The sequence below is a fragment of the Nelumbo nucifera genome, chromosome 4, assembly GCF_055504915.1.
Source record: "Nelumbo nucifera cultivar China Antique chromosome 4, China Antique-T2T, whole genome shotgun sequence".
Taxonomy (NCBI): domain Eukaryota; kingdom Viridiplantae; phylum Streptophyta; class Magnoliopsida; order Proteales; family Nelumbonaceae; genus Nelumbo; species Nelumbo nucifera.
The window spans coordinates 63,372,387-63,444,475 of NC_142652.1; the positions used below are offsets into that span (position 1 = coordinate 63,372,387).

General features: G+C 35.7%; 2 pseudogenes across 1 annotated transcript; one reads left to right on the forward strand and one right to left on the reverse strand.

The window, feature by feature from the left end:
• Positions 1–10,561: 10,561 nt before the first annotated feature.
• LOC148800620 (QWRF motif-containing protein 2-like) lies at positions 10,562–39,872 on the reverse strand (annotated as a pseudogene).
• A 3,055-nt stretch (positions 39,873–42,927) lies between these two features.
• Positions 42,928–48,187, forward strand: LOC148800621 (serine/threonine-protein phosphatase PP1 pseudogene; annotated as a pseudogene). Its single transcript, XR_016085661.1, has 3 exons — positions 42,928–42,950; positions 43,033–43,085; positions 46,565–48,187. The product of XR_016085661.1 is annotated as a serine/threonine-protein phosphatase PP1 pseudogene (transcript).
• The last annotated feature ends 23,902 nt before the right edge of the window (positions 48,188–72,089 follow it).

Consider the following 72,089-nt stretch of genomic DNA (forward strand, 5'->3'; position numbering starts at 1 on the left):
TTAGCAATAATGACCCTGTCCAAAACTTTATTCACATCTCTCTGACAAATCAATGTTGGACACATTACTCTAACTCCTCAAAAAATTACCAATTGAAACAGAAATCTTTTCTATTGGGTTTTTGGATGAAATTGAATGCAATTAGTTATTAATTGGAGATATGCTCAGTTTGGTTGTTAGCCTGTAAAAGACTAAGAAAATGCAATCTGTCATGAATTTGTGCCCACATGCTGGCTTTGACGAAGTACTAGAATTTTAATCATACCAACACCAGCAAAGAAACATTTGAAAGTTTACCACATGCTTTGAAATGGATTTATTCTTGTTTAATGTTGTGTGAATATCTTCTTGTCAATATGGGCACTCAATTTGTTGTTGCAAGTGTAATCTTCTAATGCTGTTATTATTTGATTACTTTAAATGGATTTATTTCGTTTAAGACTCATCTTTATAATGAAACATCAGGCGTAGTATGCATTGCTTTTCTTGTCAATATGGGTGCCCAATCTGTTGCAAGTGTGAATTTTGATAGCAATTCATATACTTTACCCATATGATCTACAAGCTCTTTCCAGATTGCAAGAATGTGGTGTATCTTTATTATAAAAATTTGATTCAACAACTTATGGTTGTCTGTACTCACTAGATGATTTTCCTAATGAATAGATTTGTAATAACCAATTACATGGACGCCATAGATACCATGGATATTTCTTTATTTTTTTATTTTACTAAATTAACTAAATTACTATCTACAGATTTTATTCATTTAGTTTACTAAATTATTCAATTAATCTTTTTTTGGGCTATCAACAAGTTAGGTGTAGAGTGGGATGGCATGTACCTGTCCTGTCCCAATAATAAATGAAAACTTATTTATTTATTTATTTTACTAAACTAAATTATTCATTTATATATTTAAATACATTAGATAAACTATTATGTATAATTTTTTATTTATTTGATTCAACCTGACACCCTTTTGTGTTTAAGGCCCAAAGCCAAGCCAAGCTCGACCTAGCTTGGGCCAATTCAATATTTCTTTTCATATTGCACATTATATAATTTAAAGTTACAAGGGATTGAAGGCGGAAAGAGAGAGAGAATTGTAGGAAGAAATGTAGAAGAGATTCTTGCCAACGACAAGGTGGAGGAAGGAGCTGCTTGTCTAAAAAAAAGAGGATATTATTGGAAGAAATTGGTGGAGGTTCAGCAATCAAAATCAGAGAAGAAAAAAGATCAATGGTAGTGTTAAGCAGGGAGGCGATAAGCTGGTTGAAAGGGTTCATTGATGGTACAATTTTTGCCATCACTGAATCTGGGTGGAAAGCAGATCTTGACTTGATAAAGAAAAGATTTACAGTGGAAAAGAAGATTAACAATAGGGGAGCTTTCATTCAACTAAGTGAGCTCTTTGGAAACGGTGAGAAACAGGTGGTGTGTATTCTAGAAGCAAAGGTAAGCAAGGTTGGGTCATGTTTGCAGGACCCTTGGATGACTTTGAACAGAGGACATGGTTTCTGGAAAAGGAAAAGAACAGCACTGCTGCTATGCCGGACACTGCAGTACCTGAGCAAGCTTCTAAATTACAAAATGGAGTGGAGTGGTAGAGAAGGTTGAAGGCCTCAGTGGAGCTACCGTGTGTTCGAAGTTGGTGTTAGATGGAACCTGGAGGATTGGAGAGGAAGAAAGGTAATTAGGGTAGAAAAGAAAGTGCAAGACTGGAATGGAGTTCTTTTTTATTTAATGGTGGCTCTCCCATCGGTAGAAAAGGTTATTCTGATTCCGTTTGAGGAGAAAGCAGCTGTCCTTGACTTGGGCTGCCATATTGAGGTTGTAACCAGATTAGAGACACGCGACCATTCAAGTATTAAAGTAAAATATTTTACAAAATTAAGTAAAATATTATCGGATTTCTATTTTTTAATTTACTAAATTATTCAAGTAATTAATAATTTATTTAACTATTTAGTTATTTCAATCTCTCTCCCTAAGCCTAATATTTAGGGCTATTAGTAGGTTAGGATTCAGCTTGGATTAAAATTATTAATGGGATCAATAGAAAATATTTCTGCACAAGTCTGAGTCCAGGCCGAACTTCGGGCCTACATCTTGAGCATGAGCCTGAAGTTCATATAGAGCCTGAATCATGGTGAGGAAATTCTTTGTTTCTCTTATTTTCTCACCTAATTACTTATATAGTTATGCTATTAAGTTAAAAAAATATTTACTGAATTTACTAAATTATTTTAGTTTATAAACAAATTTTCTCTCTCTCTCTCTCTCTCTCTCTCCCTCTTGAGTTGTTACATATTTAGGGTTGTCAATGGATTGGGTTTAGATCTAGATAGCTTGGATATTTATTTTTCCAAAAGTATTTTATTATCCATAGTACATCTTTGTACATGTGTAAAAGGGTCAATTACCCAATGATGGTCTCAGCTATGACCTAGGGTCTTCAGGAAGGGGTAGATTGGATATTATGGTCTTAACTTTTGTCATTTTTTCTTTTCTTTTTTTTTCCTTCCATCAAGTGGCTTCCCTCAGACTTGAATGCGTATTCTTCTGGGTTTTTCTGTTTGGAGTGCTTGAGGGTGGTTTTGGATGTTGGTTTTGTGGGAGAGGGTGTTGTTCTATTGGGGTCTGAAGTGGTTTTGTTTGTGCTGTCTTGAGTCTGAGTTTGGTGTGTGCTGGTTGGTTTTTTTTTTGTTGTCAAGGGGGTTTGATTTTGGTGGTTTGTTTGGACTTCTGGGTTTTTTATTAAGTTTCGGTTGGGTTGGAGTGCTTTTGTGGGAGTTAAAGTTTGTTGTTTTCCTCTCTCGAGTGACTACTGATCACTCTCCTTTAATAATTTCTTTCTTCCTTTTTAATAAATTTTATTTTATTACCAAAAAAATCCCGTATTTTTCCAATAACCCCAAGATTTTGCTTTGTACATGAGCCAAGCAGAAAAAGGACATGTATTTTTGTTTGTGGAATTTGTCTCTTCTTGATATTATATATTAATACATTATTTTCTTGATCAGAAAGAAATTATAACCTTTAAACTTCTTTTGTTATCCTTAGGCAATTTCTATGATGTTGGAAGGGTATACTGGAAGAACTTTGAGGGGGTGAATTTTGATGAACACCAGTTGATTGGTTACCACTTCTATGATATTGGTTGGTGGGTTATCAGTTTTTTAGGTATCATGCCTTTCTGGTATCATAATTGGACTCTTACCCTCGTTAAAAAGAAACAAAAAGCAAAAGAGAAGAAAGTAAAGAATAATCTCAATTATGGTGGACAAGCACAAAGGAAATCATTTTTTGATAATCCATTAGAGGATTCAAGGAACTGCAGCTGAGGAACTTAGGATCATCCAACCTTTTGTAAGAGGTCCTGTTAACTGGGTATTGTGCCCCTTAATATATGCACCCTGTTCATTTGTATGCTGTTTCTATATCATCATTGCAGTGTAATTCTTACAAAATCTTCTGGTGAACTGGGGGATGTGAGCATTTTATTAACTAAAATTATTATATTGGAGATTTTCCAACTAGTTTTATTTGGACAGGGCTTGACTTTTGAACTAAACGGTTTTCATGTTTTCTTGGTTTACCTCAACTTGGGGATAACTAGGTAACAACAATTTTTTGGAATATGGACAATGCATATAGCAGTTGGTTACTTGGTTTTCATAGGAACATGGAAAAATGGTTCAACTGTCACATTCGTTTTGTTGTGTTGGAACTGAAGGTTGAAGTTTTTTCCTTCTTATTTTCTTCCATTTAATTTTTCTGGGCTTGGAATCTCCTGACAAGGATATCAGAAGAGGTCAATGATCTTCAAAACGAGGCTAAACCAGCTTTTGTTGGAAAATTAGACCTTAATCTTGCAGTGAGGAAGCAGTTGAGGGTTATGGTCATGAAAACGAAGCATCGGGTAATAAATCCCAAGTGGATTTGAATCACCAGGGGCAACATGGATCCCCTTCATTGCCTACTGATGTTAGATTGGAAGAGCCAGAATCTCCTTGTACAAATTCTAGGTTGCCATTGAAGACTGAATTAGATCTGGCTGAAGCGAGCACAAGAAACATTGCCTATGATCAAGAAAGGTCTCCATCTTTGCCTTCATCAAGGGACAAGGGTTACAATGAGGAAAGGGAGGTGGTATCTGGTAGTTCTAATAAATCTTCCTCCCCAATAGAGGTAGAAGCTTTTAGTAATGAAATAGGAGATTCTAATCATTGTTTGTGGAAGTCTCCTTCAGAAGTTGATATCCATCATCAAGGAGAACTTATGGAACAGGAAAATTCTGATATATGTAGGGCAAACTCTCCTCTCTATGATGAAAAGTTGAAGGAAAAATTTCAGGAAGCTTGCATTATGAGAAAACTGAATCTACCTATGAAGGAATGGAAGCAGGTAGTGCAGATCACCACATGGTAAAGTCCTCATCTCCTGTGAGAATGCAACACAATCCTGATGAACCTGAGGAGGAGGAATCCTATCATGCAAAGAGAGCACCTTCTGAGAATGAAAAGATGGATTTGCATTGCTCAGATCTGCACTCCCCACATAGAAACCCTGAAGGATCATCTTCACCTGTGAGGCAGATGTTCACCTCTCCTGAAAGGTCTCCTTATGTGCAACAATCTCCAGGTCAAAAACCAATATCTCCTCCACAGGTATTTACGTAACTAAATTATTCATATAATTAATGATTTAATTTATGAACAACGGATTAGTTCTGGTGTCGAATAGGCTATACATGTCTTGTCCCAATAATAACTGAAAATTTATTTATTTATTTTACTAAATTAAATTATTCATTTATTTGTTTTAATATATTAAATAAATTATTCTCCATAAAGTTTTACTTATTTAATTCAACCCGTGACCAATCACAAGTGATTGGTGCGGGTTTGGTTCGGGATAGCTTGGACTAGTCTTGCACCAATCACAAGTGAATATTTATTTATTTATTTTTGTTAAAGTTAATTATTGATTTATCTATTTTACAAAATTAAGTAAATTATTACCCATAGATTTCTATTTACTTAATTTATTGAATTCTTTAATTAACTAATTAATTAATTATTTTCCTAACAAATTATTTTTCTCTCTCCCGGAGCCTATTTTTAGGGTAATTAATATGTTTAGTGAGGTGTGGGGTAGGATGTACCTGTCTTGTCCCAATAACAAATCTAATTTTATTTATTTATTTTACTAAACCAAATTAATCATTAATTGTTTTACAAAATTAACTAAATTGGTATCCATAGGTTCCTTTTTATTTAATTTATTAAATTATTCAAGTAGTTAAATAATCCATAGATTCCCCCCCCTAACCCGAGCAAAATATTTAGGTTTATAAATTGGATAGGTTTCGGTTGGGTTAGACCTTTTCATTGGTTGGGCCACGTTTGGTTTGGGCTTTGCCTTTAATATCAACAAAACTTATTTAGGCCCAAGTCTAAGCCTAGGCCAACCATCAAGCCAAGATTTTGAGCCTGCGCCCGACCATCATATAAAAGCTCAGATTGCGATAAGGAAATTTTTGTTCTCTGTCTCTCTCATTTTCTAGAAATCTCTCTTCCATATTTGTTGCTAACATGTAACTATTTACAATGTTACCATTAATAAAGAGCTAATTACTCTCTTTTTATTGCCTAATTATTTATATACTTATTTTAAAAAGTTAAAAGATTTTATTGATTTAATTTACTAGATTATTTAATTATACCCCTCTTTATCTTATTGTTCGGTGTCCAATATTTAAGGGTTGTCAACAGGTGGGGATTGGTCTAGGTAGCTTGGATATTTATTTATTTTATTAAATTAAATTATTCAATTATATATTTTACAAAATCAAGAAAATTATTATCCATAGATTTCTATTTATTTAATTAACTAATTGACTTCATTAATTAATAATTTATTAACAAGTTAAGGAGGTTGGGATTAAACTTGTTCATAGGCAGTGCCAAGTTTGGGTTGGGCTGTCTTTATTCAATAGAATATATTGAAGCCCAACTTTAAGCCTAACCCAACCATTAGACTTACCTCTTGAGTCGAGCTCGACGAGGAAAGTGTTATTGTTTATTACCTCTTATTTCCTCACCAATTTATTTATATATTTAATCTAGTAAGTTAAAAAATTTTATTTACTTAATTTGCTAAAGGATTTAATTTTATCAACAAATTATTTCACTATATCTCTCCCTCCCCGAGTCTAATATTTTGGATTATCAATGGGCCGGGCTTGGTTTTTGATAGATTGGATATTTATTTATTATTTTACTAAATGGATTGAGTCATTATATATAGATTCTATTATTTAGTTTAATAAATTAATTAATAATTTATTTTTCTCTCTCTTGATCCTTATTTTTTGGGTTATCAACGAGTTAGGTCTAGTGTGGTATAGCATGTACCTGTCCCGTCCCAATAATTAATGAAATTTTATTAGATACATTATATAATTTAATACATTAGATACACTACTATGTATAAACTTTTATTTATTTGATTCAACCCGGCACCAATAATAAACGAATATTTAGTTATTTTATTAAATTCAATTATTGTTTTGTTTATTTTACAAAATTAAGGTATTATCCATATATTTATATTTATTGAATTTACCAAATTATTCATGTAATTAATAATTTATTTAACTATGAAGTTATTTCAATCTCTCTCCATAATTTTTTTATGTTTGGATTTGGATACGTTGGACCAGTCTTGCACCAATCACAAGTGAATATTTATTTATTTTTTGCTAAAGTTAATTATTGATTTTTCTATTTTACAAAATTAAGTAAATTATTATCCATAGATTTCTATTTACTTAGTTTACTAAATTCTTAATTAATGATTTTTTCCTAACAATTTTTTTTTCTCTCATCCCGGAGCTTATTTTTAGGGCAATCATTATGTTTGGTCAAGTGTGTGATAGGTTGTACCTGTCCCGTCCCAATAATAAATGAAATTTTAATAATTTATTTTACTAAAACAAATTAATCATTAATTTTTGTACAAAATTAAGTAAATTGTTATCCATAGATTCCTTTTTATTTAATATATTAATGTATTCAAGTAATTAATAATTCGTTGAACTAATAAGTTTTTCCTCTCTTTCTCTCTCTCTCTCTCCCCACCCTATATAGATTCCCTTTTATTTAATATATTAATGTATTCAAGTAATTAATAATTCGTTGAACTAATAAGTTTTTCCTCTCTTTCTCTCTCTCTCTCTCTCCCCACCCTAGCCTGAGCCTAATATTTAGGGTTATCAATAGGATAGGTATCGGTTGGTCGAGCCACGCTTAGTTTGGGCTCTGCCTTTATATCAACATAAGTTATTAAAGCCCAAGTCTAATCCTTGGCCAACCATTAAGTTGAGATTTTAAGCGTGCCTGATCATATAAAGCACGGATTGCGATAAGGAAAGTTTTATTCCTTGTTTCTCTCATTTTCTAGAAATCTCTCTTCCATATTTGTTGCTAACTTTTAACTATTTACAGTGATGCCATTAATTAAGAGCTAATTATTCTCTCTTATTTTTTTGCCTAATTATTTTAAAAAGTGAAAAGATTTTGTTGATTTAATTTACTAGATTATTTAATTATTTCCCTCTCTTTTTTACTTCGGGAAGGGCTTTGTCTTCATTTCAACAGAATATATTGAAGCCCAACTTCAAGCCCAACCCAACCATCAGGTCTATCTCTTGAGTCAATCCCAACGAGGAAATTGTTATTTTTTAGTATTCTATCATTTCCTCACCAGTTAATTTATATATTTAATTTAGTAAGTTAAAAATTGTATTTATTTAATTTGCTAAACGATTTAATTTTTTCAACAAATTATTTCACTATATCTCTCCCTCCCCGAGTCTAATATTTTGGGTTATCAATGGGCCGGGCTTGGTTTTAGATAGATTGGATATTTTTTTATTAATTACTAAATGAATTGAGTCATTATATATAGATTTTATGATTTAGTTTAATAAATTAATTAATAATTTATTTTTCTCTCTCTTGATCCTTATGTTTTGGGTTATCAACGAGTTAGGTCTAGTGTGGTATAGCATGTACATGTCCCGTCCCAATAATTGATGAAATTTTCTTTATTTATTTATTTTACTAAACCATATTATTCATTTATATATTTTAATACATTAGATACACTATTATGTATAAACCTTTATTTATTTGATTCAACCCAGCACAAATAATAAATGAATATTTAGTTATTTTATTAAATTCAATTATTGATTTGTTTATTTTACAAAATTAACTAAGGTATTATCCATATATTTATATTTATTAAATTTACCAAATTATTCATGTAATTAATAATTTATTTAACTATGAAGTTATTTCAATCTCTCTCCCTCAGCCAAATATTTAGGGCTCTCAATAGGTTAGGTCTCATTTGGGATTAAAATTATTAATTGGTCGGGCTACTGTTGGATTGGGATTTTTGGTTATATCAATATAACATATTTATGCCAAAGTCTGAGTCCGGATCGAGCTTCAGGCCTAGATCTTGAGCATGTGCCCGACGTTCATATGGAGCCCAAAGCACGATGAGGAAATTCTATGTTTCTATCTCATTTTGTCACCTAATTATTTATATTGTTATTCTATTAAGTTGACAAATTTATTTATTGAATTTACTAAATTATTTACTTTATCAACAAATTCTCTATCTCTCTCTCTCTCCCTTTGCGAGTTACATATTTAGGGTTGTCAATGGATTGGGTTTAGATCTAGATAGTTTGGATATTTAACTATTTTATTGCAAGTTAGTAAATTATTATCCATGGATTTTATTTATTTTACTTAACTAAATTATTAAACTAATTAAAAATTTAATTTATGAATAAAGTATTTTTCTTTCTCTCTCCCTATTTAAGACTATCAACGGATTAGTTCTTGTGTCTTATAGGGTATACACGTCTTGTCCCAATATTAACTGAAATTTTATTTATTTATTTAACTAAATAAAATTATTAATTATTTGTTTTAATAGATTAAATAGATTATTCTCCATATTTTTTTTTATTTAATTCAATCCGTGACCATTATTTATGGTTGTCAATGGTGCGGGTTTGGATTTGGATAGGTTGGACCAGTCTTGCACCAATCACAAGTGAATATTTAAAGCTTGACATAAATCACATCAACCAACAAGTACCGATCCTATTACCCCCCTAAAGTCACCATTTTCACTTAGACATAGAGAAGTTGGGAAATCAACTCCGCTCCATCAAAAACTGAAACCTTACCTACTAAAATCAAAATAATGCAAATAAACAACGACCAATCCAAACAAACCCATTTAAACAACGTAAAAAAAAATAGATATATAACTTGAATAAATCACATCAACCAACAACTAATGAGTTCATTACCCCCCTAAAGGCACTATTTTCTCTTATACCCTTTATATCTCTCTAAATAAGCTAAATCCACTCATTCAGACTTATAAGTGCCAAACAAAAAATATAGGAGATGATTCAACCTTATCCACTCTATCGATGTAAACATCCTTGTGCTAAACCAACTAACTTAAGCTTCTAATGATGAAAAAAGATGTTTTGGTATTTCATTGCCAAAAATTTCAAAGCACTAACTATTTCATAGCCAGAAAAGTCTTCGAAAAACCTAACGAATAACACATTAAACTATTAGGGCCAAACTACAACAGCGATCACTCTCAGCATCTTACAACAATCCGCCCAATGGAGTCTGTTAGAACAGAGCTCTAACAAAAGCCAACCTGGCCAACCCAAATTGGAACCCACACAACCATTTCATGTCGGCGGAAATGATCATTCCATAACTGATAAAGCAAAAGCATAGGAAGAAATAATCAACTTTATTTAAAAAATCCAACCAAAGCTATCGATAGCATCCCAGAATGATGATATCAAAGAAAATCGTTGCTGAAATCAGTCCAAACAATCCAATACTATCCAAACCGACCTAATTTATCAAGTCAAAAACAAAAATAGAGTCAACCCACACCAAATAAGATGCAGACAATTTTAGATTATTCCCTTTCTAACCAACCAACCCTGATGCAAATGAATCAAACTCAACATAGAGAAAATCATCTGGTAGAGATCGAATATAGCTAAGCTTAATCAAACCTATTCTTCCAACTCCTATGAAATTGAGTCTATCCATACCTAAGTAGAAGAAATTACAGATTATCAAAAACTAACCAAGCCGTGGCAAACCAATCAAAAATCAATCAAATCAAAACTGACAGAAACGAACCAGACATACCCAAATAAAGTAGGAAATCAAGTCAGCTCTTCTCTAAAATATAAGTAGACTAAGTCGTAGGACCACCCATCTTCTATCTCATCATTCATCAGCTTATAGAGAGTTGAGATGTTGGGATTCCTGAACCTTGGCATGTCAGGATAGGCATAAACCGTGGTCACTTCTTGATCAAGGAGTATTTTGTCCTTCAAGACAAAACACTTTTTAGTTGGATGATTTATCATCCGATGGTACTGGTAATATTTGGGGTCGGTCACACATCCTTGCTCTTCAGGTCACTTGGGCGGTGGATGCTCAATCAACTTTGATTGGAGCAGCTGGTTGAGCATTTTTGGAATGTTAGAGTCAAGGAATGGATACTCCTTCTCTTCTAGATCCTTCATAGCAGGCCTAGACTTCTCTTGGCCTTGGTTTGCAAAAGATTTCACCTTAATCTCCATCTTCATCTTCTTGTCGAATATCTTAACTTCCTTCTTAAGGTCCTTAACTTCCTTCTTTGGAGGAGGAGGAGGTCTTAAGGTCCTTCTTAACTCCCTTCTTACCTTCCTTCTTATCACAAGGATCACTTAGTTGGGGATTTCCATGCTTGGTTATCTGGAACTCCAAGTCATGAGCTCGAGTAGCTAATTCTTCAAAGGTGGTAGGCATGTTCCCTTTAAGACTGTAGAGTAGTCCCTAATGCATCCCTTGGATGCATGTGTCTATGGCAGAGGATTGACTGATTTGTTCCTTGCACTAAAGGAAGAGGTTTCTCTGCCACTCAATGTAGTCGATGACAGACTCATCCTTTCTTTGCCTTGTAATAGAAAGTTCTAGAAATCCAACCACTTGACGTGTATAGTAGAAGCAAGTGGGGAATTCTCTCTTAAGCTGGTTCCAACTGTCAATGGAGCTTGGCTGGAGGTCGGTATACCAATCAAATGCTATAGACTTGAGGGAGCGAACAAATTGCTTTGGCATTTGGTCGTCGTAGGTTCCCGCATTGTTGCAAGTCTCAATGAAGTGGACTATGTGCTGCTTTAGATTACCCTTTCCATTGAACTATTGGAACTTAGTAGGTTGGTAGCCAACTGGCATGCGCATCTCGTCAATGCAGCGAGTGTATGGTTTGGCAAACGATATAGAGGTCTATGGAACTCCATACTGAGTCCTTATGGTGTCAGCGATCATGTACTAGAGTTGTTGCACTGCTAGAAAAGCGATAGAAACTTGGGTGGTGTGTTGCATCATGTTCTACATGGTAACATGATCATGCTCTTATTGTTGTTGCTTCTGCTACTTTTGAAGGTTAAGAGTCATTAAGGAATGAATCCTAGAGGGTGAGAAGGTCCTTGACTGGGTTCTGCTTGGTGGTTTTGTATCTCCAATTTGTTCATCAAGAAGGAAATCTGGAGATCTTTCTCAGTGTTGGAGCTCTTGAGGTTTTTAATGGCTACGGTCATCTTCTGGAGTCATTTTTCCATCATCGCAGCTTCTGTCATCATCACTGGTACGTTGCTATTAGAAGTAGAGTAGGAGTTGTATGATGGAGAAGAGTATGACTCTGTCCTCGACGTAGTGCTGGATTGGTCATCTGAGAGAAGGTGTTTTTTCCCTTCAAATCAAAGTGTGAAGAGTTGAAGAGGCTTTGCTTCTACAGAGTAGCCAACTTGGTGATTTTACGTGTTGGGATCTCCACTAGAGATGATAACTGCACTTTGTTGGATTTTGCCATGGCACATGTGACAGGATGGTTGTAGGAAGAATCAAAAGCGCCATTGGATGGTTGTTGCAATTGTTGACTCAAAAGATGGGAGGAAGAGAGAGTTCCACCAGGCATGCCAGAAATTTGTTGACACAAATTTTATGTTTTTCAATTAACACAAAATATGGAGACTAATTACGAAAACAAATTTTGTAATAAAGGAAAATACAATGGATATGAACTCTCTTTGATTTATGTTCGATAACGTGAGCAACCTTTGATTAACACGGTCGAATTTGGTGAAGATGAGGGCCGTTGGCATGTTTTTCGTACTTCTTGAAGTGTTGATGTAGATTTCCTTAATTTTAGTGTTTTTAGAGATTTGATGTAGATTTCTTCACTTCGGGCTTCGCCCTTGATCGGTTGTGAAGGATGCTTCTTTAAGAAGGGCCCTTTTGTGGTGGCTTGATCTTCTTGGGAGAGCATGAATCCAAATGTGTTTATAGAGAATGAAAAAGCTTTTTCCTTCTTTCTTCTCTCTTGATCTTGTAGTTGTTGGAGTTTGCAGGAACTTGTGGTTGTTTGCAATTTTCAGTGTTGGTGTCTGAGAGCTTATTGCAGTGTGTTTTTGGAAAAAAGGAAAAAGACCATTTCTCTTCTTAGTTAAGGCTTTTTACATCCAAGGGTTAGGACTGCCACCTCAACCCATTTTGCTAACCAATCCCATGTGAGTGGGGTATTGGGTTAGGGTTAACTCTCATACATGCACCATGATGTAGGAGTTAGTGGTCTTGCCAATGGGACCACCCTAGTACAATAGGAGATGGGCAAATTGGACTTAATATACTTGGATCCTTAGGCCACCAAGACATATTTATGTAGACTTGGGTCGGGCCCATGGAGGCCCATATTATTAATTTAGAGGCTGTCATGTAAATTAAGCCTATTTATTTGGCTTAAAAATTCAGATATCTACAGTGTTATTTTTGGCAAACACCCCCTTTCAATAACTTAGTAGTGAAGAAAATTGTTGATTCAATCCCAAGTTGGATTGAGTTAGATCAATTGGAAATAGCTAATTTACACAAAGAAAAATAATGTGTAAAAAACAATTATGGGAGATTTTCCTTTGCGATGCATGATTTGATATTTTTAGGGAAAAATCACTTCCCATGTTATTTTTGATAATTTTATTCCCTCTAGCACTATCATTGATGATTCCTGGTCACAATTGTCAACGCTTAGGGCTGCAATTTGAGACATTAGGTTTCTATTTCTAGTCAATTTTCTTCTTTAGTCCTTGTAATGGAGAAAGAGATTTTATATTTTATTTTTTTGATAAGATTAAAAAAAACTTTAATAATTTGTTTATTTAAATAATAACTTAAATCTTAAATTTTGATAATATAACCTTCATAAAAACTATAGAAAAATACTAAATTATTTATATGTTAATAATTTGAGACAACGACCATTATTGGTGCCTACTAATGAAAATGATACTCCTGTGGACTGTCCAAAATTTTCTGAAAGGGTTTAAGGTGAGGAGCCCTACCCCACCCCTCATCATGAAGATCATCATATCGTAGAACTGCCAGGAGGAGACTTGGTAGTTCAACATCTAAAAGCCATCCATGGGGTCTCCAATCCAAATATCACCTTTTATCTCTAAGACTAAGGCTTCAGAGTCAAAATCTATCAAGATTATAGAATCATTGGGTCTAGTTAAAAGCGATGTGATTCCGGTAGATGGAAAATCTGGTGACATTTGGCTAATTTGATGCCCTTTCGTCAACTTGGAGATCATTTTCCTCTAACAGAGGTCTGGCATATTGTTTGTGTAGATAATGAACCTTCTATGATGAATAAAGAATACTTTTGGGAACATCTTAAAATGATTGGTAGCTCGATCTCTTCCCCTTGGTGTTTGTTTGGTCAAAGAACTCAAATGTCATTTGCACTGCAAAAGATATAAAGATGAAGTTGTCACTTGCTCTTCGGAATACACTAGACTAGACTACTCATGGATATTGTTATTTAACTATGTTAGACCAGCCTAAACTTAGTCTAACAAGAGGGAACCACCCTAGCTCATCAGAGAAAGACTAAATAGAGCCTTGGCTTCAAACTATTGGAGAGTTTTTTCTTTCCCAAATGCTATGATGAAACATCTCCCCTCTGTGGGAAGAAAACACACTCCCATCTTATTAATTTTGACAAGAATTATCAAGAGGACTTAAAACTTCTTCACCTAGAAGCTTATTGGTTGAAAGAAGGTTTTCTCAAAGAAATAGAACACAACTAGGGCTCTATTCCTTAGGGTCCTTTACATTCAAGTGCAACAAGGAATGCAAGTTTCAGTTCACAAATTGGGGGAGATCCACCACAGGAAATTGGGTGTAGAAATTGAAAACCATTACTGAAAGAGTTGAATAGTTAGTCCTTAATTCTCCTACTAAGAATACCTTTGAAGAAGAGAGAAGATTGGTTGCTAAGTATAAAGATTGTTTACCCAATGCGAAACTTTATTGGAGAAAGAGAGCGAAGGTTGCCCAAAATTAGTTGGCTTAGGTGTAAAGATGGATAGTGGAGCTTAGATCCCTTGGTGATCCAGAATTCACTGGTGAATTTTATAAAGAGATCTTATCCTCTTATTATCTTGTTACTTCATATATGGATAACCTTTTCCTTTCCCATGTGGTTACATAGGGGGAAAATAAATTAGTTTCAATGGTTCCAAACTACGAGGAAGTAAAAAAAAAAGAGCATATTTAATATAGTTCCATTAAAAGCCCCAAGACCTAATGGCTTATTAGCTACTTTTTACCAAAAATCTTAGGAGGTAATTGGTAATGAGTTGGTGGATTTTATCCAACCTGTTCAAATAGAAGAAGATGTCTTATGTTGTCAATGCTATATATATTTCTTTAATTCATAAGAAAGAAGCTCCAGAAGTGGTTAATGATTTCTGTCCGGTTGGATTATGAAATATTACTCATTTTCTAGTTACAAACAATTAATATTCATTAGATTTGAAGGGCTAAAAGTCCCTTTTACCCTTAGAGAGAGCAAAGAGGAAACATCCTCGACCAAAACCCTATATTCACCAAATGCACTAGAAAACATATGGGTTCTATGGTACCAATGTGCCGATAATGGCTCCATGAAACCAACACTTTTATATTTAGCTAACTCCCTAATGTAATCAACAACAAACAATCCTGCCACACTTATCAGCACCAATTTTTCTCGGTCTCTTTACCTTGCCTTTTTCGTACCTTCCTCTTAGACCCCAGAAACTTGGAAACATAATCAAATCAACTTGAGACTTTTCAAAACTCAAAATAATCTTGAGATCAATATCAACGTTCAATATTCGAAGACCATCTGTCATCCCAATTTTATGATTAATCAGACCTTATTCGAAGACCAATAAAACCCCAACACATCAAATTTCATGACCAAACACCTCCATTTGACTCTTGAGAAAATAAGATTCCATTTTGGGCTCTCTCGTTGATTGAAAAACCGTAAGTTTAGACCATAATCTGAACTAAATCAATCAATATACACCTCTATTCAAAGATTCATCACTTTCATCAAATTCAAGACGATAAAAATTGCCTACCCACCAAATTTCATCCCAAAATTCCCCCGTTTGACCCTTCATCAAATAAAGATTCTACTTCAACAAATATTGTTGATCCGAACTTGTCAACCATAGATCTTAATCATCATGACCCTATTTGTCCGCTTAGACTTCACCACTGTGTTTAGAGATGCAAAAAAATTCAACATGCCAAGTTTCATGATCAGATTTAGACCAGTTCATGTACCGGGTAGCCTAGCGGCCCGACCCAGCCCAGTTCACACCCCAGTCAGGCTTGGACATGTAATTAGGCCCGCGGACCTGACCACGGCCCAAAAATACCAAGCATGATTATATGTTACAACTCTAATCATACTATTCTTAATTAAACAAACCCATTATAACTTATACCACATGCTGCATAATCTCCCAAATCTAAATTAAACAAAACCAACATATTTAGAGAAGTTGGGAAATCAACTGCACTCCATCAAAAGCTGAAACCTTACCTACTAAAATCAAAACAATGCAAATAAACAACGACCAATCCAAAAACCCATTTAAACAACGTAAAAAAACATAGAGATATAACTTGACATATATCACATCAACCAACAAGTACCGAGCTCATTACCCCCTAAAGGCATCATTTTCTCTTATACCCTATATATCTCCGAAATAAGCTAAATCCACTCACTCAGACTTATAAGTGCCAAACAGAACCTATAGAATCCGATTCAAGCTAATCCACTCTGGCGATGTAAACATCCTTGGGTTAAACCAACTAACTTGGGCTTCTAAGGATCAAAAAAGATGTTTTGGTATTTCATTGCCAAAAATTTCAAAACACTAACAATTTCATAGCCAGAAAAGACTTCGAAAACCCTAACGAATAACACATTAAACTATTAGGGCCAAACTACAAACAACGATCACTCTCTGAATCTTACAACAATCCGCCCAATGGAGTCTGTTAGAACAGAGCTCTAACAAAATCCAACCTCGCTAACCCAAATTGGAACCCACACAACCATTTCATGTCGGCCGAAACGATCATTCCGTAACTAATAAAGCAAAAGCATAGGAAAAATTATCCACTTTATTTAAAAAATCCAACCAAAGCTATCGATAGCATCCCAGAATGATGCCATCCAAGAAAATCGTTGCTAAAATCGGTCCAAACAATCCAATACTATCCAAACCGACCTAATTTATCAAGTTAAAAACTAAAATAGAGTCAACCCACACGAAATAAGATGCGAACAATTTTAAATTATTTCCTTTCTAACCAACCAACTTTGATGCAAATGAATCAAACTCAACATAGAGAAAACCATCTGTTAGGAATCGAATATAGCTAAGATTAACGAAACCTATTCTTCCAACTCCTATGAAACTGAGTCTATCCATACCTAAGTAGAAGCAATTACAGACTATCCAAAACTAACCAAGCCGTGAAAATCAATCAAATCAAAACTGACAGAAACGAACCAGGCATACCCAAATAAAATAGGAAGTCAATTCAACTCCTCTCTAAAATATAAGTAGACCAAGTCGTAGGTAAATAAAACAACAAAACGTTGATCAATCCAAACAGTCCCCTATCTAAACAATCTAAAACAAAACAAAAAAGAAACTTGTCTTAATCAATTTAACCCACAAGAATAGAGCTTATTACAACTCTAATCACACTCTTTTTAATTAAACAATCCCATTATAACTTACACCAGGCTGCATAATCTCCCAAATCTAAGTTAAACAAAACCAACATATTTAGAGAAGTTGGGAAATCAACTCCGCTCCATAAAAAACTGAAACCTTACCTACTAAAATCAAAACAATGCAAATAAGCAACGACCAATCCAAACAAACCCATTTAAACAATGTAAAAAAAACATAGAAATATAACTTGACATAAATCACATCAGCCAACAAGTACCGAGCTCATTACCCCCCTAAAGGCACAATTTTCTCTTATACCCTTTATATCTCCTAAATAAGCTAAATCCACTCACTAAGACTTATAAGTGCCACACAGAACCTATAAGATCCGATTCAAGCTAATCCACTCTTGCGATGTAAACGTCCTTGTGCTAAACCAGCTAACTTAAGATTCTAAGGATCAAAAAAGATGTTTTGGTATTTCATTGCCAAAAATTTTAAAGCACAAACAATTTCATAGCCAGAAAAATGTTCGAAAACCCTAACGAATAACACATTAAACTATTAGGGCCAAACTACAAACAACGATCACTCTCAGCATCTTACAACAATCTGCCCAATGGAGTCTGTTAGAATAGAGCTCTAACAAAATCCAACCTGGCCAACCCAAATTGGAACACAGAACCATTTCATGTTAGCCGAAACGATCATTCCGTAACTGATAAAGCAAAAGCATAGGAAAAATTATCCACTTTATTTAAAAAATCCAACCAAAGCTATCGATAGCATCCCAGAATGATGCCATAAAAAAAAAATCGTTGCCGACATCAGTCCAAACAGTCCAACCGACCTAATTTATCAAGTCAAAAACTAAAATAGAGTCAGCCCCCATACGAAATAAGATGCGGACAATTTTAGATTATTCACTTTCTAACCAACCCACCCTGATGCAAATGAATCAACTCAACATAGAAAAAACCATCTGGTAGATATCGAATATAGCTAAGCTTAATCAAACCTATACTTCCAACTCCTATGAAACTAAGTCTATCCATACCAAAGTAGAAACAATAACAGACTATCCAAAACTAACCAAGTCGTCGCAAACCAATCAAATAAAAACTAACAGAAACGAACCAGGCATACCCAAATAAAGTAGGAAATCAAGTCAACTCCTCTTTAAAATAAGTAGACCAAGTCGTAGATAAATAAAACAAATAAACGTTGATCAATCCAAACAGTCCCCCGTCTAAACAATCTAAAACAAAAAAAAAACACTTGTCTTAATCAATTAAACCAACAAGAGTAGAGCTTATTACAACTCTAATCACACTATTCTTAATTAAACAAACCCATTATAACTTATACCACGGGCTGCATAATCTCCCAAATCTTAGTTAAAACAAAACCAACTTATTTAGAGAAGTTTGGAAATCAACTCCGCTTTAACAAAAACTTAAACCTAACCTACTAAAATCAATACAATGCAAATAAACAACGACCAATCCAAACAAATGCATTTAAACAACGTAAAAAAAAACATAGAGATATAACTTGACATAAATCAAATCAACCAACAACTACCGAGCTCATTACCCCCCTAAAGGCACCATTTTCTCTTATACCATTTATATCTCCCTAAATAAGCTAAATCCACTCACTCAGACTTATAAGTGCCAAACAGAACTTATAGGATCCGATTCAAGCTAATCCACTCTAGCGATGTAAACGTCCTTGTGCTAAACCAACTAAGTTAAGATTCTAAGGATCAAAAAAGATGTTTTGGTATTTCATTGCCAAATATTTCAAAGCACTAACAATTTTATAGCCAGAAAAGTCTTCGAAAACCCTAACGAATAACACATTAAACTATTAGGGCCAAACTACAAACAACGATCACTCTCAGCATCTTACAACAATCCGTCCAATAGAGTCTGTTAGAACAAAGCTCTAACAAAAGCAACATGGCGAACCAAAATTGGAACCCACACAACAATTTCATGTCGGCCGAAACGATCATTCCGTAACTGATAAAGCAAAAGAATAGGAAGAAATAATCCACTTTATTTAAAAAATCCACCCAAAGCTATCGATAGCATCCCAGAATGATGTCATCACAGGAAATTGTTGCTGAAATCAGTCCAAACAATCCAATACTATCCAAATCGACCTAATTTATCAAGTCAAAAACTAAAATAGAGTCATCCCACACGAAATAAGATGCAGACAATTTTAGATTATTCCCTTTCTAACCAACAAACCCTGATGCAAATGAATCATACTAAACATAGAGAAAACCATCTGGTAGATATCGAATATAGCTAAGCTTAATTAAACCTATTCTTCCAACTCCTATGATACTGAGCCTATCCATACCTAAGTAGAAACAATTACAGACTATCCAAAACTAACCAAGCCGTGGCAAACCAATCAAATCAAAACTGACAGAAACGAACCAGGTATACCCAAATAAAGTAGTTGGTAAAGTCAACTCCTCTCTAAAATATAAATAGACCAAATCATAGGTAATTAAAACAAATAAACATTGATCAATCCAAACAGTCCCCCGTCTAAACAATCTAAAACAAAACAAAAAAAATGAAACTTGTCTTAATCAATTAAACAAACCCTTTATAACTTATACCACAGGCTGCATAATCTCCCAAATCTTAGTTAAAACAAAACCAACTTATTTAGAGAAGTTTGGAAATAAACTCCGCTCCAACAAAAACTGAAACCTTACCAACTAAAATCAAAACAATGCAAATAAATAACGACCAATCCAAACAAATGCATTTAAACGACGTAAAAAAAAACATAGATATATCACTTGACATGAATCACATCAACCAACAACTACCGAGCTCATTACCCCCCTAAAGGCACCATTTTCTCTTATACCCTTTATATCTCCCTAAATAAGCTAAATCCACTTACTCAGACTTATAAGTGCCAAACAGAACCTATAGGATCCGATTCAAGCTAATCCACTCTGGCGATGTAAACGTCCTTGTGCTAAACCAACTAAGTTAAGATTCTAAGGATCAAAAAAGATGTTTTGGTATTTCATTGCCAAATATTTCAAAGCACTAACAATTTTATAGCCAGAAAAGTCTTCGAAAACCCTAGTGAATAACACATTAAACTATTAGGGCCAAACTACAAACAGCGATCACTCTCAGCATCTTACAACAATCCGTCCAATAGAGTCTGTTAGAACAGAGCTCTAACAAAAGCAACCTGGCCAAGCAAAATTGGAACCCACACAACAATTTCATGTCAGCCGAAACGATCATTCCGTAACTGATAAAGCAAAAGCATAGGAAGAAATAATCCATTTTATTTAAAAAATCCACCCAAAGCTATCGATAGCATCCCAGAATGATGCCATCACAGGAAATTGTTGCTGAAATCAGTCCAAACAATCCAATACTATCCAAATCGACCTAATTTATCAAGTTAAAAACTAAAATAGAGTCAGCTCACACGAAATAAGATGCAGACAATTTTAGATTATTCCCTTTCTAACCAACCAACCCTGATGCAAATGAATCATACTAAACATAGATAAAACCATCTGGTAGATATCGAATATAGCTAAGCTTAATTAAACCTATTCTTCCAACTCCTATGATACTGAGCCTATCCATACCTAAGTAGAAGCAATTACAGACTATCCAAAACTAACCAAGCCGTGGCAAACCAATCAACAATCAATCAAATCAAAACTGACAGAAACGAACCAGGTATACCCAAATAAAGTAGTTGGTCAAGTTAACTCCTCTCTAAATTATAAGTAGACCAAATCGTAGGTAAATAAAACAAATAAACATTGATCAATCCAAACAGTCCCCCGTCTAAACAATGTAAAACAAAACAAAAAAAAAGAAACTTGTCTTAATCAATTAAACAAACCCATTATAACTTATACCACAGGCTGCATAATCTCCCAAATCTTAGTTAAAACAAAACCAACTTATTTAGAGAAGTTTGGAAATAAACTCCGCTCCAACAAAAACTGAAACCTTATCAACTAAAATCAAAACAATGCAAATAAACAACGACCAATCCAAACAAATGCTTTTAAACAACGTAAAAAAAAACATAGAGATATAACTTGACATAAATCACATCAACCAACAACTGCCGAACTCATTACCCCCCTAAAGGCACCATTTTCTCTTATACCCTTTATATCTCCCTAAATAAGCTAAATCCACTCACTCAGACTTATAAGTGCCAAACAGAACCTATAGGATCCGATTCAAGCCAATCCACTCTGGCGATGTAAACGTCCTTGTGCTAAACCAACTAAGTTAAGATTCTAATGATCAAAAAAGATGTTTTGGTATTTCATTGCCAAATATTTCAAAGCACTAACAATTTTATAGCCAGAAAAGTCTTCGAAAATCCTAGCGAATAACACATTAAACTATTAGGGCCAAACTACAAACAGTGATCACTCTCAGCATCTTACAACAATCCGTCCAATAGAGTCTGTTAAAACAGTGCTCTAACAAAAGCAACCTGGCCAACCAAATTTGTAACCCTCACAACAATTTCATGTCGGCCGAAACGATCATTCCGTAACTGATAAAGCAAAAGCATAGGAAGTAATAATCCACTATATTTAAAAAATCCACCCAAAGCTATCGATAGCATCCCAGAATGATGCCATCACAGGAAATTGTTGCTGAAATCAGTCCAAACAATCCAATACTATCCAAACCGACCTAATTTATCAAGTCAAAAATTAAAATAGAGTCAACCCACACGAAATAAGATGCGTACAATTTTAGATTATTCCCTTTCTAACCAACCAACCCTGATGCAAATGAATCAAACTCAACATAGAGAAAACCATCTGGTAGAAATCGAATATAGTTAAGCTTAATCAAACCTATTCTTCCAACTCCTATGAAACTGAGTCTATCCATACCTAAGTACAAGCAATTACAGACTATCCAAAACTAACCAAGCCCGTGGCAAACCAATAAAAAATCAATCAAATCAAAACTGACAGAAATGAACCAGGCATACCCAAATAAAGTAGGAAGTCGAGTCAACTCCTCTCTAAAATATAACTAGACCAAATCATAGGTAAATAAAACAAATAAACATTGATCAATCCAAACAGTCCCTCGTCTAAACAATCTAAAGCAAAACAAAAAAGAAACTTGTCTTAATCAATTTAACCCACAAGAATAGAGCTTATTACAACTCTAATCAAAGTATTCTTAATTAAACAAACCCATTATAACTTATACCAGAAACTGCATAATCTCCCAAATCTAAGTTAAACAAAACCAACATATTTAGAGAAGTTGGGAAATCAACTCTGCTCCATCAAAAACTGAAACCATACCTATTAAAATGAGCTACCTACATAAGCTAAATCCATTCAATCAGAGTTATAAGTGCCAAACAGAACCTATAGGATCCGATTCAAGCTAATCCACTCTGGCGATGTAAACGTCATTGTGCTAAACCAACTAACTTATGCTTCTAAGGATCAAAAAAGATGTTTTGGTATTTCATTGCCAAAATTTTCAAAGCACTAACAATTTCATAGCTAAAAAATTCTTTGAAAACCCTAACGAATAACACATTAAACTATTAGGGCCAAACTACGAACAATGATCACTCTCAGCATCTTACAACAATCCATCCAATGGAGTCTGTTAGAACAAAGCTCTAACAAAAGCTAACCTAGCCAACCCAAAAGGGAACCCACAAAACCATTTCATGTCGGCCGAAACGATCATTTCGTAACAGATAAAGCAAAAGCATCGGAAAAATTATCCACTTTATTTAAAAAATCCAAACAAGGCTATCGATAGCATCCCAGACTGATGCCATCAAAGAAAATCATTGCTGAAATCAGTCCAAACAATATTATCCAAACCGACCTAATTTATCAAGTCAAAGACTAAAATAGAGTCAGCCCCCATACAAAACAAGATGCGGACAATTTTAGATTATTCCCTTTCTAACCAACCAACCCTGATGCAAATGAATCAAACTCAACATAGAGAAAACCATCTGGAAGATATCGAATATAGCTAAGCTTAATCAAACCTGTTCTTCCAACTCCTATGATACTGAGCCTATCCATACCTAAGTAGAAGCAATTACAGACTATCCAAAACTAACCAAGTCGTGGCAAACCAATCATAAATCAATCAAATCAAAACTGACAGAAATGAACCAGGCATACCCAAATAAAGTAGGAAGTCGAGTCAACTCCTCTCTAAAATATAACTAGACCAAATCATAGGTAAATAAAACAAATAAACATTGATCAATCCAAACAGTCCCTCGTCTAAACAATCTAAAGCAAAACAAAAAAGAAACTTGTCTTAATCAATTTAACCCACAAGAATAGAGCTTATTACAACTCTAATCAAAGTATTCTTAATTAAACAAACCCATTATAACTTATACCAGAAACTGCATAATCTCCCAAATCTAAGTTAAACAAAACCAACATATTTAGAGAAGTTGGGAAATCAACTCTGCTCCATCAAAAACTGAAACCATACCTATTAAAATGAGCTACCTACATAAGCTAAATCCATTCAATCAGAGTTATAAGTGCCAAACAGAACCTATAGGATCCGATTCAAGCTAATCCACTCTGGCGATGTAAACTTCCTTGTGCTAAACCAACTAACTTAAGCTTCTAAGAATCAAAAAAGATGTTTTGGTATTTCATTGCCAAAATTTTCAAAGCACTAACAATTCCATAGCCAGAAAATTCGAAAACCCTAACGAATAACACATTAAACTATTAGGGCCAAACTTCGAACAACGATCACTCTCAGCATCTTACAACAATCCACCCAATGGAGTTTGTTAGAACAAAGCTCTAACAAAAGCCAACCTAGCCAACCCAAATTGGAACCCACACAACCATTTCATGTCGGCCGAAGATCATTCCGTAACTGATAAAGTAAAAGAATTGGAAAAATTATCCACATTATTTAAAAATTCCAAACAAGGCTATCGATAGAATCCCAGACTGATGCCATCAAAGAAAATCGTTGCTGAAATCAGTCCAAACAATCCAATAATATCTAAACCGACCTTATTTATCAAGTCAAAAACTAAAATAGAATTAGCCCCCATACAAAATAAGATGCAGACAATTTTTGATTATTCCCTTTCTAACCAACCAACCCTGATGCTAATGAATCAAACTCAACATAGAGAAACCATCTGGTAGATATCGAATATAGCTAAGCTTAATCAAACCTATTTTTCCAACTCCTATGAAACTGAGTCTATCCATACCTAAGTAGAAGCAATTACAAACTATCCAAAACTAACCAAGTCGTGGCAAACCAATCATAAATCAATCAAATCAAAACTGACAGAAACGAACCAAGCATACCCAAATAAAGTAGGAAATCAAATCAAGTCCTCACTAAAATATTAGTAGACCAAGTCGTAGGTAAATAAAACAAATAAACATTGATCAATCCAAACAGTCCCCCGTCTAAACTATCTAAAACAAAACAAAAAAGAAACTTGTCTTAATCAATTTAACCCACAAGAATAGAGCTTATTACAACTCTAATCACACTATTCTTAATTAAACAAACCCCTTATAACTTATACCACAGGCTGCATAATCTCCCAAATCTAAGTTAAACAAAACCACCATATTTAGGGAAGTTGGGAAATCAACTCTGCTCCATCAAAAACTGAAACCTTACCTATTAAAATCAAAACATTGCAAATAAACAACGACCAATCTAAACAAACCCATTTGAACAACGTAAGAAAAATATAGACATATAACATGACATAAATCACATCAACCTACAAGTACCGTGCTCATTACCCGCTAAAGGCACCATTTTCTCTTATACCCTTTATACCTCCCTAAATAAGCTAAATCCACTCACTCAGACTTATAAGTGCCAAACAGAACCTATAGGATCCGATTCAAGGTAATCCACTCTGGCGATGTAAACGTCCTTGGGCTAAACCAACTAACTTAAGCTTCTAAGGATCAAAAAAGATGTTTTGGTATTTCATTGCCAAAAATTTCAAAACACTAACTATTTCATAGCCAGAAGAGTCTTCGAAAACCCTAATGAATAACACATAAACTATTAGGGCCAAACTAACAAAAGCCAACCTGGCCAACCCAAATTGGAAACCACACAACCATTTCATGTTGGCCGAAACGATCATTCAGTAACTGATAAAGCAAAAGCATAAGAAAAATTATCCACTTTATTTAAAAAATCCAACCAAACCTATCGATAGCATCCCAGAATGATGCCAACAAAGAAAATCATTGCTGAAATCAGTCCAAACAATCCAATACTATCCAAATAGACCTAATTTATCAAGTCAAAAACTAAAATAGAGTCAATGCACACGAAATAAGATGCGGACAATTTTAGATTATTCCCTTTATAACCAACCAACCCTGATGCAAATGAATCAAACTCAACATAAAGAAAAGCATCTGGTAGAGATCGAAAATAGCTAAGCTTAATCAAATCTATTCTTCCAACTCCTATTGAACTGAGTGTATCCATACCTAATTAGAAGCAATTACAGACTATCCAAAACTAACCAAGCTGTGGCAAACCAATCAAAAATCAATCAAATCAAAACTGACAGAGACGAACCAGGCATACCCAAATATAGAATGAAATCAAGTCAACTCCTCTCTCCTAAATAAGCTAAATTCACTCACTAAGAGTTATAAGTCCCAAACAGAACCTATAGGATCTGATTCAAGCTAATCCACTCTGGCGATGTAAACGTCCTTGCGCTAAAGCAACTAACTTATACTTCTAAGGACCAAAAAAGATGTTTCGGTATTTCATTGCCAAAATTTTGAAAGCACTAACAATTTCATAGCTACAAAATTCATCGAAAACCCTAACGAATAGCACATTAAACTATTAGGGCCAAACTACGAACAGCGATCACTCTCAGCATCTTACAACAATCCACCCAATGGAGTCTGTTAGAACAGAGCTCTAACAAAAGCCAACCTAGGCAACTCAAATTGGAACCCACACAACCATTTCATGTCGGTCGAAACGATCATTCCGTAACTGATAAAGCAAAAGCATCGGAAAAATTAGCCACTTTATTTAAAAAATCCAAACAAAGCTATTGATAGAATCCCAGACTGATGCCATCAAAGAAAATCGTTGCTGAAATCAGTCCAAACAATCCAATACTATCCAAACCGACCTAATTTATCAAATCAAAAACTAAAATAGAGTTAGCCACCATACGAAATAAGATGCAAACAATTTTAGATTATTCCCTTTCTAACCAACCAACCCTGATGCAAATGAATCAAACTCAACATTGAGAAAACCATCTCGTAGATATCGAATATAGCTAAGCTAAATCAAACCTATTCTTCCAACTCCTATGAAATTTAGTTTATCCATACCTAAGTAGAAGCAATTACAGACTATCCAAAACTAACCAAGCCGTGGCAAACCAATCAAAAATCAATCAATTCAAAACTGACAGAAACGAACCAGGCATACCCAAATAAAGTATGAAATCAAGTCAACTCTTCTCTAAAATATAAGTAAACCAAGTCGTAGGTAAATAAAACAAATAAACGTTGATCAATCCAAACAGTCCCCTGTTTAAACAATCTAAAACAAAACAATAAAAGAAAATTGTCTTAATCAATTTAACCCACAAGAATAGAGCTTATTACAACTCTAATCACACTATTCTTAATTAAACAAACCCCTTATAACTTATACCACAGGCTGCATAATCTCCCAAATCTAAGTTAAACAAAACCAACATATTTAGAGAAGTTGGGAAATCAACTCCGCTCCATCAAAAACTGAAACCTTACCTATTAAAATCAAAACAATGCAAATAAACAACGACCACTCCAAAAAAACCCATTTAAAAAACGTAAAAAAACATAGAGATATAAACTTGACATATATCACATCAACCAACAAGTATCGAGCTCAATCCCCCCTAATGGCACCATTTTCTCTTATACCCTTTATACCTCCCTAAATAAACTAAATCCTCTCACTCAGACTTATAAGTGCCAAACAGAACCTATAAGATCCGATTCAAACTAATAAACTCTGGCGATATAAATGTCCTTGTGCTAAACCAACTAACTTATGCTTCAGAAGATCAAAAAAGATGTTTTGGTATTTCATTGCCAAAATTTTCAAAGCACTAATAAGTTCATAGCCAGAAAAAAATTCGAAAACCCTAACGAATAACACATTAAACTATTAGGGCCAAACTACAAATAGTGATCACTCTCAGCATCTTCCAACAATCCGCCCAAAGTTAGAACAGAGCTCTAACAAAAATCAACCTGGCCAACCTAAATTGGAACCCACACAACCATTTCATGTCGGCCAAAACGATCATTCCGTAACTGATAAAGCAAAAGCATAGGAAAAATTATCCACTTTATTTAAAAGATCCAACCAAACCTATAGCATCCCAGAATGATGCCATCAAAAAACATCGTTGCTTAAATCAATCCAAACAATCCAATACTATCCAAATAGACCTAATTTATCAAGTTAAAAAACTAAAATAGAGTCAACCCACACAAAATAAGATGCGGACAATTTTAGATTATTCCCTTTATAACCAACCAACCCGGATGCAAATGAATCAAACTCAACATAGAGAAAAGCATCTGGTAGAGATCGAAAATATATAAGTTTAATCAAACCTATTCTTCCAACTCCTATTAAACTGAATCTATCCATACCTAAGTACAAGCTATTACAGAATCTCCAAAACTAACCAAGCTGTGGCAAACCAATCAAAAATCTATCAAATCAAAACTGACAGAAATGAACCAGGCATACCCAAATAAAGTAGGAAGTCAAGTCAACTCCCCTCTAATATTTAAGAAGACCAACTCGTAGGTAAATAAAACAAATAAATGTTGATCAATCCCAATAGTCCTCCGTCTAAACAATCTAAAACAAAACAAAAAAAGAAACTTGTCTTAATCAATTTAACCCACAAGAATAGAGCTTATTACAACACTAATCACATTAGTCTTAATTAAACAAACCCATTATAACTTATACAGGCTGCATAATCTCTCAAATCTAAGTCAAACAAAACCAACATATTTAGGGAAGTTGGGAAATCAACTCCGCTCCATCAAAAACTGAAACCTTACCAATTAAAATCAAAACAATGCATATAAACAACGACCAATCCAAACCAACCCAATTAAACAACGTAAAAAAAGCATAGAGATATAACTTGACATAAATCACATCAACCAACAAGTACCGAACTCATAACCCCCTAAAGGCACCATTTTCTCTTATACCCTTTATATCTCCTAAAAAAGCTAAATCCACTCACTCAGACTTATAAGTGTCAAACAGAACCTATAAGATCCGATTCAAGTTAATCCACTATAGCGATGTAAATGTCCTTGTGCTAAACCAACTAACTTAAGCTTCTAATGATGAAAAAAGATGTTTTGGTATTTCATTGCCAAAAATTTCAAAGCACTAACTATTTCATAGCCAGAAAAGTCTTCGAAAAACCTAACGAATAACACATTAAACTATTAGGGCCAAACTACAACAGCGATCACTCTCAGCATCTTACAACAATCCGCCCAATGGAGTCTGTTAGAACAAAGCTCTAACAAAAGCCTACCTGGCCAACCAAAATCGGAACCCACACAACCATTTCATGTCGGCCGAAACGATCATTCCATAACTAATAAAGCAAAAGCATTGGAAAAATTATCCACTTTATTTAAAAAATCCAAACAAAGCTATCGATAGCAACCCAGACTGATGCCATAAAAAAAAATCGTTGCTGAAATCAGTCCAAACAATCCAATACTATCCAAACCGACCTAATTTACCAAGTCAAAAACTAAAATAGAGTCAGTCCTCATACGAAATAAGATGCGGACAATTTTAGATTATTCTCTTTCTGACCAACCAACCCTGATGCAAATGAATAAAACTCAACATAGAGAAAACCATCTGGTAGATATCGAATATAGCTAAGCTTAATCAAACCTATTCTTCCAACTCCTATGAAACTGAGTCTTTCCATACCTAAGTAGAAGCAATTACAGACTATCTAAAACTAACCAAGCTGTGACAAACAAATCAAAAATCAATCAAATCAAAATTGACAGAAACAAACCAGGCATACCCAAATAAAGTAGGAAATCAAGTCAACTCTTCTTTAAAACATAAATAGACCAAGTCAATCGTAGGTAAATAAAACAAATAAACGTTGATCAATCCAAACAGTCCCCCGTCTAAACAATCTAAAACAAAACAAAAAAGAAACTTGTCTTAATCAATTTAACCAACAAGAATATAGCATATTACAACTCTAATCACACTATTCTTAATTAAACAAACCAATTATAACTTATACCACAGTGTGCATAATCTCCCAAATCTAAATTAAACAAAACAAACATATTTCGAGAAGTTGGGAAATCAACTGCACTCTATAAAAAACTTAAACCTTACCTACTAAAATTAAAACAATGCAAATAAACAACGACCAATCCAAACAAACTCATTTAAACAACGTAAAAAAACATAGAGATAAAACTTGACATATATCACATCAACCAACAAGTACCGAGCTCATTACCACCCTAAAGGCACCATTTTCTCTTATACCCTTTATACCTCCCTAAATAAACAAAATCCACTCACTCAGACTTACAAGTGCCAAACAGAACCTATAGGATCCGATTCAAGCAAATCCACTCTGGCGATGTAAACGTTCTTGTGCTAAACCAACTAACTTATGTTTCTAAGGATCAAAAAAGATGTTTTGGTATTTACAAAATCCAACCTAGCCAACCCAAATTAGAACCCACACAACCATTTCATGTCGGCCGAAACGATCATTCCGTAACTGATAAAGCAAAAGCATAGGAATAAATAATCCACTTTATTTATGAAATCCAACCTAAGCTATCGATTGCATCCCAGAATGATGCCATCAAAGAAAATCGTTGCTGAAATCAGTCCAAACAATCCATTAATATCCAAACAGACCTAATTTGTCAAGTCAAAAATTAAAATAGAGTCAGTCCCCACATGAAATAAGATGCGGACATTTTTAGATTATTCCCATTATAACCAACCAACCCTGATGCAAATGAATCAAACTCAACATAGAGAAAAGCATCTGGTAGAGATCGAATATTTCTAAGCTTAATCAAACCTATTCTTCCAATTCCTATGAAACTAAGACTATCCATACTTAAGTAGAAGCAATTACAGACTATCCAAAACTAACCAAGCCGTAGCAAACCAATCTAAAATCAATCATATCAAAACTGACAGAGACGAACCAGGCATACCCAAATAAAGTAGGAAATAAAGTCAACACCTCTCTAAAATATAAGTAGACCAAATCGTAGGTAAATAAAACAAATAAATGTTGATCAATCCACACAGTCCCCCGTTTAAACAATCTAAAACAAAACAAAAAAAAAATGTCTTAATCAATTTAACCCACAAGAATAGAGCTTATTACAACTCTAATCACACTATTTTTAATTAAACAAACTCATTATAACTTATACCACAGGCTGCATAATCTCCCAAATCTAAGTTAAACAAAATCATCATATTTACAAAAGTTGGGAAATCAACTCCGCTCCATCAAAAACTGAAACCTTACCTATTAAAATCGAAAAGATGCAAATAAACAACGACCAATCCAAACATACCCATTTAAACAACGTAAAAAAAAACATAGAGATATAACTTGCCATAAATCACATCAACCAACAAATACCGAGCTCATTACCCCTAAAAGCACCATTTTCTCTTATACCCTTTATATCTCCTAAATAAGTTAAATCCACTCACTCAGACTTATAAGTGCCAAACAGAAACTATAGGATCTGATTCAAGCTAATCCACTCTGTCGATGTAAACGTCCTTGTGCTAAACCAACTAACTTTTGCTTCTAAGGATAAAAAAAGATGTTTTGGTAATACATTGACAAAAATTTCAAAGCACTAACAATTTCATAGCCAGAAAAGTCTTCGAAAACACTAACGAATATCACATTAAACTATTAGGGCCAAACTACAAATAGTGATCACTCTCAGCATCTTCCAACAATCCGCCCAATGGAGTCTGTTAGAACAGAGCTCTAACAAAAGCCAACCTGGCCAACCCAAATTGGAACCGACACAACCATTTTATGTCGGACGAAATGATCATTCTGTAACTGATAAAGCAAAAGCATAGGAAGAAATAATCCACTTTATTTACAAAATCCAACCTAAGCTATCGATTGCATCCCAGAATGATGCCATCAAAGAAAACCGTTGCTGAGATCAGTCCAAACAATCCATTACTATCCAAACAGACCTAATTTATCAAGTCAAAAACTAAAATAGAGTCAGTCCCCACACGAAATAAGATGCGGACATTTTTAGATTATTCCCTTTATAACCAACCAACCCTAATGCAAATGAATCAAACTCAACATAGAGAAAAACCATTTGGTAGATATTGAATATAGCTAAGCTTAATCAAACCTATTCTTCCAACTCCAATGAAACAAAGTCTATCCATACCTAAGTAGAAGCAATTACAGATTATCCAAAATTAACCAAGCCGTGGCAAACCAATCAAAAATCAATCAAATCAAAACTGACAGAAACGAACCAGGCATACCCAAATAAAATAGGAAATCAAGTCAACTCCTCTTTAAATTATAAGTAGACCAAGTTGTAGGTAAATAAAACAAATAAACGTTGATCAATCCAAACAGTCCCCTGTCTAAACAATCTAATACAAAACAAAAAAGAAACTTGTCTTAATCAAATTAACCAACAAGAATATAGAGCTTATTACAACTCTAATCACACTATTCTTAATTAAACAAACCCATTGTAACTTATACCACACTCTGCATAATTTCCCAAATCTAAATTAAACAAAACCAACATATTTAAGGAAGTTGGGAAATCGACTCCGCTCCATCAAAAACTGAAACCTTACCAATTAAATTCGAAACAATGCAAATAAACAACGACCAATCCAAACAAACCCATTTAAGCAACGTAAAAAAAACACTGAGATATAACTTGACATAAATCACATCAACCAACAAATAACGAGCTCATTACCCCTTATTTCTCTTATAACTTGACATAATTCACACCATTTTCTCTTATACCCTTTATATCTCCTAAATAAGCTAAATCCACTCACTCAGAGTTATAAGTGCCATACAGAACCTATAGGATCCGATTCAAGGTAATCCACTCTGGCGATGTAAACTTCCTTGTGCTAAACCAACTAACTTAAGTTTCTAAGGATCAAAAAAGATGTTTTGGTATTTCATTGCCAAAAATTTCAAACCACTAACAATTTCATAGCCAGAAAAGTCTTCAAAAACCCTAACGAATAACACATTAAACTATTAGGGCCAAACTACAAACAGCGATCAATCTCAGCATCTTACAACAATCCGCCTAATGGAGTCTGTTAGAACAGAGCTCTAACAAAAGCCAACCTGGCCAACCCAAATTGGAACCCACACAACCATTTCATATCGGCCGAAACGATTATTCTGTAACTGATAAAACAAAAGCATCGGAAAAATAATCCACTTTATTTAAAATATCCAACCAAAGCTATCGATAGCATCCTAGAATGAAGCCATCAAAGAAAATCGTCGCTGAAATCAGTCCAAACAATCCAATACTATCCAAACCGACATAATTTATCAAGTCAAAAACTAAAATAGATTCAGCCCATACGAAATAAGATGTGGACAATTTTAGATTATTCCTTTTCTAACCAACCAACTCTGATGCAAATGAATCAAACTCAACATAGAGAAAACCATCTGGTAGAGATCGAATATAGCTAAGCTTAATCAAACCTATTTTTCCAACTCCTATGAAACTGAGTCTATGCATACCTAAGTAGAAACAATTATAGACTATCCAAAACTAACCAAGCCGTGGCAAATCAATCAAATCAAAACTGACAAAAACGAACCAGGCATACCCAAATAAAGTAGGAAATCAAATCAACTCTTCTTTAAAATATAAATAGACCAAGTCAATCGTAGGTAAATAAAACAAATAAACGTTGATCAATCCAAACAGTCCCCCATCTAAACAATTTAAAACAAAACAAAAAAAGAAACTTGTCTTAATCAATTTAACCCACAAGAATAGAGCTTATTACAACTCTAATCACACTATTCTTAATTAAACAAACTCATTATAACTTATACCACAGGCTGGATAACCTCCCAAATCTAAGTTAAACAAAACCAACTTATTTCGAGAAGTTGGGAAATCAACTCCGCTCCATAAAAAACTGAAACTTTACCTAATAAAATCAAAACAATGCAAATAAACAACCACCAATCCAAACAAACCCATTTAAACAACGTAAAAAAAACATAGAGATATAACTTGACATATATCACATCAACCAACAAGTACCGAGTTCATTAGCCCCCTAAAGGCACCATTTTCTCTTATAGCCTTTATATCTCCATAAATAAGCTAAATCCACTCACTCAGACTTATAAGTGTCAAACATAACCTATAGGATCCGATCCAAGCTAATCCATTCTAGCAATGTAAACGTCCTTGTGCTAAACCAACTAACTTAAGCTTCTAAGGATCAAAAAAGTTGTTTTGGTATTTCATTGCCAAATATTTCAAAGCAAGAACAATTTCATAGCCAGAAAAGTCTTCGAAAACCCTAACGAATAACACATTAAACTATTAGGGCCAAACTACAAACAACGATCACTCTCAGCATCTTACAACAATTCGCCCAATAGAGTCTGTTAAACAGAGCTCTAACAAAAGCCAATCTGGTTAACCCAAATTGGAACCCACACAACCATTTCATGTCGGCCGAAACGATCATTCCGTAACTGATAGAGCAAAAGCATAGGAAAAAATAATCCACTATTTTTAAAAAATCCAACCAAAGCTATCGATAGCATCCCAGAATGATGCCATAAAAAAATCGTTGCTGAAATCAGTCCAAACAATCCAATACTATTCAAATCGACCTAATTTATCAAGTCAAAACCTAAATTAGAGTTAACCCACACGAAATAAGATGCGGACAATTTTAGATTATTCCCTTTATAACCAACCAACCCTGATGCAAATGAATCAAACTCAACATAGAGAAAAGCATCTGGTAGAGATCGAATATCGCTAAGCTTAACCAAACCTATTCTTCCAACTCCTATGAAACTGAGTCTATCCATACCTAAGTAGAACCAATTACAGAGTATCCAAAACAAACCAATCCGTAGCAAACCAATCAAAAATTAATCAAATCAAAACTGACAGAAACGAACCAGGCATACCCAAATAAAGTATGAAATCAAGTCAACTCCTCTCTAAAATATAAGTAGACCAAGTCATAGGTAAATAAAACAAATAAACGTTGACTAATCCAAACAGTCCCCCATCTAAACAATCTAAAACAAAAAAAAAAAAACTTCTCTTAATCAATTTAACCCACAAGAATAGAGCTTATTACAACTCTAATCACACTATTTTTAATTAAACAAACCCATTATAACTTATATCACAGGCTGCATCATCTCCCAAATCTAAGTTAAACAAAACAAACTTATTAAGAGAAGTTGGGAAATCAACTCCACTCCATCAAAAACTGAATCCTTACCTACTAAAATCAAAACAGTGCAAATAAACAACGACCAATCCAAACAAACCCATTTAACCAACGTAATAAAAAACATAGGTATATAACTTTACATAAATCATATCAACCAACAAGTACTGAGCTCATTACCCCCCTAAAGGCACCATTTTCTCTTATACCCTTTATATCTCCCTAAATAAGCTAAATCCCCTCAGATTTATAAGTGCCAAACCGAACCTATAGGATCCGATACAAGCTAATACACTCTGGCGATGTAAACGTCCTTATGCTAAACCAACTAACTTAAGCTTCTAAGGATCAAAAAAGATGTTTTGGTATTTCCTTGCCAAAAATTTCAAAGAACTAACAATTTCATAAACAAAAAAGTCTTCAAAAACCCTAACGAATAACACATTAAACTATTAGGGCCAAACTACAAACAGCGATCACTTTCAGCATCTTACAACAATCTGCCCAATAGAGTCTGTTAGAACAGAGCTCTAACAAAAGCCAATCTGGCCAACCCAAATTGGAACCCACACAACCATTTCATGTCGGCCGAAACGATCATTCTGTAACTGATAAAGCAAAAGCATAGGAAAAATTATCCACTTTATTTAAAAAATCCAAACAAAGCTATCGATAGCATCCCAGAATGATGCCATCAAAGAAAATCGTTGCTGAAATCAGTCCAAACAATCCAATACTATCCAAACTGACCTAATGTATCAAATCAAAAACTAAAATAGAATCAGCCCCCATACGAAATAAGATGCAAACAATTTTAGATTATTCCCTTTCTAACCAACGAATCCTGATGCAAATGAATCAAACTCAACATAGAGAAAACCATCTGATAGAGATCAAATATAGCTAAGCTTAATCAAACCTATTCTTCCAACTCCTTCTTAACTTCCTTCTCCAGATCCTATAGGTTCTGTTTGGCACTTATAAGAGAAATTTGTGCATTTAGGGGGTAATGAGATCAGTACTTGTTGGTTGATGTGATTTATGTCAAGTTATATCTCTATGTTTTTTTTACGTTGTTTAAATGGGTTTGTTTGGATTGGTCGTTGTTTATTTGCATTATTTTGATTTTAATAGGTATGGTTTCAGTTTTTGATGGAGCGGAGTTGATTTCCCAACTTCTTTAAATATGTTGGTTTTGTTTAACTTAGATTTGGGAGATTATGCAGCCAGTGGTATAAGTTATAATGGGTTTGTTTAATTAAGAATAGTGTGATTAGAGTTGTAATAAGCTCTATTCTTGTGGGTTAAATTGATTAAGACAAGTTTCTTTTTTTGTTTTGTTTTAGATTGTTTAGACGGGGGACTGTTTGGATTGATCAACGTTTATTTGTTTTATTTACCTACGACTTGATCTACTTATATTTTAGAGAGGAGTTGGCTTGACTTCCTACTTTATTTGGGTATGCCTGGATCGTTTCTGTCAGTTTTGATTTGATTGATTTTTGATTGGTTTTCCACGGCTTGGTTAGTTTTGGATAGTCTGTAATTGCTTTTAGTTAGGTAAAAAAATTTTTTTTTGAGAGGAAGGTAAAATCATTGTAGTGATAGTGATAATATATGAGTTTCTTATATTGCAACAAAGAGAGAGAGAGAGAGAGTTTGAATTATTGGAAATAGAGAATTCAAAAGGGAATCACAAGATATGATGGAGGTAGAAAATACATATTCGTTTGGGTCTGAAATAGACGTAAGTCCCTCTTATCTTTAGTATGGGCATTGATCTTCATGTTTTGAAGTTTGTGCTTGGTAATACATTTTGTTTAGATTTAAAACTCTTTTGTATGTATTCGTATATGTAGTTATGTTCTCTAGTCAACGAAATTATTCTGTTTCAAAAATTCAAAGAATTAGTTGGGCAAAAATGATCGGTGATTTTGATATTCATAGTTGTGACAAGGGAGATCTTTGTCTAATTTAAAAGGGTAAAATACAAAAACCTCCCTTGAAGTTTCTGACAATCATTAAAACCTCCCCTATAGTTTCATTTTAGCAAAAATATCCCCTTTATTTTTGAAAAATTCATCAAATACCTCGCTTCTGTCAATGACCAAGACGGAAAACGTTAAAGAGATGATCATTTTTTTTTCAAAATACCTTTTCACGTATTAATGTGCATCTGAAACATTGTTCATCTTCTTCCTCACCACGCACAATGATGATAGAATGGCGGTGCACTCTCACCTCCAACCTTCCCTCTTCTTGAATTTTCCTCTAATTCTCTCTCTCTCCACCAACACGAAATAACACTATTCATCACTCCCCTCTCTCTATCATTCTTCAATATTCATCAATGGCATATCTACATCTCCTCTTGCTCTCCTTATTCTTGTTTTTTCTATCTGAGGCTTCCTCACGAGCCACTTTGTTTCCTCCTCATCACGAAAGATGGTGCAACCTACCGATATCTGACAACGTCCTGCTACCAGTAGTGGAGATGGCTCGAGGAGATGATATGGGACTATCGCTAAAACTCAATAGTTTCTTGGATGAAATAAGTTCTGGTGGAGTAGTCATCCTTGAACTAGTGTTTAATGGAGATCGAGGTGCTGGCCAAATGGGTCAAGCTAATATTCCCAAATATTCTCAAGATCCTTTGCAAGGAATCGGTGGACCAATCAATGACTAGGGCAAGAACAAAGAGGATGAAAGAGGCTTTACAAGGCTTAATCATGAAAATGCATGACAAAGAGGCTGTTTTAGAAGATTCTAAGACTGTTTTGGAAGTGTCCAAAGCTTCACCAAGGATAATCACCTATCTTTATGTGCAAGACGATGAACAAGGCTTGGATCTTGAAGAACAAGCTGGGAATCCATGACATAAGATGTATTGATGGGCTTGGCGCATGGGCATAATAAGAAAATGCCCAATTCGCATGCTAAGATGTATTGATGGGCTTGTTGGGCTTGTTTTGTCTTGTTTTGGTTTACTTTGACTTTTCTATGCTTAGTTGTCATTAGTTGTAGTCTTTTATAAGGATTTCTATTTCAAAGCAGATTTGTTTTCCTAAATTAAAGGGATCATCATTAGTTAGGAGTTTTCTTATAAGATTAGGAGTTTCTTTATAAGATAATGATGTTTACATGTCTATATAAAGGCCACAACTATGTAACACGAAAATCAATCAATAATATAGAGGTATTTTCAGCAAACTTAGCTTTGCCTTCTTGTGTTCTTGGTAGAATATAATATCTTGACTTACCAAGGGAGTGATCAACCTTTGTAGCGTCTTCATGATTGGGGTCTTTATCGACTTAGTTTCCTTAAGGTTCTAATCTGATCAACTACAGCTTGTTTTCTAGCTTTTGGGTGCGCATAACAACTTGATTCAAGAGTTCCTAGAGCAGGTCGTCTAGTGGGTTCTTATTAGTGTTCGTCGACCAGGGTCTTGTAAATGCCGCAACCGGCTATTTGTTTCCTGCCAAAACCTAGTAGGGACACTAATTCCATGAGGTCCAATCTGAGCTTGAGAAACCCCATTGTGCTCCTGTACTCCAGAAGTTTTGCCAAAGGAGCCACTCTCAATATCAGATGCAGTGAGGTCGGAGGGAACTAATGACCCATTTTTTAAATTGGCATCCATTACAAACTGGTTCCTGTAAGCCAAAGCAATGGTAAGGGGATCAACAGAAGGTTTGAATCGGCAAAGAGAAATGAAGGAATAGAGAGCGACCTGAAGAACTACGGAAATGGCGAGAGCGAGATCGAACACTATTACTGTCTTCAATTTTTCTTACGTCCTTTCCCTGAGGATGAAAGCAACTCATCGGTATAATACAAACTTTGCAAGGGAAAAAAAGGGGATGCAAAGACCCTAGACCAAATTCTTAAAAAAAAAACAAATTTTTGCCAGACAAATCAAAAGAGAAAATTCAAGACCGAGAATGCACCTATGTTCTCCTCCCAGAAAAAGAAATCAACTCAAGGTCTTAAAGGATCGGATTTAGTTGGAAATAGAATATTGGAATGAAAACAAAAGGAGAGTCAGAGAAAGATTGCCGAGAAAAGAATGAATTATGACTTTAATTTAACAAACCCCCATGTAATTTTGGAAAAAAAAAAAACCTGCGGTTACAAACCTCAACAGGAGGTTTGTGGAATCGGCATCCATTGCATGCTGAATAGTCTTTACAAAGTCGACAATGCTTGAATCCCGATGTAATCTACCATCAAACGATGCCCTCCTAACTTCATCAATCATTGATTGTTGTAATGCACGAGCCACAGTTCTAGATCCAATGAGTTTTTTCTTGTCAATAATGTAATCTGAACTTCTTGTTAAAGGATTTGTCATTCTAGTTCTGCCTAACCAACATTGCTGATCAATGGGTTTTGAGTTCTCCATCTAATCTATTCCTCCAGGACCATCAGTCTTCCCTCTCAATGGCGTTGTCCTCCTCCGCTCTGGTGTAGCCTTTCTCGTATTACTCAAATTGGGCGTTGGAGCGGCCTTCATCTTATTAATCGGAAGTGAGAATGATTCCCCATGAAACGAAACTGATAAACTCCATGTAGAAGTGAACAACATTTTTGAAGCTACTGAAACTTCAGCAGCATTGCTCGTCCTCGTCGAATCAGGCAAGTGGTGTGGTGGGTCAAGGAGCGATTGGACACCTCTACTCGGCAGATTGAGACCATTTGATCAAAGACGACAATGGTGTTGAAGCGGTTGTCGAGGTAGTGGGCCTCGAAACAAGAGGAGGTGGGCATCGTCTAGAAGAAGGGGAGGAAATAAAAGAGGTGGAAGTGGAAGGGGACATGTACCTAGAAGTGATTTCTTAGGATTTCAGTCACTGAGAACCAACAACGTCATTGTCCTTTTCAAAAGGTAATAGGGGAAGCCTTTTTGGATTTTGTTGAATCTATTCTTGTTGTGAGGAGGTAAGCGGAGTGCCTTGATGGAGAGGTCTATTGCAATCTTCTGGAGGGGGTAGTGCACCGCCATTCTACTGCAATGCGTGTGAGGAAGAAGATGAATAGTATTCGAGTGGATCATAGAGAGATGGGTAAAATAGGTATTTTGAAAAAAATGATAATCTCTTTAATGTTTTCCTTCTTGGTCATTGATGTAAGGGAGGTATTTGTTGAATTTTTTCAAAAATATAGAGGTTAAGTTAAAATGAAACTGTAGAGGAGGTTTTTATGATTGCCAAAAACTTCAGGGGAGATTTTAGTATTTTACCCAATTTAAAAAGTGAAAGAATGTTTCAATATTTAAGAGAAACATTGGAAGAGTTTTAATTCTTTTACCCTGTGTTTTGAAATGAAAGATATTAATGATGTGGCAAAATATGATTGGATGGTCCAATAAATTTCTTATACTAAGGGTTAGAGGATATGAGCCTATAGAACTCAGGATCAGTTTAGACTGATCTCGACTAGACCTAATTTGTAACGACTGGCATGGTATCACCCCTTAACCCAGTTACTGGTTAGCTTGTTTCTATTATTCCTCTTATTCGAAGAGAAGGCTCCTTTTGACGATAGATAAAAAAAGCCTATTTCACTATTTCATAGAATCTCAAACATTTACGTGATAAAATGTTAAGCTCCATTTGGTTTGTGGGATAGCAAGGGGAATTATGAAATATTTTGGAAAATTCCTCTCTTCCCATGTTTAGCTTATGGGATGTCATGAGGTGGGATGGGAAATATCAATTTTTGGTATGTGGAGTCCTACCATTTTTTTTTTGGGGGGGGGGGACAAGTGGGAATATAGGATTAATTTAGGAGAAGAAAAACACCTTTCTTGTAGTATTTGAAAGAGTTAATACTAGAACCATGACCCATAAATAAATTATTAATTATTTAATTTAATTAAAATAGATAATTTTTCAATGAAAAATAATTTCATGATTTAAAATTACCAATTAAATCATGGGTATTAATAAAATGTAATATTAATAACAACTTATAAACTAATAAAATGTAACATGTTAATTCATTAACTAATAATGGATTTTAAACAATTAACATCTATAAAATACTAAATGATTAAAAAGTATTATTAACTAATACTTAATTAATTTGATTCCTAACTCCTAAGTATATATAGAAAAATAGGAGAACGAGAGATAGTTGATTCCTAACTCCTAAGTTTTATTCAAAACTAATTTGTAAGCTTTTATTAATGGCTTAGTTGTTTACCCTTGCATAAAGATACGAATATGACTAACAACAACAAAGAAACTTATACTTCTTTCTATATATGGATAGAACCCACAACTCCTTTTATGTGGTAGTAAAAGAAGCTTGCCTTGGAGTTTTAAAGAACATGAGGATCAAAGGCTGATTTTTTCTAATACTAAACAAACCACAATCAATGGAATTCCTAAAGTTGTTTTTTGAAGATAAATAAAAGGGAAAATTCCCGATTAGTACCCTGTACTTTGGGCCTAGTGCCACTTTGGTCCCTGAACTTTAAAATGCGACAATTTAGTACTCAAACTTTCGAAATGTGCCAACCTAGTACCTATCGTTGGTCAGCTGTTAAGTGGCATGCAAAAGGACACAAATGCCCTTCGAGTGTCATTCAGTTTTCTTTATCAACCATTAGAACTAGTTTTCCTCCTTCTCCCACCACTCCAACAACCATCGATAAATCTAACTCATTCAACATCCACCATCCCCACATGCTCATGAAATGCACCTAACGTTTTCTCATCTCCATTAGAGCCACTCAATTCCAGCCCTTTCATAATGAGCAGGATAGTTATTTCTGTAGAAGAAGATGATGAACAACGTTTTGAAGGGTAATTTTATCATTTTCAAAATATTTAATACACACATGCCATCACGTGATACACATAGTTGACGGTCTGTTAACAATAGGATTGGCACATTTTAAAGTTCGGGGACCAAAGTGGCACTAGACCCAAAGTACAGGGTACTAATCGAGAATCCTAAATAAAATATAAAATTTATTCAAAGAAGAAGAACAAGGTATAGAAAAGGTGATGAGAAATCACCTATACCCAAAAATTATCCATAGATTTCTATTTCTATTTACTTAATTATTATCCATTGATTTATTGAGATCTTGTGTCTATCCCAAGTTCAACGGCAGATTTCAATGGAAAGCTAATGGAAGGAGGTCTTTGTCTCATGGTCATAGTACAAGGGGTCTTTGTCGCAAAATAAAGTACAGGGTCTTTGTCATAAACCCCATAATATAGGGGGTATTTTTAATTTACCCAAAAAATAATTTAAGCACCAATAATTTAACAATGATATGATTTTAAAATTGATGAAATAAAATCACGCAGTTTACTCATATAGTTGGGATGAGCTTGAATCTATGCGCGAAGAAGATTTTGGGACTTAAACAAATATTTTTTGCCTTACCACAAAAATAATTAAATATAAACTAACAATATTTCTTCTACACAAAGTACATACATATATATGCATTGGTGGATAAGTGATTAAAGGTAAAGTGGGCTTGGGTCAAGTTCTTATTTTATTGTTAAATCCAAGCACAGCCCAAAGCTAGAAGATACAACAAGTCCAATCGGTGCCAAGACAATGAAGTAGAAACTAGAAAGTAGAAACCAGCGGTTTTATTGAATTTTTTTTGAGTGGTTTTATTGAATTTTACTTCCCTGTAATATGAAAAATCAAAGTGAACCTGTGAACGAAAGAGGGAATTGATTTACCTTCAAAACAGGGGATCTCTTCCCTACCCTAAATTGTGAATTATGACTGTTAAGAGTGTCTTGTTGTTCTTTTCCCAATGGCACTGAAGTGAGAAGGATTCGCCGACAGAGATATTCCTAGGGCACAGAACGGCAAGGCCTTATTCACAATTCCAGTTCTTGACATATCCCTGTTTCACTGATGATCGCCGGATGAAGTTATTAGTTCTTTCTCTTTGGGTCTTCTTCAAGATCTGGTTTCTTCATCACAGTCTTTCTGCGGCACTGAACAACAAGTTTAGACAGATCTAGTTCTTAAGAGAGTCTTGTTTCACAATCTCGCCGGGTAAGGTTATTGGCTCGATAATGCTCGCTCTTCTTAAGATCTGGTTCCATTGATCTATTTTCTTTCTAATTTCTTATACAACGAAAAATGCATTGATCTGTTCTATTGGTTCTGGTTTTTTGTAGTTTCCATTTTTTGTCTTTGAATGGAGATTCGAACGGCTTCACTTTTGATTTTAGTTAGGTTACCTTCGTTTTTTTTTGGTTTGGAGAACTTGCTTAGTTTGATTTCAACTTGCTTACTCTCTGCCTCAAAAGAAAATCTCGAGTTCTTTTGATTGGCTAATCAGTAGGACTATTTACCTTTGCTTTCTTCTTTTTTCTTCCTTCTATTCCGAAGTCTATGCTTCTGTTCTGGCTTAATTTCATATAAGTATAGTTATAGATGTATAATGCTTATCAGTGGCATCGGGTTTAGTGTTCACAGTAACTATTTAGAAGACCTTCCAGTGTACCTTTTTGTTCAATTCAGGTTTCACAGAACTCTGTCAAGATAATTTCATTATGTCTCATATTGTGATCTTTCTTTCTCGTTTTATCTATTGCTTGAATTTCTGGGTTAAGCAGTGTTTCAGAGGATTCTATTAAGAATTATTTTAACTGTGTTATTTATATTTGGCTTGCTACCTCCATTGAAGCCCAGCTATGGAAGGAGGGAAGAAGAGAGGAAGATGAAGAGACAAAACAGGCTTGGTTCTGTGGTTTGCAAGGCAGTGTAGTCTCTACAAGAGAAGTTAAGGCAACTGAGGTTCCCAAGAAAAAAAGAGAAAAAAGATGATGATTTAAACACTTGGGGAAAGTCTGCATGGCAAGGTGGGCTGAGGGATGGCAGGTCCTATGCTCAGTCAGTGACAGGGGAATTAAATGGAGACGGGCTTGTTCCAGTTCAAATTTCAAAACAAAATGAACAAAGGTCGGCAAGGTTTCAGGGTTTAAGCCAGTCCTGTGAGCTGGTTCAGTCTGGTCCAATGAACCGAGGCTAGTCAACCAGTCACATGTTGTTTTAAGTAAACACGTGACTGGCAAAGGGATAGAGTGTTGGGCCAAGGCCCATCAGGATCTAATGGGTCTAGGCAAGTGAATGGGCCGACTTTTTTAAATCGGGTGGACCCAGACCTTAAAAAGCCACGCGCCCTTTTAAGTAGGCACGTGACCAAAGGAGATGGGGAGATGATGGACCAAAACGATGGTCTATCATCGTCTCCCTTGAGCAATTTGCAACCAACGCCTGCAGGAAGTAGGGTTAGCCGCAGTGGTGCGGCAAATCTGAACTGGGCATGTTGCTGATCAAAACTGAGGAAGGGGTAATTTGGCAGCTAAGGAATGAATTCAGGCACTTCAAACAGCTTTCTAGAGATATGCTTATCCAAATAAGATGGATTAGAAGATCTGCAAACAGCATGGCAGATGGCCTAGCTAAAGAAGGAATTCAGAGACAACCCATGTTTTGGGCTCATGTGAAAATTTGGGCTGGCTTTTTGGGTTTGTTGTTTTTTTTACAACCTCTAGTTGCATCTTTCTATTCTAAATTTATATTTCAATTTTTCTGTTGCTGATCAAAAAAAAAAAAAAAATTGCTTATCTTGTTACTTTGAACAGTGAAAGAAACAGGGCCTTTTACCTCTTCTGACCGCACTATATAGCCCTCCCCCCTCCCCCACAACAGAAATATTTTCCTTCAATTCACTCTTTTTTAAGCTATCTGGAAAGAGTGCTACAGCCAGATCTTTGACTCAAAAGCTTCCATCATAGAGGTTGTTATGCATAGGACTGAGTGATACCTGATCTGCTGGCAAAGAGGGACTCAGCAATTCCAGGGGTTACAGCTAAGCAATCCAGTGTAACTGGGATTCCATCTCTTTCTCTCTCTCTCTGATGCAAGCTGTCTTGTGTACATTCTGTTCTTTGTTTTGTTCATCTGAGTATATATCTCAATACTCCATTATAAATGAAGTAGGAGTTTCCCTGCTTTACAGCAATATAATCATATACCACTTAAAAAAATGCTTATTCTGAAGAAAGTCATTGGTAAAGAAACTCAAGTTGAAATGAGGGAAGTGTTGGGAGTGTTATATTTAGGAGGGGAGTTTTCTGAACAGTTGGAAGATGGGGAACTAAGAGAGCAGAAATCGGGGGAAGTTTTAGAAACAGAACACTATGTGAGGGTCAATTGAAAAGAATGGGGTGGGAGGAATGGGGTAGGAGTTTAGTTGACACCGGTAACCATATTTGGAGACAAATTTTTGATACCTGATGAGGGCGATTCTGATGGCTGGAGTATGGTTTTTGGATAGAGGTCTGAGAGAATCCTTGTTTTTTCTTGTTTGTAATGGTTCTTATATTTGGGTCATAGTTTTCAAAGTGTGCCATGCCCATTATGTGTGCCATACCGCCATTAGTCTATGTAAGTTCTTATTTGATTGGTCATGATGGGGAGTTTAGGATGCTTGTTGGTTCTCTTGTCCTTTGTGGGTAATTCCCTACAACCTATTTTTGTATCTTCATTTTGTTTTAATGAATTTTTCTTTACCATAAAAAATGCTTATTCTGTCCAAGATTCCAAGGAACTTATCCCATAATTTTGGAGATGTATTAGATCAGATGCCTGTGAGCAGAAAATCTGAATGTCATGTAATTACGTCTCTTTCACACTTTTCTCTACTACTCTCCCTCATTGAAAGATTGAGTCACTAGGGTCAGAGATATGATGGAGGGAAAGGTTTTAGCTTCATTTGAAATGAGATTTTCTCCATTTTGTAGCATGGAAAGATCCATGATGAACTTTAGAAGAAAGTAAAGGAGAATAAAGGGAGATGGAAGGGCAAAAGAGAGAAGAAAAGATTGGGAGTAAAGGGCCAATGGAAAGAACTACAAGATTGGTGATGGTCGTTCAAATGGCCTGGGAGAGCAGGGAACATAGAGCTAAGAAGACTAACTGGATGTGAATTCACACTCGCATCCAACTTTCTTTCCCTGATGTTGTTTGCCTTAGCCAAACTATGTGGTGAACATGTTTAGAACAATCAAGTGTTGAACAAGTCGAGATCAATGAAACATGGGGGACCCTCATGGACCAACTCCTGTAATGTTCAGGATCAGTGTCTCATCCACAGACTCCACCAGGTTGGTTTTTACCCAATAAAGAACTAATAGAGGACAAATATTCATATCTAAGCATTTATCTTTTTGTTGACTTCATCCTATGTGTCACATCATAGGTGTTAAGATTAATCAGATTTTATAACAGACATTGTCTAATGGTAACAGCATATGTTTGCCTTTCCAAAGCCTGTTATCTTAGATACAAAAATGGCAACTCCCATTATCTACATGCTTTTATGATTGTTTTGATTGATATTTGAGAAAAATGATTGTGGATTTCGATTGTGTAATGAGTATCTCAAAGCAAAGGCAGCCATATTTTGAATTTTATTAAGTACCGGAAGGAGCAAGTTGTTTGTTTTGTTGGGCATCTACCCATGTGTCTACACAGCTGATGCAAATGCATAAAGATAATTATCATATTTACCAAGTTCTCTAATTCAATTACAACATTTTCTGTTAAACTGCAAATATCTTGTGTGGAGTAAAAGTGTAGCTCCATTCATTTGCTTTAATAATGAAATCTCCATTGCTGAACTACTTGACTCTTTGGCAGGAGATATCCATGGTCAGTATTCTGATCTTCTTCGGCTTTTTGAATATGGTGGACTCCCACCTGCAGCAAATTATCTCTTCCTTGGGGATTATGTGGACCGTGGTAAGCAGAGCATAGAGACCATTTGCCTTCTCCTTGCATACAAAATTAAATACCCGGAGAACTTTTTCCTTCTTCGGGGCAACCATGAGTGTACTTCCATCAACCGAATATATGGGTTTTAGGACGAGTGCAAGAGAAGGTTTAATGTCCGCCTTTGGAAGACATTTACAGATTGCTTCAATTGCTTGCCAGTGGCTGCTCTTATTGATGACAAGATCCTTTGCATGCATGGAGGATTGTCCCCTGACTTGAAGAACTTGGATCAGATACGGAATATTGTTCGCCCTGTTGATGTGCCCGATCAGGGACTTCTCTGTGATTTGCTATGGGCTGATCCTGATAAAGATATACAAGGATGGGGAGAAAATGACAGAGGTGTATCTTATACATTTGGAGCTGACAAGGTCACTGAATTCCTTCAAAAACATGATCTAGATCTCATTTGCCGTGCTCATCAGGTAGATATGATTCAAATGCCATAACCTGGCTCTTTTGGCTTGCTTAATCAACTTTTGTTACTTCATTAACATATGCATCTATCGGCTTATGTCTAGGCCTATAGATTTCAGTTATGCATCTAACATCAAATCATGGTCTAGATTAGTGCATGTTTCATGAAATCATAGGGTCCCATCAGAATGGCATAATTCATAATCCTCACTAAAAGTTATGGCAGACAAGTAGGGGTGCTACAACTTCCATATCTAGTAGTGGACTTTCCAAAGTGATAGAAGGTAATTTGGGTGACTAATGATGAAAAATAGATATGAATAAACAAAGATACAGCTTGCTGTCCACCAAAGTTTGAGTAGGAACTAGATTTCATCATGGAAGCACTTACAGAAGTAAAGAAAAAGAACTGTTGCTCATAGTTTCCAAGGTGCCAAGGCAAGGCTAGGTGACCATGGCGGGGCGCCCGGGCACCTAGGCACCTAGCCCTCACCTAGGCGATGGAATTTAAAAATAATAAGTTGATGGATTTCTACCCATTCTGAACTAGTTTCTTTGGATTTATGTATTCTGCACTTTTGTGCTTGTGTTTCTTGCAATATTGATTCAAGTAGGCAAAACAATTTATTAGAGTTACAACTTATAACTTAGGAGTTGGAACTTAAAAGAACTGAAGGGGGTGGAGCCCCTATTTGAGATCAACAAAACATAGGGAACAAATACTAAAATAAAAGAAAATGAATGTGAAAAGTAGGTGCCAGAGCCCCTGTTCTAGACTCAGAAAAACTGGTGAAAAAATATTAAAATAATAGAAGAAATATGAAGAAGAAAAGAATGGGTGAAGCCCTGTTCTAGACCCAGAAAAGCTGGTGAAAAAAATACTAAAATAAAAGAAGAGTATGAAGAAGAAAAGAAGGGGTGGAGTCAAGGAAGTTATTGTTCTAACTTTCAATCCGCCAACATAGTATCCATATTCTCAATCAGCCGATTCCAATGAGTGAGAGAAGAGAGATGGAGAACAGGTTTGTAGAAGTTGCAAAATGGAGGAAAGAGATAAAGATTGAAGCAAAAGTTTTCATTCTTGAAGATTAGGGAGGCAGAGAGAATTACAATATTGGTGGAAGGTCTTGAAGTGATCGAATGGATGCAGAAGTTTGTTTAGAAGCAAGTTCTAAAGGTAAACAAATGAACTTTACGAAGTTCAACCTTGATGGAAGAAAGAGGTATGAGTTGGAATGCAAAAAGAATGCAAAAGGTTGTTACATAACTCTGCAGGAATTCTTTGGAGGAAGAAAGAAGCAGGTGGTCTGCTTCCCAGAAAGTAGAAGGGGTAATGGTTGGAAGGCAGTGGCACAGGTACTGAGTGACTTTATTCAGCAGCTGAAAACAAAACAAGTAGAGGCTATAGCAAAGGAAAAGAAAGGGGGTATACATAAGAGAATGGACGATACTCAGAGAATTAAATCTGCAAAAGCCGATCATTGCTATCCAAAACTGGTCTTTGGAAGATTTAAATAGCTGGTAAATTCTTGGGATCTCCAAAAAAGGCAAAGTGATATATTGTGTTCTATACCAGAAGTATTCATTTGGCAAGAGAGAAAAGCAAAGTGTTTTTAATAACAAGAAGTACTTAGGAATATCCTCTAGTATCAGTGGTAGAGGCTTCATTGAAGCAGGTAAGGGATGATAGCACATGCAATCAAGGGATCAGATGTCTTGATGTAGAGGGCAATGTTGTTCTTCAAAGGAACAACAATGTTTTCTAGTTGAGGAAGTGTTATTTGGAAGGATTGGTGCTAATTTGGGAATGGATCCAAGAGGATTAACTGATTAAGTATAAATCTTATTTGGTGCATGTTACTAAGGTTTTTTCGTGGTTAAAAGAGGGACTTGTTGAGACTGGACCCAACAATAAATTTAAGAGAGTTTTTTCAAGGAAGGTTGGTTCTAGAGCTACGAATCATAAGGTTCATATTGATATTAACTCCAGTGATCAAATTAACATTCCTGACAGTTCTGAAGTTGGGGAGTTGAAGAAGACTGGAGTCTTTGAGGTGAAAGGGAAGGGGGATGTGGGTAAAGCTTTGATAAGTAATGAAGTTTTGAACTTAGATAATGGGAAAAGGAAGAGTCGAGTGGACTTAAGAAAACTAGTGGAGAGGGATATTGAAGTTGGTAAATCTGTAGGCCTATTCTTTTTTGGTGGTGAGGCTTTTGCTAGAAGGGCTTTTGAAAGAGTTTGAGAAAAAGAAAAGGCGAAGTGAAAGAGCAACACTCAAGAGGAAGGTGGAGAGGCATGGGATGAGGGAGAGGGTCAGGATTTCAGACATGGAGGGCTAAGTGCGATTGATGGGAGGAGTTGTGGAAGTTTGATCTGCTGGTTTTTACAAGAGGCGGATGCTATTGTTTGAAGTGTTCAAGAGGGTTTTGGTTGGAGATTTTCTCATCTTGATCAAGGCTAGTGTTGCTTTGTTTAGTTCTTGGAATATGGTTTTAGTTTGGTTTTGTGTGTTGACCCTGGATTTGTGCTGTAATTTTTTTTTTCTTTTTATCTTTTGCTGTTTGTTGTTGTGGGAGTATTGTTTTTGCTTTCGGATGATATTTTATCACCTTTTAATTGTAATCCCTTGTTTTCTTTTTAAATGAAATTTACTCTTGAAAAAAAAAATCTTTTGTTCTCTAAGCTCCTCATATGGTGTTAAATGAGTTCAAAGACTACTGCTTCAAAGTGTTCTTTCTGCATATAATCTGTGGGGGTAGTTTTGTAGTGCCCTTGTCCACCTTACTTGTGTTTCTTCCATTTTTTTGAAATACTTTCTCAGTTTTTTTTTTTTTTTGTACAGTTAATGTATTGGAGTTCCTGGTATTTGGAGTTTTTAATAGCTAATTGCCCATCTTATCCCATTCTTCAGTTCCTTCTCCTCCTAATCGTGTTTGCTCTTTCGACCCAAGTCCACACTCAACCTTTATCCTGACACATACATACATGCATTGATAGGCCGAATAAATTGAAAATCCCCTCCAATTTATTGTTGTTTATTAAGTGAATTCCAAGAGGGAATACAATGAGAGAGAGAAATCTTTGTAAGTGTGAGACTTTATTCTTGTGAATGATCCAAACTTATCACAATTCATGAGGTTAAGGAAGCTGAATATGACTTTCACCATGACCAGCCCTAACTACCTTCATGTGTACAATGCACTTGATTGAATAATTGATAATCATTCGAGCTTGTTCACATCTGAACTACTAATGCATGAGGTTCAACAGTTGAAAAAGAGAAAAAGAAAGGGACAAAATCCAAATGACTCCGCTGGCATGAACTGAATAGTAAAACTAGCGGTTTATGACATGAGTCAGTCCCAACTCCGCTATTCCGAGCTGAATAGTAAAACTAGCAACTTGGAACATGAGTATTGTTATCTGCCTCGAGCCTGTGACCAGTGTGAGATGGAGCATAAAATGCACTCACACCAAAAAAAAAAAAAGAAAAAGAAAAAGAAGAAATAAGCAAATACCCCGTGTGAGATGGAGCATAAAATTCACTCACACAAAAAAAAACAAAGAAAAGAAAAAGAAGAAAGAAGCAAATACCCCGTGTGAGATGGAGCATAAAATGCACTCACACAAAAAAAAAAACCGAGAAAAGAAAAAGAAGAAAGAAGCAAATACCCCGTGTGAGATGGAGCATAAAATGCACTCACACCAAAAAAAAATGGGAAAGAAAATAAAATTTTGGTGACGGCTGAGGTTCAAAGGGACAAAATGTGGTTGAACACTCAATGAGGTGCAGTGACAGATTTGAGACCAAGTTCAAAGTAAGGGTTAAATTTGGCGGTCAAGGAGCTGATTTACATATTGAATGGAAGTGAATGCTGGGGCATGAAAAATTTCATATTCTCCCCTTCCTTGACTCTTATGTATGTGATAAGAATGACAATTTAGAGGAATGAATCAAAATACCTACACAGGTTTCCCAACCACTCAATGTATTCTCATCCTAGAATTCAATCCGGTAAATGATAATAATAAGGGGGGATGATCAGTTTATGGTTGAGGTCTTTGCTTGAGGACAAGCAAAAGCTTAACCCACTTGTGAAGGGGTACCTTTCCCCTATGCCCAATCCTTGCCAATGTTTCCCTAAAGGGTGCAATGCCTACCTTCATCTCATCATACAAAGGCACCATCACTCTATGGAAATTCTACATTGGCTAACTATTCTTGGGTGATGGTGCCCCTCATGTGCATTGAAAACAGAGAGGACACATCCTCTGTTGATATCCAAAACTCCTCAAAAGGCCCAAAAAATGTGTGTATAACAGCAATGACCCAGTAATGGGTCCATACCTTTTTGATGATTATGTGCACCTTTAATCTTATAATGCTAGGCTTTCTGCCAGAATGGCAACCTATATTGTTGGTGATGATGGAATCAGGTAACCAGTTAACGATTTTGGTTCCAATTTTATTTTGATAGGCAAGTACTCTCTTTCTTTATTTTTCGGTTGTTCTAGAGATTAGTGATTTTAGTCTGAGTTGGTTCAGAATGATGTGCTTTGCCTAAGTTTTCTAACTCATTTATAATACAATTTTTAGTCTTTTTACCTAGTTACACTAAGAACAATTGTTTGTGGTAGTTTGCAATAAATTATAGAGGTTTAAGATAGTTTTAGGGACTTGTTAAATGCTTGGATTTTGTGGTTTTTATTCTATTTTCCTTTAGAGTTGTGGTTCAATCGTGCAATCTCTCTCCTCTCTCTCCTCGGGTGAAGTTCTTGTTATTTTTGTTTTTTGAGTACCAGAACTTAATCCACTTGTGAAGGGGTACCTTTCCCCTATGCCCAGTCCCTGCCAATGTTTTAATGAAGGTTGCAATGCCTACCTTCATCTCATCATACAAGGGCACCATCGCTTTATGGAAGACACTCTGCATTGGCTAACTATGCTTGGCTGGTGGTGCCCCACATCCTCTGTTGATACCCCAAACTCCCCAAAATACCCCAAATGTGTATATAACAACAGTGAGCCAGTATTGGGTCCATACCTTTTTGATGATTATGTACAACTTTAATCTTACAATGCTGGGCTTTCTGCGGGAATGGCAACCTATATTGTTGGTGATGATGGAATCAGGTAACCAGGTAATGCTGCAATTGTTTTAGAGATTAGTGATTTTAGTCTGTGTTGGTTCACATTGATGTGCTTTTCCCAAGTCTTTTTTTGTCTTAGTTAGACAAAGAACGGTTGTTGCTTGTATTTTGCAATAATTAATAGAGGTTTGAGATAGTTTAAGGACTTGTTAGATGCTTGGATTTTTTTCTCATCGGTTCTTATTTTCATTGGTCATTTAAATGTTTAGAAGGAAATGCTATCTGATTTCAAGCAAGGAGCAAAAAAAAAACAGAAGCAGAAGCAAAAGCAAAAAAAAAATAAAGAGTTCCTAGCAAGGAAAAATTCAAAAGAAATCACAGTCAAGGGGCAGAGAAAAGATATAAAAATGAAAAGTGACAAGCAGTAGAAAAATCAAAATGCACAACAATCAAGGGGGTAGAAAAAAAGTAAAATAATGATGAAGAATGTCAAGCAAAGGGGAGAAATGAAAAAGCACCGCCAACAAGGGGTTGACGCAAAGAGCCACAAAGAATTTCAAGCAAGGGCAAGAGTTTCGTTTTGGGAGAGTAGTTTCCTAAGTAAGGCAAGACATGTGCTTTGTGTCAAATATTCTTTTCTTTGGAATCCATAAACCTAAGAACTTCTTTATAACCTATAAAAGTCCTCTTGAGGCCAAAACATGGCTAGACTCTTCGAATTGGCGACGATGGAATTTGACGACTCTTGAAGTAGGGGAACCCAAGTGTTGTTGTCCATTTGAACTACATATGGCCTGATTCTTGGGGCTTAGCTTGAGGAGGTGATTCAGGTGCGGTCAATTTATTTGGGTTTTGTGCCATTTATCCTTCTTTGATGAAACCTGACCTAAGACCTCCCGGAGGTGTGTACACTAGGGGCATGAAGACATTTCCTTCCAAACTAGGGCAAGGGTGCTCAATTACTCATTTTGAGTTCTAGAGGTTTGGAATTTACTTGGGCAAAAAAAAACAAAAGGAAAAAAGATCAAAAAAGGAAAGGAAAAAATGGAAAGTAAAGAAAAAATAAGAAAATAAAAGTGAGGTAAAGGGGGAGAGATGGAGTGTTACTTTTGGCTTAGTCTAGAAATGCATGATAAGTGTAATGTTGAGAATGTCATTGACTATTTGTTACCCTTTTAAGGAAGAATGAATCATATCAACCCTCTTGGGTCAGGTTTAAAGAAATATCAAATATTGAATTGTTATTTATAAAAAAATATAAACAAGGGAGGGGAAGTGGAGTTATTATGGGTGAAAGGATTTCTGTTTGAAAGTAGGGAAGCCAACATGGCGAAGGTGTTTCTGATTGGAGAAGAAGCTATGGGGTGGTTTCAGACTTTCATGGAGGATAGGAAACTTGTATGTTAAGAATCATTTGAATTTCCTGGGAGGAGGTATGTAGTGGAAAGAAGGGGAGTATTTTGGGGAAGGAAAAAGCTTGAAGGAGGAAACTAGAGAAGATAGAAGAGTGGAGACTCTGAACTTGTAGAAGAAACACAGGGGGTTACTGGAGACTCTGAAGTGGGAAAGCAGGAGAAACCCAAAAAAGAAATAGAAATGAAAATTTTGGCTAAAGCAGCAAAGGATTGCAGAATGGTAGAAATTTATTGTAAGTTTGATAGTACCACCGCAAGATTGCAAGAAGAATTGCTGAATTGTTGAAGTTAACCCCCTTTGAAAAATGTAAAGCCCTTCTAGAGTTTTTTTTTTTCTTTTGACGAGTAAAGAGATAAGATTCATTAATAGAGAATTAAAGCAACAAGCTTCCCATGGAGAGGCACGAGTTGCGTCCTCTCCAAATAGCAGGGAGAAAGACAAAGGGAGACAGATAACAGAAAACATAAACCAAAAAACTGAAAACGGGAAACAGATTCAATCTATAATTGAGCCCAATATATGCTTTCCCTGTTTACCCCTTGCTTTGCAAGGCCATCAGCCATAGAGTTAGCAGAAATCCCCACCCATTGTATTCTCACTGTCAAACTTCTTGTCAGGCAGTTGAATTTTTTAATTTCATTTCGGTCTGGATAATTTTGGATAGTTTGGACTGATTTCAGCTACGTTTTTCTATGATGGCTTCCTTCTGGAAAGGTCTCGATAGATTTTATTGGATTTGTTAAATAAAGTAGATTATTTCGTCCTAGGCTTCTGTTATATCGGTTACGGATTGACAGATTCGACCGACATTGCATTGTTATGTTGTTTCGAATTTGGGTTGGCCATGTTGGGTTTGGTTAATGCTCTGTAGTAACAGATTCTATTGGGTGGATTGTTTTAAGATGTTGAGTGTGATAACAATTCATAGTTTGGCACTAATAATGTTTTATTCGTTAGGGTTTTTGAAGACTTTTCTGATTATGAAATATGCTATGAATATTTGTGGCTTTAAAATTCGAAAACCTCTTCTTTAATCTTGACAAATCTAGATGAGTTCGTTTGGCACAAGGATGTTTACGTAGCCAGAGGGGATTAGTTTGAATCTTTACTAGGGGATTAGTTTGAATCTTTTACTAGGGGATTAGTTTGAATCTGTTACTGTAGATTCAGTTTGTTACTTATATGTCTAAAGTGAGGGCTTTTAGCTTATTGAGATTGATATAATGGGTTCGAATAATTTAAAATAGAGACATTATGTGTGTAATACACTTGGTTCTTGTCAATTGATGTTATTATGTCAAGTTATCTCCCTGAGTTTTTATAGGTTGTTTATATGGGTTTGTTTGGATTCGTCATTGTTTATTGCCTTTGTTTTGATTTGTGTAGGTCAATTTTAACGCTTTGATGGAGTTGAGTTGATTTCCCAACTTCTCTAAATATCTTGGTTTTGCTTAAATTAGAACAATGAGATTATCCAGCTTGTGGTATAAGTTATAATGGGTTGGTTTAAGATTGAATAGTTTGATTGGAGTTGTACTAGGATCAGTTCTTGTAGGTTAAACTGATTAAGTCAATTTTCAGTTTTGATTTATTTTAGATTGTTTAGACGTATCTGTTTGGATTGATTTACGCTTATTGGTTTTATATTCCTGTGAGTAGGTCAGGTTTTATTTTATAAAAGAGTTGAGTTGATTTCCTACTTTATCTAGGTATGCCAAGTTTGTTTATATTATTTAGGTGAGCTAATTGTTCTAATAAGCTTTGTTATTGGGTATGGATTTGATTGATGGTTGATTGGTTTGCCACGGCATGGTGAGTTTTGCATAATTTGTAGTTGCTTCAACCTAGGTTTGGCTAGACTCAGTTTCATGGGATTTGAATGAATGTGTTTGATTCTCCATAGCTATATCCTAACGATGTATCCTAAGGCAACATTTTTCTAAGTGATGTGAGAGCCTCAACTTTGTAAATACTGGCTCAAGGTCCCTTAACTGATGATTTTCACTTTCTCTGTACTCTACCTTCTTAAAGAGCTTCTCAACACCCTTGTTGATGTTGCCCTACTATACTAGTTGATGAAGCTCCAACAAATCCCTTTAGAGGTGGTTTAAAGACCAGCGACTTTGATTCTATGGAGATTGGAAGCACAAGATCCTTCTCAAGAATTTCAATTTCACTCCTTGATATTGGTGTAGTGATTGATGAAGCCATTACCTCAAAAGGATGTCGCCCTTCCCTTCTCCTCGACTTTGGTGTGTAATGAAGGATGGGGGATGATTGGTTATAAAGAGAGGAAGTCAATGATGGAGATGTTGGCAAGGTAGTAGATGCATATTGGTTTTGTAGAGGCTTCTTGTTACTACTTGAAGATGTATTTTCTTCTTAGTGGACCGTGTCTTCCTTTCCTTCCAGACCTTCATTGCAGAAGGTTTCAGCACAAAGAACGGAAGACTTCTGATATGACATTGTTAGCATAGAAATTAGCATTGACAAAATATGTTTCGGCTTTGTTGAAAGGCTCTATCTCGGTGACTAATTTCCTTTGTGTTCCATTACGGCAGTATTTGAAGCAATAGTGCCATGTTGAAGGAACTACCCCTGTTTCATGCAACCAAGGACATTCCAAAAGTAGTTGATAGGATGTCTTGTCAATCCCAAATCGTTCCATAATGGAGACTAGCATGATGTTGACGGTAGATCCAGAATCAATGAGGATGTGTAACATCTTCTGTTCACGAACATATCTAGCAACATACAAGGGTCTGTTGTGTGGATGTGACCCAAGTTGTAAATCCTCATTTGTAAAGGTAATTGTTGCCATATAAAGGTAATTGTTCCATTACAGTAGTATTTCCAAGATCGACCATATCTTTCTCAAATAAGAACAATCCACTTGACTCCTCACCCTCTTAATCCATGCCCACCACCAAATTGTTGCTCAAAATTCCCCCGTTTGACCCCCCCCCCCCCATCAAGCCTAGATTCTATTTTAGCAAATCTCATTAATTAGAGCTTACCATCTGTCATCCCAATTTCATGATTAATCAAACCTTATTCAAAGACCAATAAAACCCCAACACATCAAATTTCATGACCAAACACTTCCATTTGACTCTTGAGAAAATAAGATTCCATTTTAGGCTCTCTCGTTGATTGGAAAATCGTAAGTTAAGTGGTTTTATATAGATTGGATATTTATTTATTATTTTACTAAATGAATTGAGTCATTATATATAGATTTTATAATTTAGTTTAATAATATAATTAATAATTTATTTTTCTCTCTTGATCCTTATTTTTTGGGTTATCAACGAGTTAGGTCTAGTGTGGTATAGCATGTACCTGTCTCGTCCCAATAATTAATGAACTTTTATTTATTTATTTATTTTACTAAACCAAATTATTCATTTATATATTTTAATACATTAGATACACTATTATGTATAAACTTTATTTATTTGATTCAACCCGACACCAATAATAAATGAATATTTAGTTATTTTATTAAATTCAATTATAGATTTGTTTATTTTACAAAATTAAGTAAGGTATTATCCATATATTTATATTTATTGAATTTACCAAATTATTCATGTAATTAATAATTTATTTAACTATGAAGTTATTTCAATCTCTCTCCCTAAGCCAAATATTTAGGGCTCTCAATAGGTTAGGTCTCATTTGGGATTAAAACTATTAACTGGTCGGGCTAGGGTTGGATTGGGATTTGTGTTTATATCAATATAACATATTTATATCCAAGTCTGAGTCCGGATCGAACTTCGGGCCTAGATCTTGAGCATGAGCCCGACGTTCATATAGAGCCCAAAGCACGGCGAGGAAATTCTTTGTTTCTCTCTCATTTTGTCACCTAATTATTTATATTGTTATTCTATTAAGTTAAAAAAATTATTTATTGAATTTACTAAATTATTTACTTTATAAACAAATTCTCTCTCCCTCTCTCTCTCTCTCTCTCCCTTTGTGAGTTACATATTTAGGGTTGTCAATGGATTGGGTTTAGATCTAGATAGTTGGGATATTTTTTTTGTTTTACCAAAAGTTAGTAAATTATTATCCATAGATTTTATTTATTTACTTAAATAAATTATTAAACTAATTAATGATTAAATTTATGAACAAAGTATTTTTCTTTCTCTCTCCCTTTTTAAGACTATCAACAGATTAGTTCTTGTGTCGGATAGGCTATACATGTCTTGTCCCAATAATAACTGAAATTTTATTTATTTATTTTAATAAGTTAAATTATTCATTATTTGTTTTAATAGATTAAATAAATTTATCTCCAAAATTTTTTTATTTAATTCAATCTGTGACCAATATTTACGGTTGTCAATGGTGCGGGTTTGGATTTGGATAGCTTGGACCAGTCTTGCACCAATCACAAGTGAATATTTATTTATCTTTTGCTAAAGTTAATTATTGATTTATCTATTTTACAAAATTAAGTAAATTATTATCCATAGATTTCTATTTACTTAATTTACTAAATTCTTAATTAATGAATTATTTTCCTAACAATTTATTTTTCTCTCATCCCGGAGCCTATTTTTAGGGCAATCAATATCTTTGGTCAGGTGTGTGATAGGTTGTACCTGTCCTATCCCAATAATAAATGAAATTTTATTAATTTATTTTACTAAAACAAATTAATCATTAAATTTTGTACAAAATTAAGTAAATTGTTATCCATAGATTCCTATTTATTTAATTTATTAAACTATTCAAGTAATTAATAATTCATTGAACTAATAAGTTATTTCTCTCTTTCTCTCTCTCTCTCTCTCTCTCCCCCCAACGTGAGCCTAATATTTAGGTTTATCAATAGGATAGGTATCTCGGTTGGTCGGGCCATGTTTAGTTTGGGCTCTGCCTTTATAACATAACTTATTAAAGTCCAAGTCTAAGCCTAGGCCAACCATCAAGATGGGATTTTGAGTGTGCCTGATCATATAATGCTCGGATTGCGATAAGGAAAGTTTTATTCTTTGTTTCTCTCATTTCCTAGAAATCTCTCTTCCATATTTGTTGCTAACTTGTAACTATTTACAATGAATCCATTAATGAAGAGCTAACTATTCTCTCTTATTTTCTTGCCTAATTATTTATATACTTATTTTAAAAAGTTAAAAGATTTTGTTGATTTAATTTACTAGATTATTTAATTATTTCTCCCTTTATTACCGCTCTGTGTCCAACATTTAAAAGTTGTCAATGGGCCGGGTTTGTTCTACGTAGCTTGGATATTTTATTTATTTTATTAAATTAATAATTATGTAAATTATTATCCATAGATTTCTATTTATTTAATTTACTAATTTATTCCATCAATTAATAATTTATGAACAGGTTAGGGTTTGAGTTGGGATTAAACCTATTCACAGGTAGTGGCATGTTCAGGAAGGGCTTTGTCTTTATATCAATAGAATATATTGAAGCCCAACTTCAAGCCCAATCCAACCATCAGGTCTATCTCTTGAGTCGAGCCCAGCAAGGAAATTGTTATTCTTTAGTACTCTCTCATTTCCTCACCAGTTAATTTATATATTTAATTTAGTAAGTTAAAAATTTTATTTATTTAATTTGATAGAAAAGTGGAAACTCTAAACATGTAGAAGAAACACAGGGGTTACTGGAGACTCTGAAGTGGGAAAGCAGAAGGAAATAGAAATGAAAATTATGGCTAAAGCAGCAAAGGATTGGAGAATGATATGCAATATGCTCAAGAATGATTGGGAGGAGAAATTTATTGTAAGTTTGATAGTACCACCGCAAGATTACAAGAAGAATTGCTGAATTGTTGAAGTTAACCCCCTTTGAAAAATGTAAAGCCCTTCTAGAGTTTTTTATTTTTTTTATGAGTAAAGAGATAAGATTCATTAATAGAGAATTAAAGCAATTACAAGCTTCCCATGGAGAGGCACGAGTTGTGTCCTCTCCAAATAGCAGGAAGAAAGACAAAGGGGAATAGATAACAGAAAACAGAAACCAAAAAACTGAAAACGGGAAACAGATTCAATCTACAATTGAGCCCAATATAAGCTTTCCCTGTTTACCCCTTGCTTTGCAAGGTCATCAGCCATAGAGCAGATCTCCCCACCCATTGTATTCTCACTGTCAAACTTCTTGTCAGGCAGTTGAATTTTTTAATTTCATTCTTAAAGCACCACACTATAGAGTCTGGGTTTTGTATCCATCCCAATACCACCTTGGAGTCCCCTTCCATTATTAGATGTTCCACACCTATCTGCACAGCTAGTTGTACTCCTTGGATAGCAGCTACGAGTTCTGCCCTAACAGAGTTTCCATCTCCTATGGGCCCCGAGTAGATAAGAACCACATTCCTAGCCTCATTCCTCAATACCCCTCTCACCCTTGACGGACCTGGGTTACCAAGACTACTTCCATCGAAATTCAGCTTCAAAAAGTTCTCAGGAGAGGGTCCCAAGTCAGACTCACTTCAGTCTTTCTAGATGAACAATTAGCCACTGCTAACCAATTCCTCCAAATATCACTAAATGAGAAATGATGAAATAAGTCTAGTGATTTTAGCCATAAGATCACCCTATTTAGTATGCACTCCATCTCTTCTAAGTTTCTCTCGTTCTCTTAGAAAGTTCCAGTATTCCTTTCTTCCCACACGGACCAGAGCAGCATTACTCTTGCACAACTCCACATAATTCTTCCTCTTCTGTGTTGCCAAGGAAGAAAAACCGGATAAAAAATCAAGCTTGCATCCACTGGCCTGACCAACCTGCACCCAAACAATGAGAAGAGCCACTCCCATAACTCTGTAGTAAATGACTTGCAAAGGATACACCAAGAAGGTGAAAGATAAAGATAAGGTCTTCTCTTTTGTAGAATGTCTAAGGTGTTTATTTTCCCATAATGCACTTCCCAACAAAAAGCCATAACCTTAGGGGTAATAGGCCTACACCAGATTTCCTTAAAAGGGTAAGGCCGAGTGGGATTAGATTGGGTAATTGATTTAAAGAAAGAAGCGCAAGAGAACGATCCATTTTCTAGTAATCTCTTTTTAATAAATATGTAAATATTTACAATGATACCATTAATAAATTCTCTCTTATTTTGTTGCCTAATTATATACATATTTTAATAAGTTATAAGATTTTGTTGATTTAATTTACTAGATTATTTAATTATCTCCTTCTCTTTCTTACCACTTCATGTCCAATATTTAGGGTTTTCAACGGGTGGGGTAGCTTGGATAATTATTCATTTATTTATGACAAAATTAAGTAAATTATTATCCATGATCTTTGTTTCTTTCCCATTTTTATGTTATTAAGTTAAAAAGAAATTATTGAATTTACTAATTTATTTACTTTTATAATCTCTCTCTCTCTCTCTCTCTCTCTCTCTCTCCCCTTGCTCAAGTTAGATATTTAGGGTTGTCAATTTTCAGCCTAGCCTGGCCTAGAAATTCCAAGCTTGGGCCTGGGTTTTGTGTTCAGGCTCGGCCCGAGACCGGGCCCACATCAGCCCCGCAAATTTTAGGGTCGGGCTTGGGCTTAATACTTCAAGCCTGGCCCGACCCGCATATATTTAATCTTACACATTTTGTGTATACTGTATACATGTTATTTTACATTATATGGGGCTATCAATAGAATAGGTATCGGTTGGGATTAAACCTTTCCATTGGTCGGGTCGCGTTTGGGCTGGGCTTTGCCTTTATATCAACAGAACTTATTCAAGCCCAAGTCTAAGCCCGGGCCAACCATCAAGCCCAGATTTTTTAGCCTGTGCCCGACCATAATATAAAGCTCGTATTGTGATAAGGAAATTGTTTCTCTCTCATTTTCTAGTAATCTCTCCTACATATTTGTTGTTGAACATGTAACTATTTACAATGATGCCATTAATAAACCGCTAACTATTTTGTGTTATTTTCTTGTCAAAGTAAATTATTATCCATAGATTTTATTTATTTACTTAACTAAACTAATGATTTAATTTATGAACAAATTATTTCTCTCTCTCTCTCTCCCTTTTTAAAGCTATCAATGGATCAATTCTGGTGTCAAATTGTCTTGTCCCAATAATAAATAAATTATTTTTATTTATTTAATTCGACCTGTGACCAATATTTATGGTTGTCAATGGTTCGGGTTTGCTTTCGGAATTCTTGGACCAATCTTGCACCAATAATAAGTGACCCCCCCCCCCCCCCGCATTCACGGCCTCTTGCTTGACAAAAGTATTATCCATAGATTTCTAATTACATAATTTACTGAATTCTTTGATTAATTAATTAATTAATTTTAGTCAGGTGTGGGAAAAGCATGTACCTGTTCTGTCCCAATAATAAATCAAATTTAATTTATTTAATTTATATATTTTAATACATTTGATATACTATTATGTATAAATTTTTTTTATTTGATTCAACCCAAATTTACTATGTTATTCGAGAAATATTTAACTAATAAGTTATCTCTCTCTCTCCCGAGCCTAATATTTAGGGAACCATTTCTTTGGTTGGGCCATGTTCGGGTCGGGCTTTGCCTTTATATCAACAGAACTTATTCAAGCCCAAGTCTATGCCCGACCATCATATAAACCTCAAATTGTGATAAAGAAAGTACTTTGCTTTGGTACTTGTTGGGGAAAATCAAGGTCCTCACCATTTCAAAACAAACCTTCTACAGTAACTGAAGTGCTTGGATGAGGCTTAAGTGGGATGGCACATCCCTCAACTGCTTTGTTACTTCTTCATAACACATGGGGTGCTCTTGAAGAAGCCTTGTCATGTCTTCGTCCTCGTCGGATGAAAAGCTTCTTCTGTTGATGGTAATGTTTCCTCTTCGTCAACTATCACCAAGTATGCTGCTACACACTCCTCTAGGAAAAGTTCTCTAGGCATGAATTCCCAAAGGATTATTGGAGTTGGATGAGGCTGTTGAAGCATTTCCTCCTTACTAGCTGGTGGTACCCGAGGTGCTTTCTTCTTTGGCACTTTCTTTTTTTTGGAGGCATTGTGTACTCGTTGCCTTCTAATCTACTTTGGTCTGGTTGATGCAGGTACAACGGGACGAGGAACCTTGTTCTTACACCGAGAGAGGACGTTCTATCCGATCTCATCTTGAGGAGATGTCTCTGAGTCACTAGAGTAGATGGAGATAGTCTTGCCCCCATTTGAAATGATTCCTTTGGGTTGGTGTCATACCTTCTTCTTGGGTTTCTTACTGGTGAAAGTGGACCACCCATCTTCTATCTCATCTTCTGAAATAGATGGCTCTTCCCAATAGTCCAAGTCATCAGTCATCAGCTTATAGAGAGTTGAGATGTTGGGATTCCTGAACTTTGGCATGTCAGGATAGGCATAAACTGTTGCCACCTCTTGATCAAGGAGTATTTTGTCCTTCAAGACAAAACCTTTTTAGTTGGATGATTTATCATCCGATGGTACTAGTAATACTTGGGGTCGGTCACACGTCCTTGCTCTTCAGGTCGCTTGGGCGATGGATGCTCAATCAACTTTGATTGGAGCAGCTGGCTGAGCATTTCTGGAATGTTAGAGTCAAGGAATGGATACTACTTCTCTTCTAGATCCTTCATAGCAGGCCTAGACTTCTCTTGGCCTTGGTTTGCAAAAGATTTCATTTTAAACTCCATCTTCATCTTCTTGTCAAAGATCTTAACTTCCTTCTTAAGGTCCTTCTTAACTTTCTTCTTTGGAAGAGGAGGAGGTCTTAAGGTCCTTCTTAACTCCCTTCTTACTTTCTTTCTTATCACGAGGATCACTTAGTTGGGGATTTCCATGCTTGGTTATCTTGATCTCCAAGTCATGAGCTCGAGTAGCTAATTCTTCAAAGGTGGTAGGCATGTTCCCTTTAAGACTATAGAGTAGTCCCTAATGCATCCCTTGGATGCATGTGTCTATGGCAGAGGATTGACTGGTTTGTTCCTTGCACTAAAGGAAGAGGTTTCTCCGCCGCTCAATGTAGTCGATGACAGACTCATCCTTTCTTTGCCTTGTAATAGAAAGTTCTGGAAGTCCAACCGCTTGACGTATACAGTAGAAGCGAGTGGGGAATTCTCTCTTAAGCTGGTTCCAACTGTCAATGGAGCTTGGCTGGAGGTCGTATACCAATCAAATGCTGTAGACTTGAGGGAGCGAACAAATTTCTTTGGCATTTGGTTGTCGTAGGTTCCCGCATTGTTGTAAGTCTCACAATGAAGTGGACTATGTGCTACTTTAGATTACCCTTGCCATTGAACTATTGGAACTTAGGAGGTTGGTAGCCAACTGGCATGTGCATCTCGTCAATGCAGCGAGTGTATGGTTTGGCATACAATATAGAGGTCTGTGGAACTCCATACTGAGTCCTTATGGTGTCAGCGATCATGTACTAGAATTGTTGCACTGTTAGAAAAGCAATAGAAACTTGGGTGGTGTCTTGCATCATGTTCTACACGGTAACATGATCATGCTCTTATTGTTGTTGCTTTTGCTACTTTTGGAGGTGAAGAGTCATTAAGGAATGAATCCTAGAGGGTGAGAAGGTCCTTGACTGGGCTCTGCTTGGCGGTTTTGCATCTCCAATTTGTTCATCAAGAAGGAAATCTGGAGATCTTTCTCAGTGTTGGAGCTCTTGCGGTTTTTAATGGCTACGGTCATCTTCTCGAGTCGCTTTTCCATCATCGCAGCTTTTGTCATCATCACTGGTACGATGCTACTAGAAGTAGAGTAGGAGTTGTATGATGGAGAAGAGTTTGACTCTGTCCTCGACGTAGTGCTGGATTGGTCATCTGAGAGAAGGTGTTTTTTCCCTTCAAATCAAAATGTGAAGAGTTGAAGAGGCTTTGCTTCTACAGAGTAGCCAACTTGGTGATTTTACGTGTTGGGATCTCCACTAGAGATGATAGCTGCACTTTGTTGGATTTTGCCATGGCACATGTGACGGGATGGTTGTAGGAAGAACCGAAAGCGCCATTGGATGGTTGTTGCAATTGTTGACTCAAAAGATGGGAGGAAGAGAGAGTTCCACCAGGCATGCCATAAATTTCTTGACACAAATTTTATGTTTTTCAATTAACACAAAATATGGAGACTAATTACAAAAACAAATTTTGTAATAAAGGAAAATACAATGGATATGAACTCTCTTTGATTTCTGTTCGATAATGTGAGCAACCTCTGATTAACACGGTCGAATTTGGTGAACACAAGGGTCGTTGGCATGTTTTTCGTACTTCTTGAAGTGTTGATGTGGATTTTCTTTAAGAAGGGCCCTTTTGTGGTGGCTTGATCTTTTTGGGAGAGCATGAATCCAAATGTGTTGTAGAGAATGAAAAAAGCTTTTTCCTTCTTTCTTCTCTCTTGATCTTGTAGTTGTTGGAGTTTGCAGGAACTTGTGGTTGTTTGCAATCTTCAGTGTTGATGTCTGAGAGCTTCTTGCAGTGTGTTTTTGGAAAAAAGGAAAAAGACCCTTTCTCTTCTTAGTTAAGGCTATTTACAACCAAGGGTTAGGACTGCCACCTTAACCCATTTTGCTAACCAATCTCATGTGAGTGGGGTGTTGGGTTAGGGTTAACTCTCATACATGCACCATGATGTAGGAGTTAGTGGTATTGCCAATGGGACCACCCTAGTACAATAGGAGATGGGCCAAATTGGACTTAATATACTTAGATCCTTAGGCCACCAAGACATATTTATGTAGCCTTGGGCATTGGGCCCAAGGAGGCCCATATTAATTCAGAGGTTGTCATGTAAATTAAGCCCATTTATTTGGCTTAAAAATTCAGATATCTACAGTGTTCTTTTTGGCAAACACCCCCTTTCAATAACTTAGTAGTGAAGAAAATTGTTGATTCAATCCCAAGTTGGATTGAGTTAGATCAATTAGAAATAGCTAATTTACACAAAGAAAAATAATGTTTAAAAAACAATTATGGGAGATTTTCCTTTGCGATGCATGATTTGAAATTTTTAGGGAAAAATCACTTCCCATTTTATTTTTGATAATTTTATTCCCTCTAGCACTATCATTGATGTTTCCTGGTCACAATTGTCAACACTTAGGGCTGCAATTTGAGACATTAGGTTTCTATTTCTAGTCAATTTTCTTCTTTAGTCCTTGTAATGAAGAAAGAGATTTTATATTTTATTTGATAAGATTAAAAAAACTTTAATAATTTGTTTATTTAAATAATAACAAATCTTAAATTTTTATAATATAACCTTCATAAAAACTATAGAAAAATACTAAATTATTTATATGTTAATAATTTGAGACAACGACCATTGTTGGTGCCTATTAATGAAAACGATACTCCTGTGGACTGTCCGAAATTTTCTGAAAGGGTTTAAGGTGAGGAGCCCTACCCCACCCCTCATCATGAAGATCATCATATCGTAGAACTGCCAGGAGGAGACTTGGTAGTTCAACATCTAAAAGCCATCAATGGGGTCTCCAGTCCAAATATCACCTTTTATCTCTAAGACTAAGGCTTCAGAGTCAAAATCTATCAAGATTATAGAATCATTGGGTCTAGTTAAAAGCGATGTGATTCCCATAGATGGAAAATCTGGTGACCTTTGGCTAATTTGATGCCCTTTCGTCAACTTGGAGATCATCTTGTCCTCTAATAATGTCATCGTAACTTCAATTTCTTCTTTTCCTCTAACAGAGGTCTGGCATATTGTTTGTGTAGATAATGAACCTTCTATGATGAATAAAGAATACTTTTGAAAACATCTTAAAATGATTGCTAGCTCGATCTCTTCCCCTTGGTGTTTGTTTGGTCAGAGAACTCAAATGTCATTTGCACTGCAAAAGATATAAAGATGAAGTTGTCACTTGCTCTTTGGAATACACTAGACTAGACTACTCACGGATATTGTTAATTAACTATGTTAGACCAGCCTAAACTTGGTCTAACAAGAGGGAACCACCCTAGCTCATCAGAGAAAGACTAAATAGAGCCTTGTCTTCAAACTATTGGAGAGTTTTTCTTTCCCAAATGTTATGATGAAACATCTCCCCTCTGTGGGGAGAAAACACACTCCCATCTTATTAATTTTGGCAAGAATTATCAAGAGGACTTAAAACTTCTTCACCTAGAAGTTTATTGGTTGAAAGAAAGTTTTCTCAAAGAAATAGAACACAACTAGGGCTCTATTCCTTAGGGTCCTTTACATTCCAAGTGCAACAAGGAATGCAAGTTTCAGTTCACAAATTGGGGGAGATCCACCACAGGAAATTGGGTGTAGAAATTGAAAACCAATACTGAAAGAGTTGAATAGTTAGTCCTTAATTCTCCTACTAAGAATACCTTTGAAGAAGAGAGAAGAATGGTAGCTAAATATAAAGATTGTTTACCCAATGCGAAACTTTATTGGAGACAGAGAGCAAAGGGTGCCCAAAATTAACTAGCTTAGGTGTAAAGATGGAGAGTGGAGCTTAGATCCCTTGGTGATCCAGAATTCACTGGTGAATTTTATAAAGAGATCATATTATCCTCTTATTATCTTGTTACTTCAGATATGGATAACCTTTTTCCTTTCCCATGTGGTTACACAGGGGGAAAATAAATTAGTTTCAATGGTTCCAGGCTACAAGGAAGTAAAAAAAAAAAAAGAGCATATTTAATCTAGTTCCATTAAAAGCCCCAAGACTGGCTTATTAGCTACTTTTTACCAAAAATCTTAGGAGGTAATTGGTAATGAGTTGGTGGATTTTATCCAACCTGTGTTCAAATAGAAGAAGATGTCTTATGTTGTCAATGCTATATATATTTCTTTAATTCATAAGAAAGAAGCTCCGGAAGTGGTAAATGATTTCTGTCCAGTTGGATTATGCAATATTACTCATTTTCTAGTCACAAACAATTAATATTCATTAGATTTGAAGGGCTAAAAGTCCCTTTTACCCTTAGAGAGAGCAAAGAGGAAACATCCTCGACCAAAACCCTATATTCACCAAAGGCACTAGAAAACATATAAGTTCTATGGTACCAATGTGCCGATAATGGCTCCATGAAACCAACACTTGTATATTTAGCTAACTCCCTAATGTAATCAACAATAAACAATCCTATCACATTTATCAGCACCAATTTTTCTCGGTCCTTTTACCTTACCTTTTTCGTACCTTCCTCTTAGACCCCAGAAACTTGGAAACATAATCAGATCAACTTGAGACTTTTCAAAACTCAAAATAATCTTGAGATAAATATCAACATCCGATCAGACATCATCCCTAGACTTGGAAACCTATAACTTAGTTACACATTTGCTTTCATGACTAAACTGCAAAGATCTACCGTTCATTACACCAACTTCCTTTCTAATGTCCCCGATCTATGCGATATTCAAACTCCAACTCCTCAAAATCAAATCCAATATACCCATCATCTCAAGATCACCAGGAATCAATCAACCAACAAATCCCACCACAAATCTACGAAGATCAACCATAAAAACACCAACATCCCATTTTGATGGCCCTAAATGATTTCTAAGATCGACCATATCTTTCTCAAATCAGAACTATCCACTTGACTCCTCACCCTAATCCATTCCTAGATTCTATTTTAGCAAATCTCATTAATTAGAACTTACCATCCGTCATCCCAATTTCATGATTAATCAGACCTTATTCAAAGACCAATAAAACCCCAACACATCAAATTTCAGGACCAAACACCTCCATTTGACTCTTGAGAAAATAAGATTTCATTTTGGGCTCTCTCATTAATTGGAAAACCGTAAGTTAAAACCATAATCTTAACTAAATTAATCAATATACACCTCTATTCAAAGATTCATCACTTTCATCGAATTCAAGATGATAAAAATTGCCTACCCACCAAATTTCATCCCAAAATTCCCCCGTTTGTGTTAGACAGTTTTGTATGCCCTTAGCTTCAATCAGAATGATGTACTTTATGAGTTTATTGTAAATGAATAAAGATACATATTTGATTCATGTCCCCTTGGTATGTTTCTGTGTAATACCCTTAAACTGGACACTTAATGAGACTCGTGTTAGTTTAGAATGTTCACAGCCAGTGGGTCGGTTTGGGGAGACCTATCTTGACAAGGCTGACACTGTAGTGCCACCAAGTCGGTTGGGGTGGCCTGTCTCAGCTACCAGGGTGAGACCCTAGGCACATACAGTGTAGGATTAATTGAATCTTTGAACTGGACCAGATTTCCAGTATTGCCCCGGACCTTGGAGATTGATGGGCAAAACTGGAAAGTTACACCCGACCCCTAGACTCGATTATGATACTGCACTAGGTGTCGGATTGGGCTATCTTTGATGTACCAATCAGTGAGATCCTTAGCGGGGGTCAAAACCTGGGTATGTTGGGACAGCCCAAGAATTCATCTGAGTGGGTGATCAGAGTGACAGGATCAGCCCCTTTGTCGGACAAAGGTAATGATCGGGGATGCACTCTCACTGATGGAAACCAAGACTGCCGGCAGCCGATTTCAACCATTGAGATTTGTTTTGCAAAATATATTTTATATAAGATATAAAAGAATATATATGGTTTCTAAAATGTTTGCAAGAAGGTTTTAATTCCCGGGATCCATATGAGTGGAGAGTGCAACACTGTTCCTTGCAGCCGAGGGAGAGGTCCTCTCTTGTCGGGCAGTGTATGATCATTATGGGCTAAGAGGTTAAGTGTAAGACCATTGAGGATAATACCTGATGGGCTAATCTTGCATCTGCCCACAGTCCCTGGGTGTTACAAGGTGGCTTGGCCCAGGGACCTCTTAGGGTAAGTGTTGGGCCCATAGAGCCCATTTGATGGGTTTCAGGGGGTGCACTGTCTTTAATAGTGTATTCGGCCAGGCCTTGTAACAAAGGCTGGGCCGAACCCATGTGGCTGATGTGTAGATCAATGCTTAGGTCCCACACCATACAAGGAAGCCCAACTGGGTAGCAGTTAAGAGGGTTAAGTGAGCACATAAGCTTAATGGGCCTAAAGCCCATTTCGAACTGGGCTGTTTATTTAGTTAATAAAGGGGCGAAATCTGAAGTGGATCAGCTAATAGGATTGGGCTTAGACCCTATCCACTTAGAGAGTCCAAGATCTAAATAAGATTTAGATCTGGAAACCTCCTAATCAGATTAGGAGATGGCTGATCTGATCTCCAGATAAAATAAGGATTATCCCTTATCACTTAAAGGGACTTCTAACCCAAATGTGATTTGGATTAGCAACTCCTAATCTGATTAGGAGCTGATCCCTTTAAGATTATAAAAGAAGAAGGGGGGCGGCAGCCTAAAACACACACAGATCATCAGGTTTTCGTGAGTGCTGAAATCAAGAAGAGAGATTTCTGCTCCCTGCAAATACTCTCTTGCCGCCTCCCTGTTCTTGCCGCCTTGTTTGCCAGTTCGATCTCCACTTGTAAGAGAAGTCAAGATTGGATCTTGACATCAGTCCTTTGAGAAAGGATTGAAAGGAAGCTGTGCTCACGTACCATCTTGTTGATTCTTGTGAAGGACAGAGTTCTTGGAGAAGAACACTGCTGATTCTGCTCCACATGCACTGCGCCATCTTCAGTGGGAGCAGTCTTTGGATCCTTCCTTGGGCGTGAACACCTTCGTTGGGAGATATTACTTCTCCGTATCAGGTATAATCCTTCCCACTCCTTTTTGGTTCAGATCTGGTTCAGTTTATGGTTCAGAATTGATCCTTGAAAATATGATTTTCTAAATGGGGAATACGATTCCCAGTTGAAGGGAGAGAAAAATTTTTGAAATTCGCCCCTTATTCCGCAATCTTTTGGGCGTCCATAGGATGGATCTCTCATCCCTTCAGTTTGACCCTTCATCAAATAAAGATTCTATTTCAATAAATATTGTTGATCCGAACTTGTCAACCATAGATCTTAATCATCATGACCCTATTTGTCCATTTAGACCTCACCATTGTGTTTAGAGATGCAAAAAAATCCAACATGCCAAGTTTCATGATCAGATTTAGACATGTTCATGGACCAGGTAGCCTGGCGGCCTGACCCAGCCCAGTCCGCACCCCAGTCGGGCTTGAACATGTAATTAGGCCCGCGGGCCTGACCACAAGCCCAAAACACCAATCATGATTATATGTCGAGCCAGGCTTGGGATTTGTCAAAAAAGCCCAACCTATTCAGCCGCTTTAGTAGTGGCATGAGCTATATACTTCGAGCTTGGGCCCAAGCCCGGGCTTTAGGCTTTTTATGAGGGCCGGGCTTGGGCCCAAGTTATAGGCCCGATGGTCGGGCTGGGCTCGAGCTCGGGCCTTAAAAAAATCTGTTAATGCAGATTGAAAGCCCGGACCGACCCGACCCATGAACAGGTCTAATCAGATTCATCAGTTTGACCATTAAACTATAAAGATACCATTTTGACATACCAAATTAAATTGCCACGCTATTCGTTCCAACTTAAAGCCTCAAAAAGGTGATCTGATGTCAGACCCATTCTTGACTCATTAGAACACCTGGACCAATGAATTTGAGCCTAATAGACCCAAAAATGCCAAAAATGCCAAAAAACCCAAAGATACCCCCACTTAAAACAAAAATAAAAAAGACAAAATCACATTAAAAAGTTTATCAAATTTACATTTTCTACCACTGACAGCCCCAAATACGAGACTATCGTGATAGGTACGCCCCAAGCTCCCATTGGATGCACAAAACCTATAAAAACCACCCCCAAATCAAAGACAATCTTTCACCAAAGAGGAAAAGTTTACTGATCACCATTTTCTTTGAAAAATCCTTGCATATTCTCTTGTAAAAGTTTTCTTGAAGCCCAAGCTTTGTGATTGGATGAATTTTAGACCTCTTCCACTCATTTCCTCTATAAATACAAACCCAACTCAAGCTTTGAGAAAGGAGGAAACCGAAGGGAGACCCCTAGAGAGAGAAAGAGAGAGAGAGAGAGAGAGAAAGAAAGAGAAGGGAGAGAAACTAGAAAGAAAGAGATCTAAAAGAGAAGAAGATGAGAAAAGAGCATTTTTCCCAACCTCTATATTCCCAAAGTCCTTGGAAGATCAAACTTCAAATCCATCAATTTGCTTTTAACTACAAGACTTGAAACTGAAAAGCGTACCATCCATCCAAGTATCTCATTCAGGATTCTTTGAACTTGTTCTCATTGCTAGAAAACTCTAGTCAAGGTACATATGAAAGGTAAGTCTTTCATTTTAGCTTTTAAATATGATTTCATATCTCTATTTCTTTTTTAGCTTTTCTAGATTGCTTGAGGTTTTAAAATGTTGGAAAACTATCATTTGCAATTTCTTCCTGACTAAGAATAGAGGCAGGGAGGCGAGGGCCTTAGGGAAATCAGTGCCTAAGACCCGATAACATCTCCTCAAAATCGGTCTTAGGAGAAGTTGAAAGCATGTTCCCCCATATCTAAGAAATTCCTACAACCATTTCTTTTTTTCTTTTTCTTCATT